General features: G+C 40.0%; 1 protein-coding gene across 1 annotated transcript; it reads right to left on the bottom strand.

The window, feature by feature from the left end:
- Positions 1-43,952: 43,952 nt before the first annotated feature.
- Positions 43,953-47,339, bottom strand: Crp (C-reactive protein). The gene is made up of 2 exons (XM_034520590.2): positions 47,175-47,339; positions 43,953-46,962 (listed from the first exon to the last, which is right to left on the bottom strand). The coding sequence occupies exons 1-2, from the start codon at positions 47,236-47,238 to the stop codon at positions 46,349-46,351; spliced, it is 678 nt and encodes a 225-aa protein (XP_034376481.1). The 5' UTR covers positions 47,239-47,339; the 3' UTR covers positions 43,953-46,348.
- Positions 47,340-72,089: the final 24,750 nt, after the last annotated feature.

Here is a 72,089-nt window from a genome sequence, read left to right as displayed (position 1 = left end):
AAATAATCACACAACATACACATACACACAACACACACACAGACACAATACACACATACACACACAACACATACATAGACACCACACACACACACACACACAGGATATTTTTCAACTTAGAATTTGACAGCCATTTTGATATCACTGTGAAAGGGCAGAAGAAAGGCATTGTCAGGTATGTGAAAACTTTCCTACCCTTCCATGGAAAATTACTTTAAGACGTGTTCCAGAAAAGCTAAGAGGTGAACCAAAAAGAGAAAGATATGAGATCAAAGAAACTGGAACCACAGCATACAGAGTAATGAAAAGAAGACTGAAAATGACATCTCTTAGGCCAGCCTAAGTAACAATCAGCCCAGGCTAGGAAGAAAGAGCAGCTGAGTCCAAAATAAGGTATTGATAGGCGGGGGGTGGTAAAAGAAACTAATTCCTTTGATTTGGCCATATTCTTACTGGTACAAAGACAGAAAATATAAGAGAGAGAGAGAAATGATTGGGAACTCTAAGGAACAGCAAAACAAAGAGAAGAAAAGGATAATTACATCATTTGGCTCTGCAATGGACAATATTCACAAAATCATAATCACATAAACCCTCCCAAGCTATAGTTTTTAAAGCCCATCTGTAGACAAAGCACATAATTTTTGCTCTGATAAAAATAGAATGTAAGCTCCACAGGTGACCTGCAAATATAAGCTGAGTGAGGAGAGAAGGGCGAAGGGGAGGAGGAGAGCCACAGAAAGTATTACACTAATCTTCCATCCTACACAATGCAAAAGGGGAAGACAGGCATTTCAGGATGCATCTCTGCTGTTTGGAATTTAAAAAGCAGCAGATGCAATATAAAAAGATGATGGGTGTGGTCAGTCAGGGAAGCGGTCAAGATGTGCCACTATTTTCTGTCCTAATACAAAGTCTGTAGCTACTGTTTAAGGTACACAAACAAAAGGAGTCCTTTAGAACCATTGTTGTTTTTGAGAAGTAGTGGCTTGCCTTTATAAAAATGTGCACTTTAAAATTTAAAGTGGAGTAAAACTGGGGTTATTAATGAGGCAAGAGGCCCTCACTTTTCCAGAAAAAAAGATTCTATATTATTCTTCATCTTTTGGGGGTTTATTTTCGATTCATGGGTGTTTTTTTTTTTCCATTGTGGTTCTGTGTTTGTAACGCAGAAAATCAAGCAGAGCCAGAACCCTGAACACAGTAAACAGTCTAACAGCAAGCTTCATCCCCAGCCCTCATCTTTTTACTGTGGGTATCTAGGAGTTGGGTTATACATAAATACATGCATAAAATGTTAAAGAACTGTTGTCACACATATTTTACAGTATCAAACATCAAAGTTCCAAAGAGTTGTGAGATATGTGAACAAGGCCAATAAATATGAGATCTTGTCAACTTTCCCTTTGCTCAGTCCCCTGTGCCAAAGAGAAAAGATGTGGTATATGGCATTATATAAACTTAATTATCCTCCAAATAACCACGTTCTCTGAGGTCCTTGGTAGAAACAATGAACAATTTTTAAACTATAGGAAATTCCTGACAACTTAAAATAAAGCCATTCTCTCCCATCCCAAAGTGTTAGTGAGTTAAGAAAGAGAAGAAATGGGACTAGCAAGATGGCTCACTGGGTACAGATGCCTGAGGTTGAGCTCAATGACCTGAATTCACTCGATGGACCCAGGTGGTGGAAGGAGGCTACTGACTCCCACACATGTAGTCTGTCCTCCACACACTTGCTATGGCACTCACATGCATGTGCACAGACAATAAATAAATAAATAAATAAATGTAAAATTTTAAGAAAAGTTTTAAAAAAACAGAAACCACTCTGATTCAGAAATGAGAATAAATGAGTCAATGTCCCACATCTGAATCCAATCCACCCTATGACTTTTAGAAAGGGGGTCTTCCTCCCCGAAGCTCAGAGAGTGCTCATGAACAAAGGGAGAGGGCTGTCCTGTGTCAGTAGATCCCTTGGGCAATGATACCACCTTCCCACAGTGCGTGGTGAACATTTGTGGGGTACTTTTGATTGTCATAAAGACTGGAAAAAGCCCTTCACATTCAAGTAGTGCTCCAATGGTCTGAATATTGGGTGCTTTCTCCTGTTTACTCTACACAGAGGTCAGATAGAAGGGACATAAATGTTCCAGATTCCAGGTGGTTCCTCATCCATATTAGTTGTACCAAGTGAGAAAAATATCCTCAATCACCATGGCCATTGAAGCATAACACCAAGTAGCTGTTATCAAACATGAAACTCTTGCCTTATCCAGTTTCAGAATAGGGTTCATTTTAAAAGTTCTCTGCCGGGAATAAATCTACTTCATTTTTAAAGTCTAAAAACCCACCATTCCTGTGGAGACTTTCTTGGCAGTTCCTCTCTTGTCCATCCTATTTTCCAGAAAGGATAAATGGCTCTTACCATTATCTGCTCACACATGCATAACACATTTGCACCGTGGAACCATAACTATACATATAGAGGTTCCCTCTCCTAGGCTGAGAAGGGAGTCCTTGTCTCCTTTGAGACAAGGACTGTCCCAATCATGTCTTCCTTATAGGATTAGACCAAGGAAAAGGCTTTGAGATGGCATGCATCTGCTCAGTGGGGAACTAGATGTTAAGAATTAGAAGATTTCTTAGAAACAAACATATCTGAGCTTTCAGAGACTCTCCAGTTTTCCTCACAAACGCATTCATCCTTTATTATCTGAAACTTACAAAAGGCTTTTTTTTTGTACAAGCTGTAGGACTACAGAGCTGGGTCTCAGGACACACTGCAGTGGGGACTCTCACCACTGTAATCTCTTTTAGGCAGCTGCTTATCTAGCCTGAACTACAAGTGTCAGAGAAAGTCGTCCATTGTTGGTATTCTCTCACGTCCCGTTCAGGTACCACCAGGAACTGCTGCTCTTCCTCTTTTCCCCACTTTGAGTGTCTGGGAGCCTTTCATAATAGATGGTACACAAAGGTCATTAAGCATCGTCCACAGTCTTATTTATCCCCTTCTTTCTTTTTCTTGTGTTCTTTCTCTGTCCCTTCTCTCACTCTCCTGCTGTGTCCTGCAGATAGACCCTAGTTTATGCAATGCCATTCTCACAGGCTTCCCTGCCCTGCTTATACCAGATACAAAAGCTTCTTCATCTACAGCTATAAAAGCATGAAAAGGGGTATACTCTCTCTGCTCTTCAGTCTCCTCCAGGAACCCCTTCTGCAGTTTCAGCTTGAGTCCCTTCTGTTAACCTCAGAATTGCCTCTTGAGCTTGACCTCACCTATGCCCTAGGGACATCCCCAGTCTTGGTTACCACACACCCCTCCCTTCTGGGAGAAGGCCATGCTCAACAACCTGTGAGAGAAAGCACATGAATCTTAGATTGCATCAAATATGAAGCATCTTCCCAATTCTGGGTTTTCTCTTGGATAAAGAATAAGTTCTCTGTCTGTCTCAGATCCTTAAAATAAAATCCATTCTGGGCATAATTTTGAACTGGCAATACATCAAATGCTACAGCCAACGTGGTGCCTCTGACTGCCTTCAGGACCTGGGCCTCATAATCTAGACAGGAAGGGCCCTGCTGTAGTCTTCTATTTTCTGCATGACAACATGAGCAAAAGGCACACACTGAGCTTGCTGGGTTGTTTTTTTTTTTTTTTAACTGAGCAACAAGTATGGATGAGCTCACTGCTATTCAAGAGAGAGAACAAACAATACAGGGAAAAATAAGATAAAATACTATTTTTAGTATGGCTCAGCTATACCATTCCTGCGTACAAACTCAAAGAACTCTAAGTCAACATACCACAGAGGTACCTGCACATCCATGTGTATTGTTGCTCTATTCAATGATAGCAAGAAACAAAGCTGGTCTAGATATTCATCAACAGATAACTGAATAAAAAAATATGTGGTACATATACACAATGGAGTTTTCTTCAGCAGTAAGGGAAAAATAAAATGACATTTTCAGGAAAATGGATGGAACTGGAATTCATTATGTTATTCAAATTAAACCAGACCTAGACAAAAACCTTATATAAAGAGCCAGGATTTAAATTTGTCTCTCTTTGTCTCTCTCTCTGTCTCTCTCTGTGTGTCTGTCTCTCTCTCTCTCTCTCTCTCTCTCTCTCTCTCTCTCTCTCTCTCTCTCTCTCTCTCTCTGTGTGTGTGTGTGTGTGTGTGTGTGTGTGTTTGTGTGTGTGTGTGAGAGTGACTGAGTGAGAGAGAGAAAGAGAGAGAGAACAAGAGATGATGAGAGAGGAGAAAGAGAACTGAGGGTGGCTGTGAGTACATGTAACAAATGCAGAAGGGAAGTTATAGGATCTATTAGTGTCTATTAGTGGGGTGAAAGGGACCAGCCTGAGGAAAATAGGGGTCACAAGAGTTCAGCAGGAGGCCAACATACTATAAAGATGTCATCACGAAACACATTACTCTGTAAAGTAACTTAAAATGGCAACAAGAAACATTGCCCAGTAAAATGATCTAAAACATAGTCCACAGATCTCCAGCTCCCCTTAAACAATTTGTTAGCAACTCATTTGCCATCTGGTAGAAAAAGAAAAACTGGGCCAGGCAGCTTGGTGGAATTTTTAGACCTTTCCAGATTTGTTCTTCTTTTATTCCAGTGAAAACCTTTCCTTGCTTTGCTCTCATTATATGGCTCTATTGAGAAGATCCTCTCCTGTAGCCTACTCTCATTTTCCATTAAGCCGAGAGGAGTGTCTAGGTCTGTGCTGTCTAACATAGTAGTCACTAACTACCTGTAGCTAGCTACACTCCTATTAAAATGAAACAGATCCCACCTGTGCATAGTGGCATCCACAGAGGACAGAGCAGACACGGAAGGCTTCCACCTTCACCAGAAGTCCTGCTGCTCAGGGCTAGCTAGGAGAAAGCCCAACTCCAATGAAAGGCATTCTGTAATGGTGGTCTAAGAAAGAAAACATTGCCACAGAGGATTTATAAAATGCATATCCAAAATGCCTTGCCCTTTTCAACATGGCTGAAACTCTTCATGCTAGAGAGCAAAATGCAAGCTTCCCAGACATAAAATGGAGGCGCTACGGCTGAGGTGAAGATGTTTATGGGTAATGACAAGATGAAACAGGAAGCATCATAGATAAAATTATAGGAAGAAAATTATGACACATGAGATGAACAGAGGGAATCCTCAGGGCAGACTCTAGAGGCAGTACCATTTGATTATATTAGGGATGTCATCAGTATGCATCCTATATTTCCTGAGCCAGCTTCTTAGGGATAAACCCTGGAGCCAGCTCCAAAAGGGAGTGAGCAGGGCTGAGGCTAGAGCACTGGAGTAATAGTTTAGCTATGGGAATGGTAGGGCTACTGTCACCCCACATCCATGAACACAGAGTTAATCTATCCATTCCTATATCAATAAGCCATGAGCAGGTCATATCCCAGGCTAACCCTGCAAAGTTTTCAACATTTTTGTTCTTTAAGGTCTCAGCTATATCTTCTTGTAGGATCAATGTATAAATTAAATTGTGGTTTCTGTCCTAACACCTGAAACATTTGTGTGTTCTACCTTAAATAGAAAAGGGATTTTCCAGGATCTAGAAGCAGGATCTAGAGATAAAGAGACTATCTGGGAATGTGCAGATGAATTCAATGTAATGACAAGAATGTTTATTTAAAAAAAAAAAAAAAAAGCAAAAGATCAAAGGAAAGAGAAAAATGTCTATGCTCTTGACTTTATGGTGGAAAAATAGGGCCACATGACACAGAACATGGGCATACCCTAGCTTCTAGATAAAGGAATAAAACAGATTCTCCCCCAAGATCTTCCAAAAAGAATAGGACCCATCTTATCCTGATCCTACCAACTGATAAGCATTTATGTTATAGATTTAAGACATTTCTGGTGCTCCAAATCTCTATAGTTGGATTGGAAACCTCGGGAGAATTCATTGCATCTACCATTTTAAAACTCAAAATATTAAAAAGGTCGGGTTTTTTTGTCCTAGTATTACTTTAATGGATAAACAATTAAAAACAAATTAAATACTCATTCTATCTGCTGGTTTAAACTGAAAACTTCTCAACAGCTTCATCTCGCTTACTTCAAATTAGCTTCACCCACCGCGACTACCTTGTAAACACTTCTCAGATCTAACACTGCTGCTTTGGACCCATTTTACCTCCAGCCCAGATTTCTACCACACCTCTGATTGGTGTCCTCACAGCCAATCTGTCCCCTTCCATACTGGTTTTCACAAAGCAGCCAGAGCAATCATTCTAAAAGAAAATAATAATAATAATAATAATAATAATAATAATAATAATAATCAACCCTCACACTTAAAACATTAAACATTAAACATTTCAGTGGCTCCTATGTTACTGGCTCTCACCTTCATGTAACCGATTCAAACAAAGTTTGATTCGAAGTTTGATTCATGCCACACCATCAATGGTCTGCAAAGAGGGAGTTCAGCCTGGGTCCAGTGACCTCACTAAGCCATCGGTGAACAAGATTGCTGCCTTTCATCTCTGCTGTTCCTGCTAATAACTTCTAGCCACTGGAACCATCAGGTAGAGGACTGGAGAAATGAAGCTGTAGCATCTACAGAAATCTCCTCATTATCCGGAGTTCAGAACTCTTTCTCAAGACTCCTCCCAACTCCAGTGGAGGCTGGAAAGCTAAGTGTTTTAACTTCCCAGTCATGGTATGGCAAACAAGGAAGGTGGGGGTAAAAGATGAGATGGAATGAGAAGCAGAGAGGCCAACCCTGTTAACGACGAGGACCTTAGGGTACAGGACAAGCTCCTAGGTAACCAGAGCATTGTTTACTCCTCTACTTCATTTCTCCACCTTGAATCTGGGTGTTATAGTCTGTTCATTTTTTTTCAGTTTCTAAAGCATAGCAGGATTTCTCTAACTCCAAATACGTGTGCGTGCTATTCACTGTGGCTCAGCTAACTTCTGTCCTGTTCAATTTTCATCAAACAGTCTCTGGGGATGATTTCTGCACCCCTCCACTCTAGTTAAATGCCCCCCCCCCGAAAAATCTACTACATTGTCATTGGCAGTTGTATATACATATTGTCCACTATGACAAAGTGCTTCAGGGCGGTGATCAGATGCTACCATGTTCGCTGTTTCGTTTTCAGTGCCTGGTCTAAATCCTGTCACAGAGTAGGTACTCCACACCACCTGTTGAGTAGGGGTGGGGTGATGGTTGCCAGCTCAGTTAGCAGATGCACTCTGTTCCTTTAGAGTATGTTGAGGTACACCCTATTCCAGGCATGCAGACTCAGTGTCTTTATCTCAAGGGTGCAACAGCAGAGCACTGAAACTTTAGACATAATCCTCTTGAATATTTGCCCTACAGACTTCTGAGTTCTTGCAGAAATTGTGGTGGAAGTTTAAAAAGCCAACCACACAGAAGCATCCAGAAGGAACTAAGAGAGTACCAGGCCGTGAGGGGCACAGAGGCTGGCAGAACTAGTGAGGATTAGGAATCCTGCCAGCCCAGTGACACACACACAGAGTATCTGAGATAACGGCTCTAAAGTGCAGGTACCCCACAACACACCTTACAACTGGCAGCCTGGACCAAAATACCTGTGGCCCCCTTGGTATTTATATATCCAGCATAAATATGGATTTCAAAGGTCCATGTAGGCCTGGACAGTGATCACATCAGGACCTCTCTGCCATTTTGAGTATCAATGTAAGACTCCCCAGAACCTTTCCATGATAGAGACAATGGGTGGAAAGTTCCAGTGGTAACCAAATTAGAATTTTCAGCAACCCTGTAGGATGGAAGCCCAGAGAGTTACTTAATTTGATTTAAAGCAAATAGAGATGTGACATTTCTTGCTCACCTGAGTTTATTGAATAAGATTTATATTCACCACATAAATGGATGGTTTAGTGATTTATGCTATGTCCATGTGATGGATGAAATAATAAGCAGTCATTCACACTAACAGTGACATACCCAGTAAGAAATAAGCCTCACAATGACAAAGCCCCATAAATAGTTCTTATTACCTGCATTTATTCTCTCTGGACACTCTCTTTTTAGCCTAAAAATCTGGGTTCATACAGTCAGAATCTCTCAATACAAAAGTGCCTCAAAGGTCTTTTATAAAAAAATAAATAAATAAAACAATCTTCAGAAAAATAGCAAATGGATCCATTGAGAGTAGAAGTAGTCACATTCTATGATGAGAACAATGTGTTTACAATGATGGTGCAGCCATCATTACTTGGCTCCTATGGTTAGAGGACACGTGATGATTTGCCTTTTCTGCTCCAACTTACAAAGGAAGAATTTTCAATCCATGTAAAATAAGTGAACTAGTGTCATTTCTTTATACTACTAATAAATGCTACTTCCTTGGCTACCCCTCCCAATATTACACAATCTGACACAGTTTAATCAATGTTTCTTTGATGACTTGATGATTAAGCCTTAGGATGTTCCTGTGCACCTGCTCAAAACAAAGCTTTGGAGTCCTCAGTATGTATTAGCCCCATTTCAGTGCAACTATGACAGAATGCCACAAAGTGGGTAATTTAAAAAAAAAATAAAATAAAATAAAGAGTTCCTTTCATTTCTGGAGGTTAGGAAGCCATAGGTTAAGAGACTTGAATCTATTTATAAAAAATAAAATAAAATAAAAACCACAAAAAAAAAACAAACAAGCACACTCTCAAGACGGTGACAGCATCCATCTCTTGAAGAGGGAAGAACTCTGGTCATTTACTCTCTGGAAGAACCCACCTCTTAACAAAGCCACAGTGGTAGTTAGGTTTTTAAAGTATGAATTTTGAGAGACACATTACAGTCATATGTAACATTTGAATTGCAGGCATCTCTATTAGTTGGTGAACTATATCTGACTTTTTCCAGACCTCATTAATCTGGAAAAGATTTTTACATTAAGTGAAAATCATGATCCACCCCCTAGCTCTAGAGTGACACGAGCTCTTTCTGAGAATCCCTAGACATGATTATGTACATTCTGTCTCCTCTTGGACTTTTATTATCATCCAATTTTCTTAAGCTTATGAAACCTCACTTAGGTGGTGTCTCACTCTGTCCCATTGGCCTCTGAGAGAAATTCATCCTTCCAATGTTATCCCTGGGACTTTCAAAACTGCTCTCACACCTGTGGGTGCCAAAGTGGTCGCTCTCTCTCAGTCAAGGCAGTGAAGAGAACTCACTACTTTTCCCCAATACAGAAAACTGATCTCCTCCATTCTCCAAAGGGACAAAAGAATCTTCTTTGTTTGTCTCTCCTAGATGGTTGATTACTTCAAAAGGTCAGCTTATTTGGCTTCTGAGTAGCCCCAACCTTCTAAATGCCAAACTACAAATGAGAAAAGACAATCTAAGATGCACACTTAGCTGCCATCCCATCTCCATCAGCCCAAACTGCCATCTTTTTTCTTTAGGGCAAAAAGTACTGTAGCAAAGCCCTTATGGTTCTGGCTCTATTTGACACTGGTCTTGGGCTTATTTTGTGGTTTCTACAGCACACAAAGCTGTAATTGAACTTATTTTATAGTAGAATGCTTGTTTTTCATTTCCCCAGCCTCACCTATCTATCTCTGTCTGTTTCTAAACCACAGACAAAAAAGTAAAGTGTTGTCTCTGACAACTAGAATCCCCTGAGATTTACACAGAACTTTAGAAAAGATTTGCACAATGTCTGTGACTTTCTCTCCTCAGTCTTTCCTACAGAAAGTTCTGAAGCTATAGCTGATTACCCAAGCATTTAGGCTGTGTCATCCCTTATGCATAACTGAACCCTATAGGATGATCTAAGCATTCCATCTTAGTTGCCAACATTCTTATCATAAATTGATCACACAATATTGAGTCTTTGTTTTAAGAAATCATGTCCAGCTAATCTTATTTTTTTCAAATATCTTCCAGCCAGAAAAAAAAAGTATTTTCCTGTTACATTCAAAATCTCACCACCTCTGAATAATTTATTAACCCTCCTCTCATTTCAAAGATAAAATAACATTATCATGGAGTGATATTTCAATATTCATTAGCCTATAATAACATGTATCTCACTGGAATATGTTTGTATATGTTTCCCCCACGTATGAGCTACAAGGACTGAGGCTTTACAATTGTCATTGCTTCAATTAATTTATTTATTCAATAGGCATCTTCATTTCACTATATGCCAGACACTATTCTAAGCCCCATTTATCAGCTCTGTCTCAAGAGACATTAAATTACTGATTTTGTCTGAGCAAAGGAGAATAAGAAGAATTAAGAAATAAGTAATTACCCAGGTCCCTTCCCTTAAAAAACAAACTTTCATTCTTTATCTACTTCTTCCTAGGACTTCTTCCAAGGTTCAGGGTGGTTCTGCCAGACACATTGCTTCTTATCTCTCCAAACCCATCCAAATAAAGAACTTCTTAGAATATTTCTACAAAAAAGCAAAAGTGAATTTGGTATCCCCAGCCCTGGTTTCCCAAGGCTTACAGTCTATCTTCACTACCTGATGGTCTTGGGAATTCCTCTCCCCTCTTTTTGACTGAGCACCCAAAATGGATGTAAATTTTTCTCTGAGATATCCATATTTCTCCATACTATTAAATGTAGAAAAAAATTACCAACAATAAAAAAGAAAACAATTCAAAGTGAAAGCTAAATCTGGTTCCTGGTTGAACATGCTTTCAAAATTCACAAGTCCTGACTTATCCTCCTCAAATTGCCCCAACCTACCTCTCTTCTAACATGTCCCCTCAATAGGTAGTCTCTATAAGCAAGGACCTAAGATGACAATGAGCTTCCTTCATTCAGCTCAGCCCCACCCTGCCACCCCTACCTGTCAGACCATCTTCTTCTCAAAAAGCTTTAGAGTTGTATAAATCTTTTGTGTGAAAATTAAAGTCCTACCTCTGTGTGCAACCATACTCAATTTTTTAAAGTGTGTTCACTGAAACTCAAAATACAACTCAGCCTCAGAATCAGAGATCAACATACAGTTAGGTGGGTATCGAGCATATTTTCCTTTCCTGTCAATTCCTGTCCCTTATGTCTCCTTCCCATTGGCTGCCTTACCTTTTGACTGTCAACTTGTCTCATAGATGCTTTCAGCTTTGACTTTGGAACACCCCACTCAGAATTCTCGCACACTCACGTGTGCATACATATGCGCTCACACAAATGCGCGCACGCACACACAGAGTGAGTATATATAACTCAATAGAGCATGAAATATACCGTGCCACAAACATGTAAGGCTTAACCGTTTCATATTTTATTCTGAAATGAATGCATATTTTACATCCTGGTTTTTTTATATATTGATATTTTATAAATAATTTAGTTTAAAATTACTCAAAATCATTTTAGATACCCCAACCATGTCCCTCATTTCTCAACACCTTCAGGCAAGTCCCTGAGCTGTCACTTAGTAAACCTGGGCTTAACGAGGCTCAATTGACACTTGACAAGTTAAATTCAACATCCATGCAATTGCTCTTACCTCTCTTGGTATCATAATATTTCAAGAGTCTAAGTTTATTCATGCAGATAGAAATAGAATTTGTGTCTAATTGTTCTGTGTTTTGGACTGAGAGGCTGCTTGCTTACTTGCTTGCTTTTATATTTTATTTTCACATCAAAGCAACCACCTAGATGAGGAGCCTGCATGTCAATGACTACCAGTGAGTGTTTAATGACTGCCTGGTAGAACTATGATCAGCATATTTCTTACTGGAAAATCAAGAGGCTTCTGTCAGTTCTTAGGCTCAAATGTTTCTGATCCACTGGTCCGTTTACTTTACTGTTTGGGGAAATTACAACTGAAAGTATTTCCAGCAAAGATAGTGATGATGCTGTTCTCTACAGCACCAAACTTATCATTTTCATCACATTCAAATGATTAAAGAATTTGAAATGACTCATGGTCTCTGCAATCAACTTTCTTTAATCAATTCTGAAACGCCATCTTCATTCCACTATGTTTGTTGTGATCCATGAAAACGTTAATAGCTTTGCCTTGCAGCTATTTATTGAGAATATTCGGGCTCTTAACAGTTCCTAAGTAAGTCAAATTTGTGGGACCCCTCTCAATTATTAAGATAAGAATTTAATCAATTCATCTCATGTAGATATTGACGCTTTCTCTGAAGACTTTTTTCCTCATCGGTTAAAGAATAAATCAATCTTTAATTTGTAAACTTTGACTAACACCTCTATCCAATTCAGTATAAATGTATTTGATGGTAGGAAAAAAAAAAACAATTTTCAAAACAACTTCACTGCTCAAAATAAGTTTCTCTTAGGAAATAACTTGCTTTAAAACTGAAAACATTTTTTAAGTTGGTTTAATTACTTTGGGAGAAAGCTTCACTCTTTTGAAAATTTCCCAAGTATAAAAAAACTGATTATGAGGGGCTAGAAAGATAACTTGGTGGTTAGGAGCACTGGCTGTTCTCCAAGAGGACTCAGGTTCAATTCCCAGTACCCACATGGTAGCTCACAGCTGTCTGGCCTTCACAGGCACTAAGCACAGACATAAATGCTCACAAAATACCCATGCACGTAATATAGAAATAGTAATTTTAAAAGAATATTTTCTAAAGTGATTATGTTAAAAAAAATTATAGCCATGTTCATCTAAGTTAAATAAGTTACTAGAGTTAAGGAAGTTAAAATTTTCTGGCAGGAAAAAACTTTTTTCTATGTGATTATTTTCCTAAGATTTAAGGCTGGAGCTTCCAACAGTGAGAGTTAAGTGTGTAGCTTTCTTCAAGCGAGAAAAACACATTTTACACTCACTCCCATTTAAACATAATAAATCCTATATTTAGATAGGTTTCTCAAAACATCCTAAACCTTTTAATTTGAATGTTGCTGTTTACTGCCAATTACACATGACAAGGGGTAGTTTTGTCGTCTTCTCTCTAATTCAACAGGGACAATATTAATGTCTACTCTGCTGCACACTGAAGACTACTGTTCTGCACTTCCTAGGCGATCCTGCTTGGTTTGGGTGATTTGAGGCTTGCACTGCAAGCTGTCTTCATTAAGTCAGACCCATTCTCACTTGGAAATGCAATTTTTACTTGTTTTCTCAAAGTGCTGGGGATTTAATGCAAAGCCTTGCCAAGCAAGGACTCTCTGCCACACTGTATCCACCATGTTTCAGGTTTTAAATGTTCAAAATTAAAAAAGAAGAAGAAGAAGAAGAAGAAGAAGAAGAAGAAGAAGAAGAAGAAGAAGAAGAAGAAGAAGAAGAAGAAGAAGAAGAAGAAGAAGAAGAAGAAGAAGAAGAAGAAGAAGAAGAAGAAGAAGAAAGAAAGAAAGAAAGAAAGAAAGAAAGAAAGAAAGAAGGAAAGAAAGAAATAATGACGGTAAAATCACAAAATTCAAGAATGTGATTTTATGCTATTCAAACTAGACAAAATAGACATTGTTGTGATAAATATTTTACTGAAAGTAATTCTGGAAGAAATTCAAAGCAAATTGTGAACGTTGAATATGAGAGAAAAGTCAAGAGGAAAAGAAATCAAAAGACATCCAAGAATCTAGCTGTAGATGCCTGTATCTGTAAAATTCTATGCCCTCTCCCCGCTTCTTCACACACCTAGTCCCAGGGAAGGTAAGAAACTGGGCTCAACTAAGGGGGAAGGAATACCAAGAGAAAGAGGAGGAGCAAGGAGAGAAGAAGGAGAGGAGAAGCTAGGTGATGAGAGAGAGAAAGAGAGAGAAAAAGGGGGGGACATGGAGGCAGATGTTCACGTGTCTCCACCAGTCAAAGATAGTTTATATATCTAGGTTGGGCATTGGGTTACACTTCTGATTGAGCAATACCAAACTTATAAAGCCTTTGATTAACATTTTTTAAAAAGTGTATAAAAGCAAAAAGGAAAAGGGGGCATGGGATAGTGGTTTTCTAGGGAGGGGAAATGGGGAAAGGGAATGGCATCTGAAATGTAAATAAAATATCCAATAAAAAAAATACACACAAAATAAATGTATTTGTCTAATGTAAAAAAAAGACTCAAATAAATTTACTAAAACTCAAAAAAAAAAAAAAAAAGAAAAGAAAAAGAAAAAAGAAAGGGGGATCCATAGAACCCATAGCCAGCGCTAGCAGGCCCCATCCGCCGCTCGCCCCTCCTGCAGTCTGAGGCCTGCGGGTAAGTGCACCCAGGAGCCCCCCAGACACATTCTGGGGGATCCATAGAACCCATAGCCAGCGCTAGCACGCCCCATCCGCCGCTCGCCCCTCCTGCAGTCGGAGGCCTGCGGGTAAGTGCACCCAGGAGCCCCCCAGACACATTCTGGGGGATCCATAGAACCCATAGCCAGCGCTAGCACGCCCCATCCGCCGCTCGCCCCTCCTGCAGTCGGAGGCCTGCGGGTAAGTGCACCCAGGAGCCCCCCAGACACATTCTGGGGGATCCATAGAACCCATAGCCAGCGCTAGCACGCCCCATCCGCCGCTCGCCCCTCCTGCAGTCGGAGGCCTGCGGGTAAGTGCACCCAGGAGTCCCCCAGACACATTCTGGGGGATCCATAGAACCCATAGCCAGCACTAGCACGCTCCTTCTGCTGCTCGCCCCCCCTCCGGTCTGAGGCCTGCAGGGTCTGAGTCCCAGACCAGACCTCTACCAGGTCTGCAGTTGTGTGGACCCCGGATTCCACCTGAGACATACTGGAAGGTCCGCTCAACCCAGAGCCACAGAGGAACAACTGAACTCAGAGTGTCAGACAACATACCCTGAGATATCCAAGAGGAGACACTGCACCCAGAACAGCAGACATCTAGCTGGACTGCTACCTTGGAGGCACCATATCCTGAGGCATCCTAGAGATACCACTGTAATCAGGGCAGCTGGAAAAAAAACACAAAGACATCTGGACTCCTAGAAGACCAAACAAAAGCGAGACAACTGGAAAGACAGGCTTCAATCAGAGACAGAAGTACAGGTAGCACTAGAATTAACCAGATGGCAAAAGGCAGGCGCAAGAACGTAAGCAACAGAAACCAAAGTTACATGGCATCATCAGAACCCAGTTCCCCCATCATAGCAAGCCCTGAACACCCCATCACACCAGAAAAGCAGGATTCAGAATTAAAATCACTTCTCATGATGATGATAGAGGACTTTAAGAAAGACATAAATAACACTCTCAAAGAACAGATAGAAACCCTTAGAGAGGAAACACAAAAATCCCTTAAGGAATTACAAGAAAATGCAACCAAACAGGAGAAGGAATTAAACAAAACCATGCAGGATCTAAAAACGGAAGTAGAAACAATAAAGAAATCACAAAGGGAGAACACCCTGGAGATAGAAAACTTAAAAAAACGATCAGGAGTCATAGATACAAGTATTACCAACAGAATACAAGAGATGGAAGAGAGAATCTCATGTGCAGAAGATACCATGGAAAACATAGACACAACTGTCAAAGAAAATGCAAAATACAAAAAGCTACTAACCCAAAATATACAAGAAATCCAAGACACAATGAGAAGGCCAAACCTAAGGATAATAGGAATAGATGAGGGGGAAGACTCCCAACTTAAAGGACCAGTAAATATTCTCAACAAAATTATAGAGGAAAACTTCCCTAACCTAAAGAAAGAGATGTCCATAAATATACAAGAAGCCTACAGAACTCCAAATAGTTTAGACCAGAAAAGAAATACTTCCCGCCACATAATAGTCAAAACATCAAATGTACAAAACAAAGAAAAAATACTAAAAGCAGTAAGGGAAAAAGGCAAAGTAACATATAAAGGCAGACCTATAAGAATTACACCAGACTTCTCACCAGAGACCATAAAAGCCAGAAGATCCTGGACTGATATCATACAGACCCTAAAAGAACATAAATGTCAGCCCAGACTACTATACCCAGCAAAACTGTCAATCATTATTGATGGAGAAACCAAAATATTCCATGACAAATCCAAATTTACACAGTATCTCAACACAAACCCAGCACTTCAAAGGATAATTGGTGGAAAACTCCATCACAAGGAGGGAAACTACAACCTGGAAAAAGCAGGAAAGTAATCTTCCAAAAACCGTAAAAGAAGGTAGCTACACAAACATATCTCCACTGCCAATAACAAAAATAACAGGAAACAACACTCATTTTTCCTTAATATCTCTTAATATCAATGGACTCAATTCTCCAGTAAAAAGACATAGACTATCAGACTGGATACGTAAACAGGACCCAACATTTTGCTGCATTCAGGAAACGCACCTCTGTGGAAAGGACAGACACTACCTCAGAGTAAAAGGTTGGAAAACAATCTACCAAGCAAATGGTCCCAAGAAACAAGCTCGAGTAGCGATTCTAATATCAAATAAAATCAGTTTTCATCCAGAAGTAATCAAAAAAGATAAAGAAGTACACTTCATATTCATGAAAGGAAAAATGTACCAAGAGGAACTTGCAATTCTCAACATCTATGCCCCAAATGTAAGGGCACCCACATACATAAAAGACACTTTACTAAAACTTAAAGCATACATTGCACCCTACACAATAATAGTGGGAGATTTCAACACCCCACTCTCAGCTATGGACAGGTCATGGAAACAGAAACTAAATCGAGACACAATGAAACTAACAGAAGTTATGAACCAATTGGACTTAACTGACATCTATAGAACATTTCACCCTAAAACAAAAGAATACACCTTCTTCTCAGCACCTCATGGTACCTTCTCGAAAATAGACCATATAATTGGTCACAAAACAGGCCTCAACAGATACAAAAAGATTGAAATAATCCCCAGCACCTTATCAGACCACCATGGATTAAGACTTGTCTTTGACATGGACAAAAACATCAGAAAACCGACATACACTTGGCAACTGAACAATGCTCTACTCAATGACAACTTGGTCAAGGAAGAAATTAAGAAAGAAATTAAAGACTTTTTAGATTTAAATGAAAATGAGGACACATCATATCAAAACATGTGGGACTCATTGAAAGCAGTACTAAGAGGAAAAATCATAGCTCTAAGTGCTCACAAAAAGAAAGTGGAAAGAGCATACATCAACAACTTGACAGCAAACCTGAAAGCATTAGAACAAAAAGAAGCTAGTATACCCAAGAGGAGTAGACGGCAGGAAATAGTCAAACTCAGGGCTGAAATCAACCAAGTCGAAACAAAAAGAACTATACAAAATATCAACAAAACCAGGAGCTGGTTCTTTGAGAAAATCAACAAGATAGACAAACCCTTAGCCAGACTAACCAAAGGGCGCAGAGACAGCATTCAAATTAATAAAATCAGAACTGAAAAGGGAGACATAACAACAGAAACAGAGGAAATTAAAAAAATTATCAGATCCTACTACAAAGGCCTATACTCAACAAAATTGGAAAATCTGGAGGAAATGGACAATTTTCTAGATAGATACCAGGTACCAAAGTTAAACGAGGAGCAGATAAACCACCTAAACAGTCCCATAACGCCTAAAGAAATAGACACAGTCATTAAAAATCTTCCCACCAAAAAATGTCCGGGGCCAGATAGTTTCAGTGCAGAATTCTTTCAGACCTTCAAGGAAGACCTAATACCAATCCTCTTCAAGTTATTCCATCGAATAGAAACAGAAGGAACACTACCCAATTCATTCTATGAAGCTACCATTACACTCATACCTAAACCACAGAAAGACCCAACAAAGAAAGAGAACTACAGACCAATCTCTCTTATGAATATTGATGCAAAAATACTCAATAAAATTCTCGCAAACCGAATCCAACAACACATCAAAACAATTATCCATCAAGATCAAGTAGGCTTTATCCCAGGAATGCAGGGATGGTTCAATATTCGGAAATCCATCAATGTAATCCACTACATAAATAAACTCAGAGAGAAAAACCACATGGTCATATCACTAGATGCTGAGAAAGCATTTGACAAAATTCAACATCCCTTCATGTTAAAAGTCTTGGAAAGATCAGGAATACAAGGCCCATATCTAAACATAGTAAAAGCAATATACAGCAAGCCAGTAGCCAACATCAAACTAAATGGAGAGAAACTTGAAGCAATCCCACTAAGATCAGGGACTAGGCAAGGCTGCCCACTCTCACCTTACCTATTCAATATAGTACTGGAAGTCTTAGCTAGAGCAATTAGACAACAAAAGGAAGTCAAAGGGATACAAATAGGAAAGGAAGAAGTCAAAATTTCACTATTTGCGGATGACATGATAGTATACTTAAGTGAACCTAAAACTTCCACCAGAGAACTCCTAAACCTGATAAACAACTTTAGCAATGTGGCTGGATATAAAATCAACTCAAACAAATCAGCAGCCTTCCTCTACTCAAAGGATAAACAGGCAGAGAAAGAAATCAGGGAAATGACACCCTTCACAATAGCCACGAATAAAATAAATTATCTTGGAGTGAGTCTAACAAAGCAAGTGAAAGATCTGTATGACAAGAACTTCAAGTCTCTCAAGAAAGAAATTGAAGAAGATCTCAGAAGATGGAAAGATCTCCCATGCTCCTGGATTGGCAAGATTAATTTAGTAAAAATGGCTATCCTGCCAAAAGCAATCTACAGATTCAATGCAATACCCATCAAAATTCCAAATCAATTCTTCATAGAGATAGAAAGAGCAATTTACAAATTCATTTGGAATAACAAAAAACCTAGGATAGCGAGAACTATTCTCAACAATAAAAGAACCTCTGGGGGAATCACCATTCCGGACCTCAAACTGTACTACAGAGCAGTAGTGATAAAAACTGCTTGGTATTGGTACAGAGACAGAAAGGACGATCAATGGAACAGAATTGAAGACCCAGAAATGAACCCGCATACCTATGGTCACTTGATATTTGACAAGGGAGCTAAATTCATCCAGTGGAAAAAGGACAGCATTTTCAACAAGTGGTGCTGGCTCAACTGGAGGTCAACATGTAGAAGAATGCAAATTAATCCATTCTTATCTCCTTGCACAAAGCTCAACTCCAAGTGGATAAAGGACCTTCACATAAAGCCAGGTACACTGAAAATATTAGAAGAGAAGTTGGGGAAGACCCTCGAATACCTAGGCACAGGGGAAAAGTTCCTGAACAGAACACCAATGGCTTATGCTCTAAGATCAAGAATCGACAAATGGGACCTCATCAAATTGCAAAGCTTCTGTAAGGCAAAGGACACTGTCAACAAGACAAAACGGCAACCAACAGATTGGGAAAAGATCATTACCAATCCTACATCTGATAGGGGGCTAATATCTAATATTTACAAAGAACTCAAGAAATTAGACGCCAAACAACAAAATAACCCCATTAAAAAATGGGGTACAGAGCTAAACAAAGAATTCTCAACTGAGGAAACTCGAATGGCCGAGAAGCACCTTAAGAAATGCTCAACATCCTTAGTCATCAGGGAAATGCAAATCAAAACAACACTGAGATACCACCTCACACCAGTCAGAATGGCTAAGATCAAAAACTCAGGTGATAGTAGATGCTGGCGAGGATGTGAAGAAAGAGGAACACTCCTGCATTGTTGGTGGGGTTGCAAGCTGGTACAACCACTTTGGAAGTCAGTCTGGCGGTTCCTCAGAAAATTGGACATAGCACTACCTGAGGACCCAGCTATACCACTTCTGGGTATACACCCAGAAAATGCCTCAACAAATAACAAAGACATATGCTCCACTATGTTCATAGCAGCCCTATTTATAATAGCCAGAAGCTGGAAAGAACCCAGATACCCTTCAACAGAGGAATGGATACAAAAAATGTGGTACATTTACACAATGGAATATTACTCAGCTATTAAAAATAATGAATTCGAGAAATTCTTAGGTAAATGGATGGATCTAGAAAATATCATCCTGAGTGAGGTAACCCAATCACAAAAGAACACACATGGTATTTACTCACTGATAAGCGGAGATTAGCCCAAAAGTTTGAAACAACAAAGATTCAACTACCAGAAGACACGAAGCTCATGAAGAAGAAAGAACAAGTGAGGATGCCTAGGTCTTTCTTAGAAGGAGTAACTAAATAACCAAGGGAGCAAATATGGAGACAAAGTGTGGGTCAGAATCATAAGGGGGGGTTGTAGGGAGACCATTGTGTCTGGGTATTCATTCCATAGGCAGTCACCAAAAATAGACGCTGATAGGGATGTCAGGATGGGAAAGCTGACAGCAGCCTGATAAGGCTGTCTCCTTAGAGGTCTCTCAGAGTCGGACATACCCAGAGACAGATACCCACAGCTATCCATTAATCTGATCAAAGTTCCCAATGGAGGAGTTAGAGAGTAAATTGAGGGAACCGTGAACCATACGGGCTGGTGGCCCTGTGAGGAGAGCAAGAATACCAACCAGCCAGAGCTCCCCAGGGTCTAAACCACCAGCCCAGGTGCACATAGGGAGAGACACATGACTCCAGCTGTATATGTAGGGGAGGATGGCCCTGTTGGGCATAGGTGGGAGACAAGATCATTGGTACCCTGAAGGCTGAGCACTGAGGGGGGGGGGGAATCTGAGGGTGGGGAGGGAGGCTGGGGGTAGGTGGGTAACACCTTCATAGAGGCAGGAGGAGGGGGGATGGGATAAGGGGTTCCTGGGTGGTGGGGGAAATATGGTAAGGGGATAAAATTTGAAATGTAAATATTATATCCAATAAAAGAGGGGAAAAATAGAAAAGCCGTTAGAACCAACATTCTTAATAAAATGTCAGCCCTCTTTAAAAAAAAAACTATCTTGATACTAAAATATCAAGGTTGTTTTGAGAATTGTATATTGCAGAATGATCAGCCTTGGTGTATCTACTCAACAAGCAAGCTGGGCAGACCTGCTCAAACCTCTGAGGTCCGTGAATTCCATCTGGAGGCAGCGAAGACACAGCATCAGAGGATTGTCAACTTGCTCTCCCCCCCCCCACTCCTCTTCTAATATCTCAACGCCCATAATCAGCTTGAAGAAGCTAATGATGAGTCAGCGCCCCTATTCCCTGGGCATGGGGACTAAGGTGGTAAATGTTGGGCTGTCTCCCTAGGGAAAAGTAGTGGTTTTGTCAGAATAGAGAGGATTAGCTAGGGTTTATTGCATAGCCATAACCTATTAGTAGAAATCTGTATAATTAATATCAAGATGAAGATATAAATTCTTAAATGGCACCAATTTACTTTGTTTACAAATTTTAAGGTTTTCATTGGCATGAGCTTCTTAGTGATAGAAGAGTGAGATGAATATTGTTACTCTCATAGGCATTGTACCAGTATAACACACTTAGGAATACAAAGCTTAGACCCAGTCCTTCTTTAACTTTTTTAACTGATTTGAGATGGTCAGCCTGTGAGTTAAGGGACTATAGCAAATTCATGACTTGGAGTTTATTATAAGGGTGTTCTCTATGTTTTATGTAGAAATAGCTGAGTGGAGTTAACAGGCAACAGTCCAGATTACCTTACATGGATAGCTGGTTTTCAAAACATCAGAAATCCTTAGAATTGACATGACAAACATTTCAGTATTAATGTTCATTTTCATTAGAGACCTGTCTGCTCCGGACAGCTTCCTATGTTAAATTCTAAGAAGAAATTGAGCATCCTTGGAGTTACTCCAGTTGTGGTGAGACAGCCACTAGGCAAGAATTGCCACTTTCCTTCTACAGACAAATTACTGTCCAGAAAAGGACACACTTGCAGAATAGTCGGCTGATTATATCTGCCTAGACAGAGTAATCAGCCCTTAATAATTCTGCAGCACTAAGGTCTGTCAGATGATCCTGGGCCAGAAGGCAGAAGAACAGATGCTCCAACGTTTTGAAGTAGAGCGAGTGTCCAGGTGTTCAGAGGTCTCTATAAATTGGCTAAGTTTTAGAAGCTATGCTTTGTGCTTCCCACAATTATAGTCAACTCAGTCATTCTGGATTTCTGATGGGGTTGAAAACTTATAGCTATTTACTTTGAGAGAAAAGATCTGAGTGTATGGTCATCAGCTGACATTCATCCTAAAGCCAAGGAAAAAGCCAGGTTCAGAACTAAGTGTTTTAGTTAGGATAGATGACAGAGGTGCTGGTTAGTCAACAAAAGGATGGACTGGGTATTAGGACTATCTTGTACCTCACTGGTACAAATAGGCATAATTATGCTCTAATTGTATTTTGAGAGAAAAGTTTCCTTTTAACAGGAAGGGTGATGTGTAGGAGGAGCTAAGGTGGGAGGAGTACTGAGAGGAAGAAAAGGAGTAAGAAGAGGAGAAGAAGAAGGAGAGGAGAAGCTAGGTGATGAAAGAGAGATAGAGGGGGGAGACAGGGAAGCAGATGTTCATGTATCTCCACCAGTCAAAGATAGTTGATATATCTAGGTTGGGTAGTGGGTTACACCTCTGATTGAACAATACCAAACTTATAAAGCCTATGATTAACATTTCTTAAAAAAAATGTATAAATGCAAAATGAAAAGGGGGCATGGGATAGGGGTTTTCTAAGGGGGGGGGGAATGGGGAAACGGGATGGTATCTGAAGTGTAAATGAAAGATCTAATAAAAAAATAAAGAAAGAAAGAAAGAAAAAAAAAAGAAAAAAGAAAAGAAACTGGGCTCAATGCTTGGCCCCATACAGGCACCTAGCCCTATCTGAACCAAACTGACTAGGTCATTTGGATTTCCTAAAAGAAAACTATGAACTTTAAAACTGTGAGTTACTGGTTTCCAGACACCAGGACTAAGACTGAAAGGACAGAAGAACCAGAACAAAGCAAAGATGGCAGCAACCCCACCAGGCTCCGGGAATCATGCTGCCACTGCTATCCCAATTACCTCTTGGCCATCTATCTCTGAGAGCCAGAAGAGCCCCAGCTTTGTCTTGTCCTGATTTAGCTGGGTTTCTTCCCAACAAAACAACACAGCACAAAAGAGCTCTAATGTTCTCCTCTATAATTCACCAAACGCTCGTTTAACACATATAATACAGAGCTGAGTTCTACATTATGAAAACAAATTACTGATTAATGTAAATAGCTCCAGAGCTCTCTGCTCTCAAAGCATGTATAATCCAGGAAGTACTCTGCCAACACGGACATGTAAGCTGGTTTTCAAGACAGGTAGGGATTTTCCAACTGTGAAAGGACTTGCATTTGAGTATAAGAAGTGCTATTGCAACAGCAAAGTCATGAGGTGGACCACATGCTCGGGATTAGAAAGTCACCCTGTGTTTTTGAGGTTTAAAATAGAAGAGGGAAGTGGGGAGAGCTGAGTAAGTCTGTGTGGATATAAACTCACAGAAAAGGCTTTGAAGGACTACGGGGCAGCTAAACTGACTGATCTACCAAAAGAAGTAAGCATATCTTACAGAAGGACAAGGTGTTATTACCTTGTCCTCTTGTTACCAATCTCAAGGCTGCAGTCTGAACCTGGGTGACAATTGCTTTCACAGTATCATCCACAAACCCTCCTGAGCATCTCTGACTCTGAGGCCACGTGGTCCAGATTTGCCGCTAATCCATACCACTTCATCTATGAACCAGGTTTGTACTCTGCTGCCTTGTCTCGAACTCTGGAGCTCAGATAATTCACCTCAGCCTCCAAAGTCACTGGGACTACAGCCATGTACCACCATACCTGACTTCACTCTATATCTTTTTGAATGTTGATATTTACTCTACTTTTATAAAGCTCATTACTTTTTTAATAAATTGAAGGAAGGAAGGGTTTATAGTCCATCATGATGGGGAAAGCATGGTGGTGAGAATGTGAAACGACTTGTCACATTGCATCCTCAGTCAGGAAGCAGGAATAGATGAAGACTGGTGCTCATCCAGCTTTCTCCTCTTCCCCTCTTTGATTCTTTCTGGGATTCCCACCCAGGAGAAGCTGGTACCAACAACACTAATTTGTTACAGGCCTTCCCACCTCAGTGAAACTCTTCCTGAAGGCCTCACAGACACACTCAGAGCTAAGTCTCCTAGGTGACACTATATCTTGTCAAGCTGACAGCAAAGATGAAGCATTACAACTAAAAGAGCTTAAACGTAAATAATGCAAATATGTAAAAGAAGCCAATTTGACAAGGCTGCGAACTGTACAATTACAAGCATATGGCACTCTGGAACATTCTGGAAATTCTCAAAAAGATAAGACCATGGAGATTGTAAAAAAGATCACTGTTTGCCCAGTGGAAAGTGGTGATCTGAATGAGAACATGGGATGTTTTTTATGGTAAAGAAACTACTCTATATGATACCCTAGTAGTGGATGTATGTCATCTTGCAAACACGTGAAATACACAAGACCAAGAGGAATCCTTCACATAGCAATGGATTCATGAAGTACAGTGAACACGCCACTCAGGTGGCAGATGTACATAAACGGGGAGGAATTATATATGACAACAGCAAGGATGCAGAAGAATCCTCAATAGTTTCTGGATACTAACAACTTTTTTTTACTAACATAATAGCATGGAAAGCCATGTTACATCTTTGTGTTTAAATCATATTTCTTTATTAAAAGTTAAATTGGGCAAAGACCCACAGCCAAACATTAGGCAGAGTTTGGGGAATCCCAGAGAGGAGGAGTAATAGGATTGTAGGAGCCAGAGGGCTCAAGGACACCACAAGAAAACCACAGAATCAACTAACCAGGGCTCATCCAGGCTCACAGAGACTGAAGGGACAACCAAGCAGCCTGTGTAGGTCTGAGCTAGGTCCTGTGCATATATGTTAAGGTTTTGTAGCCTCATATTCTTGTGTGACTCCTAACAGGAGCAAAATGGAGGCTGTCTCTGACTCTGTTGCTTGGTCTTGAGACCCTTTTCCTCCCACTGGGTTGCTTCATCCAGCCTTGATTTAAGGGGAGGTAGATGATTTGGGGGAAAGGAGAGAGGGAAAACTAGGTTCGGGATGAAATATATGAAAGAAGAATTAATTGATTATTTTTTTAAAGTTAAATTGAGTGTCATTTGAATGTCTGCTGGCCATCTGATATTTGTTTGCTGTACTGTCCTATCACATATAATTTTGCCACTTCTCTTTTTCCTGTGTTTACAATCATTTTTAGTATTTTGAGGATGTTAATTCTTTGGGTGATTCACATATGCATACATGTACATACCATGGAGAAAGGAGAGAGGGGAGGAAGCATTCTCCCATGCTGCCAGTGCTGTTCTTTCATTGACCTTTCCCAAAGCATAACTGTCATATATCCTAGGTTTCCTTTGTTGCCTAGAAAAGTCTCTGTGACATTGAGACTTCACAGATTTAGTCCTAAATCTTAACCATTTTGGCTTTTTCCTGTCTTTTTATATGAAGATTTAATGATCAAATTTTAGTTTGGTATTCTTTATAAAATTGATTTTTCATTTCAAGTGGACAGACAACCTTTTCAGTATCACTTATTAGCTGAATCTTCATTTCTTCATCAAAATGAATTTTCCCATTTCATAAATACCTGGATCTGTCTCTGATTTCTTATTTCTATTTTTGTGAGCAGTCTGTTGCCAACACCTATTCAGATACTACATCTATTCAGTTCAAATGGTTTTAGACATATTAGGTTCTACTAAAAATAAATTCTTCTTAATATTTTTATTTTATTTTTGTATATTTATTCTCAATGATTAGCTTCACATTTCTATTAAGATAAGCTAGGCATTTTTGTTCTAAGTTATTAAATCTATATATTAAGTTACTGATGACAGACACCCTTGGGAAGATTGGGATTTTATAATATGAAGTTTTTCTTCAGAAATATGACATTTCCTTCCGTGTATTTCTTCCGTGGCCTTGACAACATTCCATCTTTTCCTTCACACAGATCTTGTGACTCCTAAGTTTCTTCCTTTAGAGATTGCCAGTTTTGTAGAATATGAGAAACTGACAGGAGCTTGTGGGTCCCTCCCTAGAACCAAGGTCTAGAAAGGCCACAGTAGTAAAAGAGATGTTGTTGGATATCAGTACAGAAGAAAAAAGTACTTAGAGCAGAAGATAGAAGATGCTGATCTCAGAAAGACCTGCTTCAAAGTCAGGACCTTTCTCAGTGAGATTTGTGAAGATAGTTTCTGAAAGCAGAGCCGTGATGGAAGGAAGTAGACAAGGTAGTGAGCAGGGCATGTTGGAAAACCCGTTCTTCCTGGGACCCTTCCTGGCTTCTTCATGTTGCTCTGAGAAGAATATTACTATCCATCGCACTGACTTAATGAGGAGAGAGCAGGCCATCCCAGCATCAGTACCAACTGGCCCCTCAGGCTGTTGCTAACTAGAGTGAAGTGCTGATTGCAAAGAGCACACAGTCTTGCCAGTCACTGAACATTCTCTTCACTGGCTTCCTTTTCTCAGTCTGTGGAAGAATTAATCACAAGACAGTAGGACATTCTCTGGAAACCAAGATTATAAAATCAGAAGTGTTACCTAGGTAGAGGGTCCTGATGGAATAAGACTACTTATTTGGGGAATGAAAGCCCTAGAAAATGCTTGAGCCTTTATTCTAACATCGGAAACTCTCCACCCTAGTATACACTCTATTTTGCTGCCAAACTGACCCAGAGGAGAATTAGCCAGAACAGAGGATCTTGTCTCCCCACCAAGGCACATACGACCTGTGGAGGTTTTTGTTGGTCCCCAAAGAATATGTGCTTACACAGAAACAAGTTAATCAAACTACCTGAGACTGCCATCTCAGGAATGCCTGCTTGAAAGTCTGAGTGTAAGAATACTTTGAGAAACAAGCAGACATCTCTCTTAACCACAATTCTTTAACAAGAAATTGATTCACATAATTATTCAAGTGAAAGTGCTGCAGGATAGAATGGTACCAAAAATAACCTATTAGTTTATTCTGATATAAGTAAACAGATGAATAAATTACCAGGAGAGACAGCTTTTCTTTTACAGTAAAATGTCATTCTTAGAGTAGAAATGAATGGTAGAATTAGAAAATCACTATTTGACAGACTATCATAGTCATAATTAATACAGCCAAGAAACACTCACTGATAGATGGTGAATCTAGTGATCGACAGTCATGAAGCATCTCCTAAGAACGTATTTCCTACTTGCAAAGAAAAGAAGAACTAAATGGAGCAAAACTGATGGAGTAGCTGTTGTCAAATCATCAAATAATGGGACAAATCAACATTGTGTCTCCTTTGAAAAAATACAGTAAGAAAACAGAGTCAATTCTGTTATTTTTCTGCCAAAACTTCATAACATGAGTCTAATCATTAGAAGACATTAGGTAAAACCAACTTAGTGTTCTGACATACAGCTGTTAACTGGTACCGTTACATGGTTAAAGGAAATGCTCGTGACTGGATTCCTTCATATGCTTTTGTTACTATAATGCACATGTTGACTTATTTAAAGGTTCATTAAGAACTAAAAGAAAAAGATGGAAATTAAAAAAAAAAAAAAAAAAAGGAAATGTCCCAGACACCAAAGGGGACTCAAGAAACATGATAACTGCCTGCAGCACACAGGACTGAGACCATTGATGAAATTTGAAAGGATTATATAATAACCATGTATCAGTATTAATTTTTCTGGTCTTGGTGGCTGTTTGTTACAAAGAGGGTAGCTTGTTTTCTTGTTTATTTGTTTTGCATTAATCACATACTGAAGTAGTTCTACGTGACTGGACGCCATGCCAACAAGTTACTCCTAAGGGACTCATAAAAATACTTTAGGAGCTGGAGAGAAGGCTCAGCAGTTAATATTGTTCACTGCTCTTGTAGACAGGCTGTGTTTGGTTCCCAGTACGCCTATCAGGGAGCTCACAACTGCCTCTTACTAGTGCCAGGGTAACTGACACTCTCTTCTGACCTCTGATGGCCTCTGTATGTACTTGGCACACAAAAACTCATAAAGACACACACACACACACACATATAGCCATGAATAAAAATAAGCAGATATTTGGAAAGTAATTTATATAAAGTTTTAAAACTAATCAACCACATTAGAAATTAATGTAATGGCTACTTTGGCTGAAGAAACTGTATCTGGGATGGAAGTAGAAAAATTCTGGAATCACTGGAACTGAGTTACAGTTTTACAAGCAAAGAAATTTGTTTGAGAAACAACACAAGAGCCACACACTGATGATAAATGTATTTATCAATATATATGTTTACACTTCGATTTAAAAACAAAAGAAATCCTATCAAAAGCTAATCACCAGTAAATCAGGCCATCTTTTATACACATACAAGAGTTGGGAGAAATCTCTCTACTGTGGGGAAACTCCCTGTGGGATACAGGTTGATAGCTCAGTTGGTAAGGTGCTCATTCTACAAGCATGAGGACCTGAGTTCAAGTCTGAAGAACCCATGTTAAGAGGGGAGTGGCAAGAACAGTGGCATCTACTTGTGTTCCCAGCACTGAAGAGGCAGACGCTGTCAGATTCCTGGGGCTCAATGACCTAGGCAAACATCAGGCTAATATATGACTCTGTCTCCAGTGGATGACACTTTAAAAGGAGAGTACAGGTTGTCTGCACAGAAAGTTCATTTTCCATCTTGAGGAATATTTATTGGCATGAATAGAGAGCTTTGTTTGTTTGTTTGTTTGTTTATCAAAACAGGATTTTGTTGTGTAGTCCTGGCTGTCCTAAAACTCCCTCTGTAGACCAAGATGACCTCAAATTCACAGAGATCCATCTGCCTGTGCCCGTGCCCATACCCCTGCCCCTGCCCCTGCCCCTGCCCCTGACCCTGACCCTGACCCTGACCCTGACCCTGACCCTGACCCTGACCCTGACCCTGCCCCGCCTTCTATGCTTCTGCTTCCCAAGTGCTGGGATTAAAGGCATATGCCACTAGACCTAGTATATAGAGCCTTTTATTCTACAGACAAGCATTTGGAATATTTCTATCTCTTCAAAATTTTTAACTATAATGGAGTGGTCTACAGTTGTCTATCCACTCCTGAAGCTGCTAAAGACTCTGTGCTGTCTATCTCATGTGTTCTTAATCATCTTTTTCTTTTAATTTCCTATCCCCTTTCTGATTTCTTCCCAGAGCATAACACTGAATCAAGCACAGCCTCCATTCACACATTCCTCTCTCTGAGAGGCAAGCTCTCAGAGATTAACGTGAGCCATTGTGTTAGCTGAGCTACGACCTAACAACACCCTGCTCTTTAAGTATTTCACATCCTCAGCCAGGCCCAGAGCATTTCTCTGCTGCTTCTCTGGAATTAATCAATTCATCAAATATTTATTGAGAACATACTATGAGCCCATGCCATTCTAGAAACTGGGACTACAGCTGGGATTAATGTCTCTGCTCTCCTGGAATTTAGTCTAGTGGAGTAAGCAGTCCATAGAGAAACAACAATAAAAATTTTTCATATAATGATATTTGCTTAGAAAACAATAACAGGTAATGAAAATGACTGGAAAAGTTCCTTTCTAAGCAAAGGAATCAGACTGGAGACAGAGTGATGGCAAGCCAGCCAGAATCCAGAGAAAGAATGTTTGAGGCACGGAGCAGAACAAATGCCAAGGCCTACAGTGACAACAAATCAAGCAAATTTAAAGTAACTTTAATAGACGTTCCTGGTGACAGGGAGCAGGAAGCCGGGGCTGTTTCCATGGTTTTACTGCTTATTCCAAACACTTAAGCCTTGTTCTTAGCCCATACCAGGCATTCGGTATGCATTTGTGGGGGGGAAATTATCATCTGGAACAGCAAAAAGACTGGACTTTGAAGCTGGGTGGGTAAGGCAGCGATGGAGAGAGGCAAGGGCAAAAAGCATGGAGCCCAAGAGGCTGGTGTCTGGGGATTTATGGTAGGGGGCAAGTTACCCTAAACAAAGACATTATTGAGACATTCCAACAAAGAGTTAATTGGCCAGCATCCTGGCTTCCTGGTTAGCACTTCCAAAGTTTTTGCTCTTAGAGGTGGAGCATTGGTGGTTGTACCCCAAGTTGGTTCCTCCTAAGGTCCATCTTTTCTCAAAGGGAATGTCAAGCCTGTCCTCCTCCACCCTTCTCCCACCACATAACAATGTGGAACCTGTTCCATCTCCTATTCCTCAGAAGTATGATGTGGCCCACTTTCTTTCTCTCCATTCTTTCTTTCTAGGAGGGAGCACCATTGTTGAGCACCCAAAAACTTCAGCCGTCTACCCACAGAGAGCCACCTCCTCTCATTCCCTGCAGAGCCAGCCTGGGCAGAACAGAACACTACACTCTCTCTTCCAGTTCCTGTCATTTTTACTGTAAAAACCAAGCTTGTCTTTTAACTAGACTCCACCCTCCCTCAGTTTCTAATGACCTCCTAAAAATCTGAATGAACAGTTTTCACAGAGGAGGGAGAACATGTGTCACTTGCCTTTCTGGGTCTGGTTTGCCTTGCAGTATGATCTTTTCTAGTTTAATCCACTTACCTGTAAATTTCATGACTTCATTTTTTTTACAGCTCTAAATATACCATAGCATATATGCACCACATTTTCATTATGTGTTCATTGGTTGAAGGAAATTTATGTTGTTTTCATTTCCTAGCTACTGTGAACAAAGCAGGACCATTGCAGGAAGGGGGCAGAAAGATTCCAAGAGCCAGAGGAACAGGAAGTGTGCTGTGATAATGTCTCCTAAGAGTGTCTGAGAAGCTACACCCATGAAATCTCAACAACATGGCTGCCTAAACAACATCTGGACAAAGACAGCACCAACAGATATGCTAACTTGGAAGGAGGAAATCTCACAGTGCCTCAACCCTAGACAAAAAAACTGCAGGCAACTAAGACTTACTGAGAGCTAGAGTAGTCTTTGCCAACCGGTTATCTAATATCAAGTGCTGTGCTCAGTCTTCAAATCATAAACATATAAGCAACATTATACAGACTGAGCAGGCTATATTTGTTTATTTAAGGAGGAAGAGGAAGAGAGAAAGGGAGAGGGAGAGGGAGGGGGAGGGGGAGAAAAGAGAGGGAGAGAGGAGAGAGAGGGAGGAAGAGAAGATAATTTTTAAAAAAGGACACAATTTTGAAAGAGAGCAAGTGGGGGTACAAGGAATGGGGTTTGAGGGAGAAAAGTGAATGGAGAAAATGATGTGATTACATTGCAATTTTAAAAAAATTAAAATGTAAAAAAAAAGTCTTCGTGTATTGATTTCTGGATCATTCTTCCTTCTGCCTGTAATCATGGTACTTCAAGTACAGATCTATCCGATTTCCCCTCATGCCTTAAGTCCTCGAGAACTTGTATAAAATTCTCTCCCTTACCAGCCGACACATCCCTCATAGAGTAAGGGTCTCTTCTATCCATATTCACTGACTGGTTCCTTTACAGTGCTGACCCTGACCTGGGCCTTTGACATTCCCAAACCTGAGTTAGCTAGCAGCAGTGTTACTAGTGTTTAACAAAATCTGAGGACACACAGCACTTGGGTCCTGTATTACAAACTTGCAACCCAACTGACTTCATAAACTTAATAAAAACCCAACAAGATGTGTTTGTAACAAATAGATAAGCCTCAGCCAATCAGAAAAGCCCTACCTTCAGCCAATCAATAGTAGCCAATTATTCAGTCAAACTCAAAGAGGGTAAATACAGAGCTGTACTGATTTGAGTGGTTTCTATACCTCACTTCTGTTTTCCATCTTGTGTTGTCTGCCATGTTATAGCCTGCAGTTTTCAAGAAATCAGAACTGAGAACCGCCCAACTTGCAAATTATTCTTTGCTCAATTAAACATTGTTAAATTTAATTGCTCTTGAGTTTTTCTCCAAGCGGTAGTAAATCAGAGATAATATGCTTTGAGCACTAGCTAGTGCCTATGAAGTGGGCCCTGTACCACCATCCAAAAGATGAGGAGACCTGGAGAATGTGGCCTGTGAATAACTTGCCTAAGGGAACACAGAAATTAAGAGACAGAACCAGGAAAAGTACTGAGGCACCTTGAGCCCCCACCCTCACTCCCAGGGAATGACTTAAACTGAAAATGGACAGAGCTTTAATAGTTCTTATTTGATCCTGAACATAAGAGAAACATCTGGAGAGAACTATCTAGAGACTAATGCTATCTTTCAGTTCCTCAAAGCAACAAGCCAAAGGTCAAAGGTTTAAAGCATCCGGACTGTTTGTTTTGAGGTGACCCTGCTCCGCCTCCTGAAGAACTTTGTACCAGGTAGAGTTTGAAGTTCAGGAGAAGTCTGATCTGACTCCGTCAAAAGAAAGTCGTCTTCCCATCCTATATGTGAACTTTTTGCACTGCCTGCAGGCAGCACTCTTCTTACAAGTCTGAAGTCCCACCCAAGCCCTGCCCTGGTTGCTTGCTGGTGGAGAATCTCTGAGTAGGAGAGCATCCATTATCAGGCAAACCCTCTTCAACTCTGAGAGGAATCCCTTTTGATGGCCAGTGTTTGTTTCAGATACCCAACCAACCAACCATGCAGATATCTGGGACCCTAGTTGTTGCTATGAAACTTGTGAAGGGTGCTGGAAGAAGTCATGAAAATTGTGCCCTGTTATCATTAAATGCTCCCTCCCTTCTCTTTCTTCTAAAATGGTCCTTATCCTTTGTTTGAATGGGAGGTTGACCTGTGAGGCATTCCTCCTCATTTCCCTATAATCTCAAGCTAAAGGATAAAGTTTCCCTCACTCTATACACAGCACTTGGTTTTGTCTTTGGTCCAGCACTGAGGAAAAAAATCCAGTCTGGGTCTAGACAAATGGCTCCGAGGTTAAGAGCAAGAGGACTCAGTTTCATTTCCAGGATCCACACTGAATAGATCACAACATCCTTTAAATCCAAATTCAGGGCATCCAATGCCTTCTTCTGCCTTCAGCAACACTGCATGCCTGTACATATACTCACACACAGACATACACACACAACCACATAATCTAAAATTTAAAAATAAATCTTTTTTAATACAGAAACAAAATCGAGACAGAGTTATCAGTACTGTGAGAGTCTCTAGGGGACCCCTTAGACCTTCCCCTCTTCCCTGAGTGCTGTGTACTGAAAGCTAGATTCCCAAGTAAGGAGCATAACAACCTCAACTTAGGTTGTTTAAACCTAAAGTAAACGCTCTTTCTCTTCCGGTCCCAGGCGCTGCGGAAGCCCCGGCTTACCGTGCAGACATGGCCAAGTCCAAGAACCACACCACACACAACCAGTCCCGCAAATGGCACAGAAATGGCATCAAGAAACCCCGCTCACAAAGATACGAATCTCTTAAGGGGGTTGACCCCAAGTTCCTGAGGAACATGCGCTTTGCCAAGAAGCACAACAAGAAAGGCCTGAAGAAGATGCAGGCCAACAATGTAAAGGCAGTGAGTGCATGCACAGAAGCCATCAAGGCCCTTGTGAAGCCTCAGGCCATCAAGCCCAAGATGCCAAAGGGCCCAGCCGCAAACTCAGCCGCCTGGTTCTCATTGCTCACCCCAAGCTTGGGAAGCAGAGACGAAGCTACATGGCCAAGGGTCGTAGGCTCTGCCAACCAAAGCCCAAGGTTCAAACCAAGGCAGAGGCCAAAGATCCAGCCCAGGCTCCTAAAGATGCCCAGGCCCCTGTGAAGGCCCCATAGAAAAGGTTCCTGCCAACATGAAGACAGATGGACTGCCGTGACACACCTACCCACACACTATTTACAGATGACCAGTGTCCTAGGCTGTTTTTACAAATAAACTCGAGGCAAGAAAAAAGAGAAAAAAAAACCTAACGTAAACACGGCTGTCCTAAATGTTTCGTCCTCCACATCTGAGTTTCAAGAAAAACAATAAGAATCTCTGTTGTCTCTATACCTGGCAGAATGTAGAGAATCTCAGAGTCCTAGAGAGAGAGGTCACATGCATGTGACCAAGGCTGAGGGCCAATGGGTTTCTGATTGGGGCACTGTGGTAGTCCGAACAGGGAGGATCTATCCTAAGAATGAGGAAAGCCTATCTATCTATCTATCTATCTATCTATCTATCTACCTACCTACCTATCTATCTCTATCTCTCTCTCATGTTATTACCTGTGTTCTCCCCAGTACTCTGAGACATCCCATCAACAGAGATATGAGGACTTAGCAATCTGAAAAGGTGTGCCTAGTGCCTAGGTAACTCAAGAACAATTGACGAAAAGTATTGGAAATCAAGAGCTCCATTGTTGGGCCTTGGACGAGGTAACTCCATTTAACCTGTTACCTTCAGTCACGTAGGACAGGTAGAGTGTGTGACTAACAAGTCTCCACCTCCAGAGATTTAAATATTAATGAATTATCAAAAGGCCAGGGGCGTAGCTAATTAAGTTATTCCCTCCCCTTTCTCCCTTCCCTATAAGACTGGTCTCCCCTGGCTTTTGGGGGGGGGGGAAGCGCGTATCAGTTGCGCCCACTCACCATGCCATGAACAATAAAAGCTTTGGAAAACCGGACTCCACGTGTCCATGGTCTCTCTGCCTGATTCCCAGCTTTTGGAACCCTGGAACCTTGCCGATGCAGCCGCTGGCCCGCCCACCGACAGCTGCGTGAATGTGGGATCCTCCGCTGGAGGCGCGAGAAGCTCTGGTGCCGGACCACCTTGAGACTCTGTCGCCGGACTCCCTCCCTTCCCCCTGCCCGCGAGATTTTTTCCCCACACTCCATAAAGGAGATTCTCTTTGTTGGTCCTGAAGCTGAATGACTAACATCGCTTGGTGTAAGCTAAGTCAAGGTTCATGGAGAGCCAGGTAAGCAGAAGAAGACCCAAAGAGAATTTATCAGTGTGACTGTGATAGTTTGAATATGCTTGGCCGACAGAGTGGCATTATCAGGAGATGTGGCCTTGTTGAAGTAGGTGTAACCTTGTTGGAGAAAGTGTTCCAGTGTGGGCATGGGCTTTAAAACCCTTGTCCTAGCTGCCTGGAAGCAAATTTTCTCCTGTTTGTCTTCAGAACAAGATGTTGAACTCAGCTCCTCCTGCTCCATGCCTGCCTGGGCACTACCATGCTCCCACCTTGATGATAATAGGGCATGGTGTCTGTTCACAGCAGTAAAACCCTAACTAAAACTATATTTAAACAATGATAGTACAGACCAGGTTAAAAGACAAAAACTCAGAAGTCAAACAATTAAAAAAAATTTTTTTTCTTCAAAAAGAACTAACCAGAAAATTTAGAAAACTTTGGACAGTAACTGCACGTATTACGTTTTCAACCAAATTTTTAAAGGACTTGATCAAATATGAGAGCTGGAAAAAAAACATACTCTATAAAAAGAATTTAAGACAACTGAAAAAAAAGCATTGCAGAATTTTAAACAGCACTAGAGATAGTGAAAGTTTCAATATGCATAAAGGAAAATCTATAATGTGGAGGATAGTTTGAGGGAAAGTCTATCAAAGTGTGAGAAGTGAGACAGAGAGAAAAGCGAGCTGGGGATGAGAAGAGAGACAGCGGAGCAACAGAAATTCCACACAATAGCAATTGCTCATCACAGAAAGGCGTGGACAAATTAAACCAAAGCAACAAACACTTCTTAGAGTTTTGAATCTTCAGACTGGAAAAGATTAAAGGTAGGAAAGATGATTCTAATTCATAATCATCACATCCTGATGATGGGGCCAAATGCTAGAAAAAAAATAGATCCTATATTTGTTAGTTAACACAATAAAGCACAGTAAAACATGCCAGGGATACCTATAAAGATAAATGAAAATTTCGGGAGAACACAGTTAGATGTGTACAAGTCTTTCAGAAAAAAAAAAAAAAAAGTCCACTCATTTGCTCTAAGCACCTAAATGTAATAGCTCTGAGCTTGGTTTGAACACTGAAATGACTTGGAGAGCTTTTCAAAACCCGGTCTTAACTCCAGAAATACTGTTTGTAACTGGCCTGGTGTGTGACGCAGTGATTCTAAGGTGCAGGCATATATGGGACTCTCTTCTCTGAATGGCTGTGCTACTGGATATAGAGACAGAAGAGAAGTGCAGAACCCCAGCTTATAAGAAGTATATGTAGGGACCAAAAATAAAATAAAATAAAAATGAATTTTGATCCCCAGCAAGCACCTTATTCATGATAACTGGTCAGGGACACAGCTGGTGTTTAGAGAACACCACAATGAACTTAACTCAGGGCTTCAGGACTGAACACCCTATCAACACACACCTGACTGAGCACATCTAGAAACAGCACTAAGTTCCATGCAATGGCTAGCTTTAATTATCAACTTGACAGCCTAGAATCACAGGGCAAGAGAGCCTCAAGGAGGGTTTGTCTACATTAGGTTGACCTATGACCAAGTCTGTGAGGGATTATCTTGATGTATGTGGGAAGACCCAGCTCACTGTGGGTGGCACCATTCCCTAGGCAAAGGTCCTGCACTATATAAGAAAGAAGAAATCTAGATGAGCACACGCAAGCACGCAAACTAGCAAACTAAGCATTAACTTCTCTCTGCTCTTGACTAGATGTGCTGTGGTTAGCTGAAGCTCCGGCTTGACTTCCCACAGTGAAGGACAGTAGCCTGCAGTTGTGAGCTGAAATAAACTGCTTTTTTTTTCCTTAAGTTGCTATTTAGTCAGAATGCTTTCATCGCAGCAGCAGAAATGAAGCTAGAAAACCCCACATATCCACATCTCCAATGCCTCCCACCAAAATCTGAGTCTCATAAAAGACCCTACAAAGACTGTTGTGCCCCCAGCTTCTAGCCCATGATGGTAGTTATCTCTGTCCCTGTGAGTGTCCCTTCTTCAGCTTCCCTTTACCACAGGATTTCTGCCCACACAGAACTCTGCAACCCCTGAGCTAGACACCCAATTGGGAGAATTCTCAGGAGGCTGTACCAACAAACAGGAGACATGAATAGAGAGGTCTCTTCATGGCTCAGGAATGAACAAAGCCTCTGTAGTTATGGTCTGGATCAGGTTGAATGTGAGGCTCACAGTGAAAGCCTCAAGTCACCGCCTCCAAAGTCACATCATGGACAGCAGAGAGAGAGAAATGTCCATTAGCTAAACCTGTTAGGCCACAATGCTGTGTCTTCTCACCTTGTTAGGGGATTTAAAAAACAGACTGGTATGCTTCCCAGATGACAGCTCCTCACCCAGGCTGACATTTTACCCTAACTTGGAGAGGCAGTCATATGCCTAGAATGGGATCTCAGCTCCCTGAGGCAGGGGCTCCCTCCCTGACTGAGAAAAACAAGAATCCAAGAAACTCAAACACCTTGTTCCTTCTGCCACTATCCCGCCACTATCCCCCTCTTAGTACATGCATACAATGGATTATCCTTCTGGAAAAAAAGTATAGAAGGTGGAGATTCTGGATTTGAACATCTGTAATCCTTTTGTCTCAGGTCCCTCTACCTTGACCTTAAATGTGCCACAGTCAGGGTATTTCAGCTGGTAAATGGTTTTCCAACATTGCCCCCTTGGAGCCATGAATCAAAGCTCTAAGAGCAACGAGAGTAAGATAAATCACAAAATGAGAGATCGATATGGGTTATTTATTAACGACTCCATGGTACAGGCTGGAGCTCCAGAAGCTGTATGTGGCATTGCCTGGTAAATTAGGACAGTCACATTCTGGGAAGTGACATAAAATATGGCAAGCAGGAGACTTTGTTCACAAAGGAAACCATTTAACATTGCTTAGCCTAATGAAAAATTAGAAAATTGGGCACATTTAAGAAAACTGTGTACATCGTCACCCACTAAGCAGAAAGGATAGCCATTTAAAATGTTAGTTGCGAACTTTATGGTACAACATGGCAAACGTTTATAATTAGAAAAGAGAAAGAATATAAGATTAGTCTACATACTGCATTCTAAAGAAGTAAGTACTTTAGGGAAAAGGCTGTAATGCCAGAAGATAATGTGCTCTTTTTGTGATAGTAGAATTAGGTATGATTTTGTCTTCCAACATTTCCATAATGTGCTTTAGTGCTACTAAAGTGTGCGTGTGTGTGTGTGTGTGTGTGTGTGTGTGTGTGTGTGTGTGTGTGTTTAATTAAGATGCAAGGAAAGAGGGAATGCAGATTAGAGTCCTTGAAGCTCCAGAAACTACTGTTTGATTTTATGAGTAAGATTCTCAGTCTGGATGGCTATTTGGCTTTATGCCCGACTGACTAAACCAGAGAATAGCATCAGTGAGGCAGTATCCTTAAGATACAGGCATAAATACAAAGTATTTTAACATATGTAAATCCCATTCTAAAGCATTGTGAGTCTATGTACAAAAAATGAATCAAACTTATTTATCATGGTCTCATCACAGTTTTTTATTGATATTCAATGAGGAATTGATAAGATTTCTCCACTGACTGAATTAAAAATTCAAATGTTGATTAACATATTCCAACCATACAACCAAAAAAAAACCCACTTTAAAAATAGTAGTCTGCTTATAGAATGTTTTTTTTTTTAATGGTGAATAGTTAAGTTTTCTTTTAAATTGTCTTTTCCGAAGGACTTCTTCCAGCAGATTTTTTAAAGGATGTGACTAGCTTGGTGTAATTGCTTCAGAAATTTAGCCCTTCCTCTCTTCTTGCCCGCTTGCCCAATAAAAGAGATATACATTATGAAAACAGAAAAAGATTTTATGGAAAAAATACTTGAACAAAAAGTATGTTTTCCCAGTGTGAAGATCACTTTATTATTAACATCTGGACTCTACAGACAAGTCAATAAAATACAACCTCCAACACTGTGAGTGGCTGCTGGGAAAATTATTGATTTCATGGAGACCACGACACCTTCAAAATCTGAACTACCTCCAAAATGTATGTGCTGAACAAATCTTTAAAATGAAGGGGAGAGGGAAGGAGATGGGGTGGAGGGAGACACACACAGAGAGAGAGAGAGAGAGAGAGAGAGAGAGAGAGAGAGAGAGAGAGAGAGAGAGAAAACATGCCTGTCCCTGTGAACCAGTTAACAATCCCTGCTGGTTCCCAGCTGCTGCTGACACAGCTGTGTAACTGTTGGAATCATTTCAGTGAGCACTGGATGCAATAAATCAACCTCCAATGTGACCTGACCCTTCCCTCAGGCAGGTCGGTAGAAACCTCCTCTCTTTTCCTTGGAGTTTGTGATGATTCATAAAAAAATATGTAAGGATCTGAGCTTTCTTAGACACCTTGGCAGGTAGGATGCTCCCTGATTTAAATCCCCTGTAGATAAGAGAAACACCCCAAAGCACAGCAATCCAGGTAACAGTCTTCAGGAAAAGAAAAACACCCTGAGGCAAGGCAGAATGTTTGTCCACTATGTGTGGCTTTATTGAATAAATAACTTGAAAAACACCGGGCTCTCACTTTATTTAATCCTAAAGCAGCCTAGAATTCCTAGACTCTGGAATCTGCTCAAAGCCACCAATCACCTAGAATATCGGTACCCCTTCCTTCATGGTGGAAGACTTGCCTACACACTGTAATCCCTTGAGCAAATTCCACTGGCACCTGGGTCTCATCACCAGAGACTCCAGTGTCGTGATCTGGGTGAAGCCTTGGCTGCTAGGTCTTTGAAAGCTCGCCAGATAACTCTAATTGGCATCTAGAGTTGAGGTCTACTGGTATGGAAGAGTCTCTTCACGACTCTCTATGCCTGTGGAAAATGCTTCGTAGGTAAGGATTGTCTGAGGCATTCATATCTGCACAGAAAGTGGGGATTCCAGGTTGGAGAAGAATTTAAAAGTGTGCCATGAGCATAGTCAACCTACTGTTATCTTAATATTGAGGCTGGATAAATAAGAACAATACATAGAATGGGGGTGTAGCTCAACTAGTAGTGTGCTTGCCTTACACAGGATCTTAAGTTTGACACCCAGAACCATATAAGGCATGGTACCACACACACCTGTAATCCCAGAAATCAGGAGTTAGAGGCAAGAGAATCAGAAATTAAAGGTCATCCTTTGTTACACTGTCAGATTGAGGCTTAGGATGCAAAATACACTATCTCTAAATAAATAAATAAATAAATAAATAAATAAATAAATAAATAAATAAATATGGGTGCTCCTTCAAGGAAGACACATATCTGCATATCCACACTCTCCTTCCTCCATTGCAGACACAAGTGCAGGTGATAAGGCATAAGCAGTGAGAGGCTAGATGATCTCAATTCAAATCCTACCTCCAACAAAGTTGACTAACCTCTCCAGACCTTGGTTTCCTTACATATAAAGCAAAAAATAGCTGGGTATGGTAGCACATACCTTTAACCCAGAACTTGGGAGAAAAAAGGCAGGAAGATCTTTGTGAGTTTGAGGCCAACTTCACCTATGTAGTGAGTTTCAAGTCTACTGAGACTATCTCAAAAAAAAAAAAATGTACGTACTCTGGCTCCTACTATCCATCAGGAGAACACAGCCCACAGAATCAGCTAAGGAGGACTCAAAGGGGCTCTCAGAGATGGAAGCTACAACCATGGAGCTTGCGTGGATCTGAGCTAGGGCCTGTGTGTATATGTTATAATTTATCAGGTGGTGCTCTTGTGGGACACCTTACAGTGGGAGTGCAGGGTGTCTCTGACTCTTTCACCTGCTCTTGGAACCCTTTTCCTCCTACTGGGTTGCCTGGTACAACCTTGATATGAGGGTTTGTGCCTATTCTTAGTGTAACATGTTATGCTGTGTTGGATTAATATACCTTGAAGGTCTTGTTCTTTTCTGAAGAGAAATGGAAGAGCAGTAGATCTGGGGGAAAGGGCAGTGGTAGTGGGGAACGCTGGGAGGAGTGAAGGGAGAGAAAGTTGTGGTCAGGTATGAGAGGAGAATTAATATATATACATATGTGTATACACATACATACATATGTATACACACATATATGTGTTTATATGTGTATATATACACTATATATTAATATTATAATATACACTACATATTATTATAATATACACTATATATTAATATTATAATATATACTATATATTAATATAATATACACTATATATACATATATATATTAAAAGAGAGAGAGAGTAAGTACTCTAAAATGAATCTTTGCAAAATCTCCAAACAAGTGTGTTTAAAGGCCTCAGTGTCTAGCATACAATAAAAGCTCAGATCAGAATAAGGTACTTTTAGCTTCATTTCTGGGAGATGAGCTCACAGAAAACTTCCTGTTCCTCTAGCTCTTACAATCTTTCCACACACGCACCCCTTCCATTATGAAGTCTCATCAACACTACTACTATTCAAGACCTGAACAAGGATGACACCAATAGACACGCTAACATTGAGAGGGAAAACTCATGAGGCCTCAACTCTAGATAGAGAACTACAGGCAACTAAGGAATGCTGAGAGCGTAGCAGGGGTTGGGGAGCGATAGTGTTTCCCAGGAAAGAGCACACCAGTTGGTTTTCCAATATCAAGTGGTCATCCCTTAAAATATAGATATATTGTGTGTATTTGTGTGTGTGTGTGTGTGTGTGTGTGTGTGTGTGTGTGCACGTGCGCGAGTGTGTGTGCGTACATGTGTATGTGTGTGTGTGTGTGTGTGTGTGTGTGTACTTAATTAAAGAAATATAGTCCACACATATCCGAACAAGCAAGGGGATATGTATGGGAAGGGTTAGATAGAGGAAAGGAGGGAAGTTGTAATTATATTTAATTTCAAAAATGAATTTAAAAAAAATAGGGTGAGGCTGGAGAGCTGGCTCAGCAGTTAGAACACTGGTTACTCTTCTAGAGGAGCTGGGTTCAATTCGTAGCACTAACATGACGGCTCACAACTGTCTGAAACACCAGTTATATGCAATCAAAACACCAATGCACATAAGATAAAAATAAATAAATCTTTAAAAAAAAAAGTATAGGGTGCTTTTAAATAGTATGGGGCATCTTCCCTGTGATTAGGCAGCTGGCACCCTCAGAACCTTGATGGGACATTGTGGGTTCACTTATTTGTGTTTACATGACATGGAACATGCACCAAAACTGGTCCAGGAGGATTCCCTGAGTCTATCTGTTCTAGATCCATCTTTAAATACGGCCACCTGCCTTGAAACTTATTGGGATCTAAGAATGCCCACCAGATAAGACTAGTTCTGTAGTACACTGGGCATAGAGTCTGGCCTAACAGTTCCCAAGTCAATGAGTCTGCACACGTGATAAACACCCCAGGGGTAATGATTTCCTTATTAGTAGGCTACAGTGTATCACTGGGCCAGGCATCCAGGGAAATTAAACTAGGAATCTCCAGTTTCTGTAGGAAAAAAAAAATGAGCCCACTTAACTTAGTTTCTGGTCCAGGTGAAATGAACAGATATCCACAGATGAGATAGACACAGGAAACTGAAGGGAGGCAATCTTGGCAGGTTACCAGGCCAACCCATCAGAAGCAAGAGGGTAGTTGTCTTGGGATGGAGCTACTTAGAAATCAAAGCATCACTTCTCTTCTTTTCAGGGGATTCTAGGGACCAAAACTGTTTTTAAAACTTGTTGTGGGTGATGTTTTGGTTTTGGATTTGCTTTCTTTGTGCTAAGCTTTGTTTAGCAGCAACACAATAAAATTGGAGATAGAAAAAAAAAAAACAGGGCAAAGATTCACAATTTTAATATTCTCCTTACTTTGTGAACTTGCATTACAAATCTATGTCTGTCAGACCCTATCTCCACCTTTGGGAAGATCTGTAGTCCCTCTTCCAGGCTCTAGATACACCAGATCTTACCAAAGAGATGGGTCCCCATACAGTCACCTGAAACTACACAAATCCAGTCTTAATTGTGACATTGTCATGATGGCTCTTATTGGAGAACATACAAAGTCTTTTCCATAAGAAGTGACACAGTATTTCTATCTGACACAGGGATATGCCAGGCTTCTGAACTGTATCAGGAAGTTCACCTGCTAGTTTTGAGTGTCTCCTATGTCAGCTCCTGACAGTACATCTACTGCTTAGATGCCACCATTTGGGCCAGGGTTAGGCCTAACCTTTGTACCAAATGTCAATTTTCTTTTTTTTTTTTTTTTTTTTTTTTTGTTTTTTGAGACAGGGTTTTTTCTGTATAGTCCTGGCTGTCCTGGAACTCACTCTGTAGACCAGGCTGGCCTCAAACTCAGAAATCCGCCTGCCTCTGCCTCCCAAGTGCTGGAATTAAAGGCGTGTGCCACCACCGCCTGGCAAATGTATAGCCCAGGCTGGCATCGAACTCGTGATCCTCCTGCCTCTGCCTCCTTCAGCAAATCCTACCAGCATGTGCCACCACAACCAGCATCAATTTTCAATTACAGAAGAAAGTTGTGTGCATAGTTAACCATCCTTGGGTGCTCTGACCTATGCTATTGCTCAATCTTCTGGATTTAGCCTATACATGATTACATATACTGTCTCTTCAGGCTTTGCCTGAACATTAAAACTAGAAGTCTTCATTTTCTGTAGGAAAAATAAATAAATAAATAAATAAATAAAATCACATAATTTACTTTCTTGTAATTTCTTGTGATTAAGGCATAATATTTTGCCTTGATTTTAAGTGTTCATGTATGTGTGTGTGTGCATATCTATGTGCATGCAGGCTTATCTGTGTGTGCAGTTGTGTGTGTACGTGTTCACACATGTGTGTAGAAGTCAGAAAACAATCTCGAGATCATCAACAGGAACACATATTTTGAAACAGAGTCTCCCATTAATCTGGCTTACCATCTTAGATCAGACTGGCTGGCCCTTTAGCCTCCATGATCCCCTTGTTCCTACCTCCCCAGTGTTGGGACTACAAATATGGACCACCATGCCTAGCAACTTTGTGTAGGCTCTGGGTACCGAACTCAGGTCCTCAGGCTTGCAAGACAAGTGCTTTACCAACTGAGCCATCTTCTTAGCCATTGCCTAGTTTTAATATCAGGGTTTAAGTAGAGCGGGACTCTCTGTCTTTTGAACCTGCACTTTAATGCTCCTGGATAAGCTTGATACATGATCCCTGAAAAGCCCAGTTCGATGACACAGTGTTATCGATATCACTGAGAGTGACCACCATGGAAGATGGGTATTATCCACTTATAAAACAAATTAAAATAACAGCACCAACATTCCCAAACCAAAATCATCCTCAGCAGATATTGTTTTATTAGATATTCTAACAACTTCATATATTATGACAATTCACCAGGTACCTAGGAATACATTTTCTAAGACAATTACATCAAAGTATCCACCAGAACCATAAATTGCTTAAATTGAAGCACTATAGAAATATTTATTAAGATTTTTTAATCCACACCAGATGTAAATACTACCTCTGAAAATTTCCCTGGATAAAATCATCAGGGCCAGAGGCTCTCCACTAGACTGTGTGTATCAAGGTACCCATAATTGAATTCTGAAGAACATATTAGCTCATCCTACATCCCTGAGGAGTTGGGACGGCCTTCTATAATTAAGACATATCTCTTGGTTAGATTCATTAACTAGAAAAGAGCATCAACCCTCTCTCCCACTTAGCTGAGTGTCAGGCTGTATGGATCTGCCCTAATAGGACAGTGGAGAATTATCTGTACTAACATTTTTGCCTAAGAATGTATTTCCCTAACTCTTATGCTTCTAAACGGTTATCAAAGGTCAATTAGGGAAATCGATATTCATAAATAATTTCTTCAAAGACACTCTGTTCATCCTCCTAACGGTCTGAACTGAATTCTTAGCAAATAAGAAACACACATGCTGTCAACCTGGACAAAACTTCAATAGCACTATTTTCAGGGTTTAATGTTTAGGCATGTAGTACAAACCCAACTACTAATAACAGAGGGTGGCTCTTATAAGAGCTTACTGTTTGTGTAATCATATCTGACTCTTACAATGACCCTTTACATGAATTAAATTATTTCTCCTGATTTATAGATAAAGAAAACTGAGTTCAAAGAGGTCACATGATTGTAAGATATAAAACCAGGACATGGACCTGATTCTAGAACCTCTAGATTTAACCATTCTATCCTATGCTTTCCCCAAAATAATGACTGAATGAGCCCCTTCTCCAACCCTGAGTAAAACTTTATGGAATGACTTCATTGTTTACCCAGACCAGAAAGACCGTGATAAAGGACTCCTCTGGGAAAAGACAGAAACATTGAGGGATCTGTTTCCAAAAAGCAGCCAAACAGACTAAAACAAAAGTATTCCATCACTGGACTTGACTCCAGATTCATGAATCTCAAAGGTCCTTAGATTTCTGTTCTCAAAATGGAATTCTAAAAGGGAGAGTATCAAAACCCCACACCTGAATCCCATGAATGACCAGCTGTCTCCAAAACAAGACTGTTCATCTCAGTGAGACTCGCCACAAAAGACCCCAACAGCAGAAGGTAGGGTGGCTCGGATATGAGTCTGCAAAACAGTGGCAGTCAGCCTGACTTCAGAGTCTTCATTTCAGAGGGTCAATAATGAAGTTAGTCATGAAACTGTTCAAAATCATTCAAGCCAAAAGTGACTTTATTGACTCATGGATCTGGGAAGTTAAGGTACAGATTTTATTCCAGAAAAAAAAAAACTGATTCTGAGCACAGTGTAGTCAGTGCGACATCACTCTGGGTTGCCTTAACAAGACCTGTACCACAATGACACCAGTAGGCATGCAACATGGCCAGAAGAAATTTCACAAAGTCACAACTCTATATGAACAGCTAGCAGCTAGGGGTAATCAGTGACTCCTGAGAAAAGGACAATCAGTTTTCTTCAGGGATGGACCTCTTGGTAGATTATCCAGTCTCAAGTCTTCAACAAAATACAAGAAGCACTAAATGTGAGATAAATAACTGATAAATAAATAGATAATAGATAGATAGATAGATAGATAGATAGATAATAGAAATATATAAATAGGTGATAGATACAGATAGATGATAAATACATTTTAGATATAGATAGATAGATAGATTATAGATAGATGATAGATGATAAATAGATGACAGATAGATATGAATACACAATAGATAGATAATGTGTGTGTGCATATAAGGCTAATAATAAGATGTTATGAATTTAAGAGAAATTTAGGGAAGATAGGGGAGGATTTGGAGAGGGGGGATAAAAATGATGTAAATACAGCATTCACTATGACATTCTAAAACAAAAACAATAAAATATTATTTTCCTTTCTGTTCATCTATTTTCTCATCAATGTGAGGGAGAGAGATTATGCCTAAATTTTTTTCAATTATGTGTGTGTGTGTGTGTGTGTGTGTGTGTGTGAGTGTGTGTGTGTGTGTGTGTAACCATGGGTAAGTCAGATTCTCTTTAATAAAGAGTCCTAGCGGGATGCATACACTAGAAGCCTTACATTTAAATTCCATGCTCTAGTGCTGAGGACTGCAGAGAAAGATGTGAAAGGCCATATTCACAGAACAGACCTATAACATCTGCTGAGGTTAAAAGGTTCATAACTGGAGACAAGAGAGAGAATGTAATCCCAGGAGGTGCCTCAGGGCTCACAACAGTAGGTCAGGACCACAGCTGTGACTTGATAAACACATCACCCAATGCTTTATACCTCAGTGCCTGCCAGTTCAAAACATTGGGGCTGAGTGTCCCACCAACATAGACTGTGTTGATCTGTTCTGGAGATAGCACAAAGTCCCACATGTTCACATCTCCGATGTCTCCCACGAAAGACTGCTTTGCATCAAAGTTACCACCATATGAATCCTGCTCCTGCCCCAAGATAATGCTTGCATCTGTCCCCACAGTGTAGGCCTTTTGTAGACTTTTTCTCACCTTGGGTTTCCCATCAACCCAGAACTCTACAATCCCTGTAGCAGACTCCCAGCTGGCACAGATGTGTGTTGGGGCCTCGGGAATTTCTAAAACCTTGAATTGTACTTCAGGCCCACCAACTCCAAAAGTATACCCTTTATCTTTATTCCAAAATATGAGAATGTCGTTAGAGTTCTTCTTGGTAGCATAAGAGAATATACTGAAGCTTCGGCTTGTGCTCAGAGCAGTGAAGATGTGGAGACACACAGTGAAGGCATTCAGTGGCTTCTTTGACTCTGCTGTCAGAGACACATAGGAAGTATCTGACTCTTTGGGAAATACGAAGGCCCTTTTAGACATGTCTGTGAGACAGAAAACCAAGACAGTGAGTAGTTTCTCAGATAATGAAGACTTATCCCTCCCTTACAAGTAGAGTTTGGGATCAGGAGACATCTGACCCTCTCTGAGGTTACATCAATACAGCTATACCTGCTCCTGCTCCTTGATTTCTTATGTAAAATATTAAGCTCCCACCATTCTCCCCTAGGGAAAGAATCTTTATAATAGCTCCTACCTTCATGGCCAAAAGCCTGAGAGAAGCTGATCATGATCAGAAAGCACCATAGTAGCTTCTCCATGGCTATCGATGCTGCTGGGATCTGGACTAAGAGGACAAAGTTTTGTCTGAGACATCAAAAACAATAAGTCCTGGATCCCTTGCCTCAGGCCCAGCCCATCCTTAGATTTATAACTATAGCAGATGGAGAGGCTGAACCACTTTGTAAATGATTTCCTAACACCGCCTCTTGGGGTAAACATCAGACCACTGGGAGGAAGGGAAGCAAAAAATCATCCTAGAACAGAGAAATCAATGTGGGTTATTTATTACAAACTCCTGTGACCCCTGAATCACCAGTTTCTGTGTGACAGGAAAAATGAGAAAGCTTCCCAAGGCTCCACTTTGCCTATCTATGCTGAGAAAATAATGGGAAATTTTAGCTTAATAGATGAGCGCTCATGTGTGTGCATAGGATGGTTGCATTTCTGGCATCTGCTGACCTCCTCTGGAAGCTGCTCTTTTGCATATTGGGAAATGAAGAAAACAAGCATTCCATTCCCAGCACCCTGGCCAACTGCATAGACTTATCAGAGACCTTTGACTGAATGGAACACCGCCCCTATCCCAAATGTACCACTGGGCTCAATCTCATGAAACAGACTGGGTTTTTGTTTGTTTATTTGTTTGTTTTGGTTTGGGTTTTGGAGGTTTTTTTTTAAATGTGGAAGATTCAGGGAGGAGTCAGGATGGTCAGTGTTTGCTTCTTTTGTTCAGAGTCTAAGTGGTCCCTCCACACTGCCTAGCAACAATTATGCAGTTCTCTACTTACCTCAGTCTTCTAGTTGAATACTGTGCTCCTTCAACTTACTTCTGAACACAATCTCATTCATTCTTCACAAGTCACCCTTTAATTGAGAAATTAGAGGGAAAAAAAAATACTGTATCCCCTGAAGTGGAGAACCATTCATTCAGTAATTCCACTTTTAGTGAGATGTATTCTCATCCTATCAAAGACTAGATTTTTCAGCCTCAGCTACAAGTCAGAATGAGGTTTGGACAGAAAAGAGACATTCTCTAGGTTGGATCCTTTACAGTGAAGATGTGTGGCTTTCCTTTTGCTTCTTCCTTGCCCTCTGGCTAGCGCTGATGGGAGAGAGAGAAATCACCTTGCCATAACAAGCTGCAAGTAGATGCTGACACAGCAACTCAACAGGTTGCTTCTTTATGATAACAGTCGATGTTATCATAAAGCCATTATTTCAACCGTTGAATATCATTTACCCAAATACTTGCTAAAAAAAAAAAAAAAATATGCGGTCTTATATTTTGTTAAATCATTATGAATTTGGTCATTCTCATATTGAAGCTTGGTTGCTACCTCTCTGTATCTTCCCACTGTAAAATCTACCAGCTTTTTTAACTCCTCATAAGAAATAAACAGTTGGTGGATGTATCTAATGTCAAACTTGCACCTTTATCGCAGGCTCAGATGGCCCAGCACCTAATGAATTTTGCCCCCCCCCCAATGTTTCTTTCTGCTTTACACATCATTAATTTCACCTTCATTCTATCATTTCTCCAAACACCAAAACTATAATAAACATGGCATTTTAGAGAAGGAAGAGAAAGACAGAAGGAAGAAGAAGGAAGGTAGAAAGGCTATTTGTAACCAGGACATCCATTGTTCCGTATCTTCTTCCTTAACCCAAGGATTTCCAGTTCTGACCTCTTATCATTTAAGAAGAAACAACATAAACACACCTCTCTCTCTCTCTCGCTTTCTCTCTCTCTCTCTCTCTCTCTCTCTCTCTGTCTGTCTCATTAAATTTAATAACTGATTTTCTGGGTGTTTTTTTTATCTTATGCAACGTCTGACATTCAGCACAGTTCCTAAGGCTTGCATGAAGTCTTGCACACTGCTTTAAAATGAACACATTTAAAGGCCTTAAGAAGTGAGTTCCGGTCCCACCACTCCAATTTTGACTCCCAATTATGAGAGACAAGCACATTGAGTCTCTGAATTCATTTGTTACCAGTGCTCTTACTGGACTCTGATCTTCAAAAGTAGGTTATTCATAAATCCATTTGTTTTAATTTATATATTTCAGTTGGTTTATAATATTTACATCTCAAGGAGCATGGGAAAACAGAAATACCTTTATAGCACTCCCTGGACCTAAGACCTTGGTTTCATGTTGGTCATCTCTTGCCCTGAAACATTCTGGCATCTTTACATAGGAAACCTGCCAGCCTTTTACATAGAAACAGCATTTAAATTGAGCCACAAAAAACTAATATGAGAGATTCAAGAACGTCTTATCTTCCTTTCCTGTTGCTATGATAAAAATAGCTACTTAGATGAGTAGGGATTAATTTTTGTTCAGTTCCAAGTTACAGTCCATCATAACAGAGAAGTAAGACAGGCAGGAGCTTGAGGGAATTGGCCAAATCACAACCATAATCAGAAACAGAACAATGGATGCATACATGCTTGTTCGCAGCTCATCTTCGCCACTCTCGTGCAGTTCAGTATCCCCTGCCTAGGGAATTGTGCCACTCTCAGTGGGCAGTCTTCCCACTTCAGTTAAGGTCATGAAACTCCCAGAGATCAACATGATCTAGACAATCCTTTACTGAGATGCTCTTCCCAGGAGATTCTAGATTGTATTAAGTTGAAAATTAAAATTAACCATCATAGAGACTAAGAGAATAATATGACTTAGCTACCAACCTCCAAACTTTATTTTCTACTACCATACACAAATTTCAAAATCGTGTTTGAACTCCTATAACCACAGTAGTCCATTTTTTAGTAAATCAATGTATTTATAGTCCAAATTTTTACTGTTTTATCAGTCAAAGTTCTATAGATTGTAACAGTTCATTGTTTTATTCACCTCATTGACCTAATTAAGTCATGAATAAAACATCTACTTCATATTTCCTACTTCCTAGTAACCATCAGAATTATCAGTTTTACCAGAAAAAAAATATTGCATTTTTACTCATAATGTGTCACTATACTATTTCTACTCCTTGTATAAACTTCTTAATAAAATAATCTATAAAAATATTGTTTCTAAAGCCATTTTACTTCAAGCAATTGAGAGGCTTTGAAGGTTTATAAATAAGGTTATAAACAAGAAAATGATATACTTGGATAAGTGTTTCTAAATTTTAATGGAAGAAAATATGAGGGTTGTGTTAAAGTAAGTAAGATTATAAATTCATACACTTAATGGGCTTTACATCAATTTCACCATGACAAATGTTAGGAACTGCTGCTAAAGATCACAGGCTAAGCCATTAGCCAGACAAGTTAAGGTAAATGTGACAAGTGTCAGAAATAGGCAGGAGCAGTTAAGAACTCAGGAGAGGCAGATTTGAGAGACGTGCAAGAGCCAATGACAAGAATAGAAACCTGACCAAATGTGAAGTCATCAGAGAGCAATGTATGAAGACATCTAACTATCACTTGCATATCAAGCGTGATGTGAGTGAGACCAAAACAGCTTTTTGAGTAACACCTAGATCAGTGGCTTTCACTAATTGGTGATTAGTCTCTAGCCCAAGCTGGGCCTCCAATGTGAAATAAACAAATAAATAAATAAGTGCTTGTTGACTTATACAAATAAGACCAAGTATGCCTGTTACAAAAAAAATGAGAAAAAATAATCATACCCTTTTATTTATGGGTAACACTACTATCCTCTTGAAAGACAACTGATACCACGCCTGACCCAGATTTGGTACACTGTCAGTAGACTGTAGAGCATAGATGAAGACATAACTGAAGGAAGAAGTCACAGAAGAATCATAGAAGACAAATTTAAGCAGGAATGGACTGAGCACAGATGCCAATATCCTCTTCCCACTTCAATTCCTACAAATGACGGAAAATATGTTTCTAAAAAAGTAGATCAATATGGTGCCGGGGAAGAAAGGAGTTTCATTGGGAGAAAGGAAAATGAATTCTCTAAAATCCAGAAAGCAGGAAGCATACATCAGTGGAATAGATCATAACGCAAAACACATGCATGGAAAAGCTGCTGAGAAAATGTGCTGGTGCACCCTAAAGGAAAGGATAATGGAAATGGGTGCCAAAGCATGAGGCAGCAGTGTTGATTAGGGGTCTTAGAGACCACACCTCACTCCCTTACCTAAGCATTAAGCAGCAGAGTTCTTGTTCACAGCCTGAGGAAGAAAAATTCCCTTAGCCCAAGTAGGATATTGCCCCAAGAGTTTGTAGATCCCTAGAAGGTTTCCAACCCTGTTGATAAATTGATATGCCCTGCCAGTATTTCCTGCTCATTTCTCATAGTTGCTAGAGATAGGCTAGAGAAAGTAAGGGCATCCACTGGCAAACTGAAAGGCTCAATGCAATGACCCTCACTTAACAGACACAGATAAGCATGTCTTAGGAATTTAGGAGCAAATGGGCAACACTCATAATGGTGATAGAAGTCTGTAATCCCAGCACTTAGGAAATAGAGTCAGGAGGACCAAGAGTCTGAAGTCATCCTCTGCAATATTCCAAGTTCTGGGCTAACCTTAACTGCATGAGACTTGTCTCCAAAGACAAGAGAAAAGAAGAAATGTTTAATTAAGAGAATTTGGTTATATGCAGTATGAACAAGCAAATAACAACCTATTTTTTTCTAATTTAAATTTTTTATTATATGGTGTGTGTGTGTGTGTGTGTGTGTGTGTGTGTGTGTCAAAGCACCATCTGCATGCCTGGTAACTGTGAAAGTCAGAAGACAGCATCTCTGAAATGGAAATTACCGACCATTGTAAACCACCATATAGATGCTGGGATTTGAACATATGTCCTCTGGAAAAGCAACAAGTCTTCTTAACTGCCAAACCAAATCTTCAGCCCAAAGAAACTATTATTTTAAAGAAAGAAGTGTTTAGATTAGGAGTAAGAAAATAATCAAGGAAGAAATAGAAAATCTTATGGATGACAGCAGTAGACAAATCAAAAGAACCTAAGAAAGATGTATAAACAAGACCCATGTCTGATTCATGACAAGAAGCTTGCTAATCAGGAGAAGAAATAAAACTGTCAAAAAATGTGTGTGTGTGTGTGTGTGTGTGTGTGTGTGTGTGTGTCCTAAAAATAAAAAGAATCAGTAAGAGTGCCACAAGGAATAACAAACATTGTGAGTGATAGGTTTGAGAATAGCCTGGCTTGGTCATTCTACAATGCCAATATCTAAAAATATCTTTGTGCCCCAAAACCCATCCAACAATTATTTGTCAATTAAAAATAAGATTAAAATATGATCCATCAATGGATGTCAGAAAATTGTCAAGAAAATCAAAGAAAAGATAAGGCTATCTGACTTATTTTAAGAATACCATAATAAGTTAATTCAGAATAAGTTAATTCAGAATTCAAATAAAAAGACCAGAAAATGAGAAATCTATCGCACTTGAAAGTTTTATCCATGCACAAAAAACTAAAATAAATTTGATATAACTAAGCTACACAGGAAAAAAAATCAAAACATCACAGCTAAGTAAGATGGGCAACAAACAAAAGCAAAGGCCCTGCAGAACTCATACACGTGGGTTGGGCAGCTTTGCTGGGGACAGTCACAGGAGAAACAGTATCAGGGATATAGGACTGAATACCAAGCTTTGGGAGAGAAATCCCTACTCTACAGCTATGAACTACAAGTTGGGAGAAATCATTTCTCCCCCCCACCCCACCCCACCCCCCAGTTACGGCAGGAGCCATGACACACAACAGCAATATGACATAACAGCTCAGCATTCATGGCAGCCGTTCCCTGGTAGAGTGAGAAGCTTCAAGCTTTGAAGTTAGAGCTAAACAGCTCAGCAAGCTTGGGCAAGGCATGTAAGCATTCACAGCAGAAGTGAGGCCAAACACCCAGTGCCATGCAACTGAACAAGGATTGACTGCCTGAATAATTCCCATGACTTTCTGCAGTAAGTCAGAATCTTTTCTCAGTAGCCAGCCACAGGGAGTAGGTAAAAATGATTAGCATTTATCTGTCAAAAGTTTTCCTCAGAAAATTAGAGAAATCCATCAATGTAATTTATGCCATCTTGATTAACTTAAATAGCAACATCAAAACATCATTCAAAGGGATCATCTATTTAAAATGTTCACCTTTTTCCATCCTTATTAAATTAAAAATAAAAATTTCAAATAAAACTCCACAAAAACTTAATTCTTAAAATTGAGGGCTGAGGAGTTAGTTCAATAAGAACAAACAATTGTCAGGCAAGAATAAGGACCTGAGTTTGAATCTTTATCACCATAAAAACACAGGATATGACCCTGCACAAATGTGACCTCATCACTAGGGGCAAACATAGATGAATCCTTGGAGCTCTCTGGTCAGTATCTAATAAAACAATAGCCAGCCTCAGGTCCAGTTAGAGACCCTGACTCAAGGGATTAAGGCAGAGACAGAGAAAGAACACTCAGCATCCTTCTCTGGCCTTGGAATGTGCACGGTGCTTGTATACACACACACCACTCCATTCCACACCACACCACACATACACAATGAAATTTTAGAACCACTCCTTTGTAGTAATGAGATGTTTGCTATGTAAATTGTGCAATTCAATATAGTAAAACAAGAAATAAAAGATCGAATGATCACAAATGAAGGGAAATGTTTGTGTTGTAGCCCAGCTGGCATGGGACCTACTCCCCCACCCACACCTACCCCGAGCACCATCTTCCTTCCGGTCCATTTCCCCACCTGGGCCAGATCATCGGCTGATACTGGCCCACATACTACAGCCTGCTTGCCTCCCAGGCAAAGAAAGATAAAGGTGAGAATCTCACCCAAATACTCATGCCAGTTGGGATACCCACTCAGCCCAGCTGACACGGGACCTACCCACACACATACACCTCCAGCTACACCTTCTTTCTGGCCCAGGGACACAGGAGGCCTTTTATAACCAGAAACACAGGGGACACACCTAATTAGAGACAACACTGCCTGCCTCCAAGGAGACCAGCTCTAACTCAGGTCACAGAGATCTACCTGCCTCCAAACAGGCTAGTCCCAGTAAGAGACACACCAGAGAGAAACAGATGGGCCAGAGGCAAGTGAAAAATCATAAGAAACAGAACCCAATGCAATTTGGCACCATCAGAACCCAGTTCTCCCACCACAGCAAGCCTTGGATACCCTAACATGCCTGAAAAGCAAGATAATGACCTGAAATCCCATCATGAAGATGATAGAGGCCTTTAAGGGGGATATAAAGAACTCCCTTAAAGAAATAGAGGAAAACATAGGTAAACAATAGAAACCCAAAGAAGAAACAAATAAATCCCTTAAAGAAATACAAAATAATACAATGGAGCAGATAAAGGAATTGAACAGAATGGTCCAAGAACTAAAACTGGAAATATAAACAACAAAGAAAACACAAAGAGAGGCAACCCTGGAGATGGACAACTTAAGAAAAAGATCAGGAGCCACAGATGCAAGCAACAACAACAAAATGCCAGAGATAGAAGAGAGAAACTCGGGCATAGAAGATCCCATAGAAGATACTGACACAAAGAAAAAACAAAGCATAAAAAGCTCCTAACCCAAAATATCCAGAAAATTCAAGACACAATGAAAAGATCAAACCTAAGAATAATAGGAATAGAAAAGGTGAAGAATCCCAGCTCAAAGGGCCAGAAAACGTCTTCAACAAAAGCACAGAAGAAAATTACCCAAACCTAAAGACATGGCCATCAACGTACAAGAAGCCTACAGAACACCAAATTGATTAGACCAGAAAAGAAAATCCTCTATTCACATAATAATCAAAACATTAAATGCATAGAACAAAGAACGAATATTAAAAGCTGTAAGGGAAAAGACCAAGTAACATATAAGGGCAGACCTATCAGAATTAAACCAGACTTCTCAACAGAGACTCTAAAAGCCAGAAGATCCTGGACATATCTCATCCAGACCCTAAGAGAACACAAATGCCAGCCCAGAATACTATATTCAGAAAAATTCTCAATCATCATAGGTGAAGAAACCAAGATATTCCATGACAAAACTAAATTTAAACAATATATTTCTACTAATCCAACACTACAACAGATATTGGAATGAAATCTCCAAAACAGGGAGGGTAACTACACCCTCCAAGAAAACATAAGAAACTAAAAATTTCATAACAAACCCATGAGAGAGAATCATACACACATAATACCACCACCACAAACAAAATAACAAGAACTAACAATTATCTGTCTTTAATATCTCTCAACCTCAATAGACTCAATTCTTTAATTAAAAAAAACCCACAGGCTAACAGAATGGATACATAAACAAGATCCAACATTTTGCTACATATAAGAAATACACCTTCATAATAAAGATAGTTACTACCTCAGAGAAAAACACTCAAAACAAGTCTTCCAAGCAAATGGTCTGAAGAAACAAGATGGAGTTGTCATTCTAATATCCAATAATATAGACTTTCAATCAAAAGTTATCAAATGAGATGGGGAAGGACATTTCATATTCATTAAAGGAAAAATCCACCATGAGGAAGTCTCAATTCTGGACATATATGCCCCAAATGCAAGAGCACCCCACATTCATAAAAGAAACTTTACTAAAGCTCAAAACACACATTGAACCTCACACAATAATGGTGAGAGACTTCACACCCAACTCTCAGCAATGGACACACAATCTAAACAGAGACACAGTGAAACTAACAGAAAGTATGTACCAAATGGATTTAACAGATATGTACAGAACATTTTACTCAAAACAAGAGAATACACCTTCTCAGCACCTCATGGAACCTGCTCCAAAATTGACCATATAATCAGACATAAAACAATCCTCAACAGATACAAGAAGAATGGAGTAATTCTATGCATCCTATCAGATCACCACAGACTAAAGCTAGACTTCAATTACAACAAAAACAACAGAAAGCCCATATAGTCATGGAAACTGAACAACTCTCTGCTCAGCGATAATGATAGTCAAACTCCAGGCTGAAATCAACCAGTTAGAAACAAAGAGAATAAAACAAAGAATCAACAAAACCAAAACCTGGTTCTTTCAGAAAATCAACAAGATAAATAAACCCTTAGCCAAACTAACTAAAGGGCACAGAGACAGTATCCAAATTAACAAAATCAGAAATGAAAAGAGAGACATAACAACAGAAACTGAGGAAATTCAAAAGAAAAAATTCATCAGAACCTACTACAAAAGCCTATACTCTACAAAACTGGAAAATCTAGAGGAAATGGATGACGTTCTAGACAGATACCACATACCAAAGTTAAATTAAGATCAGGAAAACTATGTAAACAGTTCCCTAACACCTAAGGAAATAGAAACAGTCATCTAAAACCTCCCAAACAAAAACCTAAAAGCCCATGGCCAGAAGGCTTTAGTGCAGAATTCTACCAGACCTTCAAAGAATAGCTAATACCAATAATCTTCAAACTATTCCACAAAATAGAAACCCAAGGAAAACTACCTAATTCATTCCATGAAGCTACAAACTCTGATACCACACAAAGAACAAAGAAAGAGAACTTCAGACCAATGTCCCTTATAAATAACGATGCAAAAGCACTCAATAAAATTCTCACAAACTGAATCCAAGAACACATCAAAACCATCATTCACCATGATCAAGCAGGCTTTATCCCATGAAAGCAGAGATGGTTCAATATATGAAAATCCATCAACATAATACACTATATAAACAAACTCAAGGAAAAACCCACATGATCATCTCATTAGATGCTGAAAAGGCCTCCAACAAAATACAACACCCTTTAATGTTAAAAGTCTTGAAGAGATCAGGAATTCATAGCACATACCTAACATAATAAAAGAAATATATAGCAAACCAACAGCCAACATCAAACTAAATTGAGAGAAACTAGAAGCAATCCCACTAAAATCTGAGACAAGACAAGGTTACAAACTCTCTCTTTATCTATTCAATATAGTACTCGAAGTTCTAGCTAGAGCAAGTAGACAACAAAAGGAGATCGAGGAGATACAAATTAGAAAGGAAGATGTCAACGTGTAGTGGTAATTTAGTTAACCTGCTCCAAGATCCCGACGGGATGCTCAAACACTGGAACTGCCCATAAAACTCTCTGGATTCTCAAATTAAACACACACACACACACACACACACACACACACACACACACACGTGCCAGTTAATTTTGATATGGCTTGGCAACCTCAATGGCTGGGCACTCCTAATCCTCCCCACAGCTAGCCTATATTTCCCTCTGGTACTTGTGGCTTAACACCTTCTAGTTCTGTTTTATCTTTGCTGCCCTGTTACCTTCTGGGCAGCTCCCTCCATAGGACCACTTTCCCCTTCCATTTACATTTTAGATGATTTTTCTTCTGTATTTCCTAAACCCAATCCCTCTGCCTCTGAGTCATGGCAAATCTGCCTCCTCTCCTTCCTACATGTCCCAAGCCCAGGAATTCTAAAAGTCTTGCTCTGTCTGCCCTGCCCAGCCATTGGCTACTGGCATCTTTATTTACCAACTGGAACCAATGGAGGTAGGGTCCCTCGGTGTCTTAAGTGCAGACACTCCTGTAAGCAGTTTTAGAGACTAAAATTAACATTATAACACAAGCAGCATTAAGCCAAATCCACTTCATCAAAGATGATATGATAGCATACATAAGTGACCCCCAAAATTCCACCAGAGAACTACTACACAGTCAGTACGACAAATTGGCAACCTACAGATTGAGGGAAAAAAACTTCACTAACCCCACATCCAATAGAGAGCTAATATCCAAAATATTTAAAGAACTCAATAATTTAACCTCCAAAAAAACCAAATAACCCAATTAAAATTGGGGTACAGAGCTAAACAGGGAATTTACAACAGAAGAATCTCAAATAGCAGAGAAGTCCCTAAAGAAATGTTCAAACACCTTAGTCATCAGAAAAATGCAAATAAAAACAACCCTGAGATTCCACCTCATACCAATCAGAGATCAAAAACTCAAGTGACAGCACATGCTGGCAAAGATGTGGAAAAAGAACACTCCTCCATTGCTAGTGGGATTGTAAACTGGTACAACCACTCTGGAAATTAATTTGGAGGTTCCTCAGAAAATTAGAAACAGATCTACCTAAAGACACAGCTTGGGTATATACTCAAAAGACTTCCCACCATACTACAAAGATACTTGCTCCACCATGTTCATAGCAGCCTTATTTGTAATTGCCAGAAGCTGGAGACAACCCAGATGTCTCTCAACCAAAGAATGGATACAGAAAATGTGGTTCGTTTACACAATGGAATACTATTCAGCTATTAAAAATGAAGACATCATGAATTTTGCAGGCAAATGAGTGGAACTAGAAAATATCATCCTGAGTGAGGTAACTCAGACCCAAAGGGGCATTCATGGTATGATAAGTGGATATTAGCCAAAAAGTACAGAATACCTAGGGTACAATCTACAGACCATAAGAAGTCTAACAAGCAGAAGGCCCAAGTGAGAATGCTTCAACCCCACTTAGAACAGGGAAGGAAATAATCATGGGAAGCAGAGGGAGAGAGAGACCTGGATGGAAGAGGGGAGGGAGAGGGGAAAAGTGGAACAGGATCAGATATGGGGGAGGGGGAGACAAGAGAGAAGCCTAGAGGGCCAATAGACTGAATAGAAATAAGAAGCCAATACCCTATAGTCCAACAGTCTTGCTTCTATCACCATAACCTCTAAAAATCTCCTTCAATGACATGTACAGAAGACATTTTTTGCAGCCTTGTTTGTTTTTCAGGGGGAGAAAGTCAAGGAATCCCAAGTTTCCATCTGAGAAATGCTTTTTTATATGAAGGAATTGTTTACCTCAGTTAAAAGACATGAGGAAGATATGTACACATCCTGTTCAGCCACAAATCAAGTGGCTGGATGTAAATTAGGTCATCCTCATTCCAATATGTAAATTGAAGCTTTACATAAATTAAGAATAATGTCAATATAACATAAAGGTTATATTCACTCATATGTCATTTTCCCCAGGTTAATGGTGAAGCAATAAAGACCACATTTTCTTACAAGCAAAGAAAATTTCTTGTCAGCTGTGAAGCTCTTAATGAAGATGCTGAGAATTCTGTCTCAGCACGGTTAGTACATGCAGGAGATGGTTTATAGTGGCTTAAACATTGCTATGCATTCCATAGCGCTAAGCTATATTGTGATGCTGCAAGTGCTGATGAAGACGCTGCCAAGAATTTCTGTGTTAACACAAAATTGTATCGATGACTGGAGAAGCTACACTCACAATGAGATTTTTACGTTTCCATGAGCCCAGCCCCTGTTGTAAATGATAACCCTAGAAGAAATGTTTCTCAAAGGTCATAGGGCCTCTAAACTGCAGGCCAGAAGAGGGGGACTAATTGTGAGGCTGGTGAAAGGCTCTGAGAAGCCTTTGCTGTGCTAATAATGTCACTGGATTTTTGCTGTTCATGTTAGCCCTCTGGTGTGTTCCTGCATAGGTTTTGAATGGTCTGCCTCTAATTATCTATGGGCCTAATTATCTCACAATCCCTGTTATTTTTAGTGCACAAATCATGCAGAACATGAAGATTTTTTTTTTAGGAATGCATATGTTACACTATAGCAAAAGAAATGTGTTTTTAAAAAGACAGAGCTCAAAAACAAGTTTGAAGATAAAAAGCAAGGTCTCAAAAAGCTGTTAAAATAGTATCTCGTGCTTTTAAGATTCAAAACAATGTTATATAGCATATGTAAGTATGTTTTTGCTTTATTTGAATAACATTTTATTTATTATTTGACAGTTTCATATATGTCACAATGAATTTTGATCGCATCCACCTCCCCCACCATCCTAACTCTTCCTACCCTCACCAACTACAAGTGTGCTTTCCTGAATCCATATCTTTACCCATGTAAGTATATTTATCTGTTTTGTTTTTAAGTACTGAGAACAATGAATAATTCATCTCAAATACCCGTATCATCAGTCTGCTAAGGAGAAAAATATCAGACAAATCCAAAATGAAAGATTTTCTACAAAACAGCCAACCAGGATTTCTCAATATTGTCAAGGTCATGAAAAACAAGGAAAGAATGAGAAGCAGTCACAGACCAAAGGAGACTTAAAAAGACACAGCGAGCAGATGTGCTGGAGTGTCCTGGGTTACATCATTAAACAAGAAATAAACATTGATATAAAACCTGTAGAGATTCAAGGAGAGACTGGAATTTAGTCACTAGTAATCCACCAATGGTGTTTTGTAGTTTTGACAAATGTACCATGACCGAGTGAGATGTTAATATTGAATGAAGGGCATATGAGAATTCTTTGTATTGTGTTTTCAACATATCTATAAATTCATAAAGTATTCTAAAAATATTAATAAAAGATTTTATACACACACACACAAGCAAAACCTATGTAAGAAGGGCAGGATAGAAATGGGATTTCATTATCATGCTTACATCTAAGACAGGAGATAAAACTTTCTTTGAATTATATGAGCATTGTTTTTAAATATACCTATGTATATATGCTATAAATTTCCAATTCTTGATAAGACTGTTTCCCAAAACAAGAAAAAAATTTTAAAAAGTGGTAATATTTTAACAACAACGTTAGAAGACTGTAAGTTCATATGACTCCCCAGACACTAGAGGGCAAGCATGAATGTTGAGGTTTGCAAGGCTTTCCAGAATACTTTTCTCTTTGTCCTTCGAGATGTGAACCAGTAAGAAAAGTCAGAACCATGGAGTTGAAAATACCGATTTTAAAGCTGAAGGAGACTGGTTTGGCAAAAATGGCTCGGCACTGATCCCGAGATGCAGACAGATTTAATCACCCACCCCAGGTCATGCTGTACCAGACAGGTGCCCTGTCTCGGGGGCAGAGTATTCACTGCCAAGGTCATCATCATGTGGCTAAGAACAGATCCAAACATATGCTATCAGCAGGCTAGAGCAAGATCCTCAACACACACACACACACACACACACACACACACACACACACACTACAAAGGAAGAAAAAAGGGGATACTGAGGTTTTTTTATCATAAAGTCATCAATAGGACGTCACTCTTTCGAGTAACCTGCTGAACCCTCTCCAGTACAAAAGCCATAATGTGCAGCATCTGCTTCTTTCTACACTGTAAATATTCCCACTTGAGCAGATTTTAAACCACCAATGTTGTGCCAGAGTGAAGAGGTGGCCACCCTGAAAGGAGGAACACATGTAGAGAGGCATGGCTGGGAACCTCTCTTTGACCAGGCTCCTTCCATAAAGGAATATGGTGTAACTATTTCACCTAAAAAAAGCTCTACTTTTTGTTGTTTTGATGCACCAATCCTGATCAATAACCCTAGAATGATCATATATACAGCTAACAGCAGTACACCTTGATAAATTCTCCAACAACAGATATGAGGATGGCCTGGTTACACCTGCCACCCCACCCATCACCCAAGACTCCATTGATCTGGCTAGTGAGGCCAGAGTCTTCTTCCTTCCTCATTGCTCTTTGTGTATTCCTCCTGAAGTTGAGCTATGCTCAGTCAAAAGAGAAGGACTTCTTCTACAGAGAGGACCATATTTCACTCAAAGGTCTATGAGTAGCTGAACTCCTGTTAGATCCTCCAAACAAGTTCTCAAGGGCTATAAATCCTCCATGAATGTTGGAATTCAATTCAGCTATTGTCCCAATAGATTAATTAAGACTACGCCATAACTAAACCTAAAATTCATTCCCTGTTATGCTCACAATCCAAATTCACCTGAGTCATAATCCCTAATGTAGCCCCATTTAAGTTCAACAGTGAAATCAAACAACAATATCAATAACCGAAGTTGACAACATATAGATGCCCTAACTCTAAGTACTAAATCTCTTTATTATTAAATTTCTAAAATGAGATTAAACTCCAAATATTAAATTCCCTCATAAGTAAAATTCAAATGAATTAAAGTTTAAAGTCAAATGTCCTTACCCTTCGGAGAAAAAAAAGACTCCAAATTTACCACCCCCTACCCTCCCCACCCCGTCTTCACTTCCAATCTTACTTGTCTCAATGATGGAGTTGTAATTGCATTGTTGTATTGTTGTAAAGCCAGATCACTCCAGCATCCACAGTTTGGGTATTTACACAAAGGAGGGTGTGGCTCCTTCAAGTCTAATGGGGTCAGATAAGCCCTGCCTTTAAAGAGTTCCCAGAATTTAATGAAACACATAAGAGTGTCGCAGCATCCATTCTGCACCTACAAAAACACAGAGAGCAAGCTCGTATTACAGCTACTAAATGAAATCTTTCAGACAAAATCATCTCTCCAAAGCCCAGGACTCCATGTTGCCACTGGCAATAACAAACACCACAGTGTCTGCAAGAATGAGAACAGTTAAAGAGAAGCCTGGGTTTTGTCTTAGCAAGATGCCAGTGAATTGATATTAGCCGCCCTGGGTTTATAATCTCATCTAGGACAATCTCTTGAGAGATTAATGTAATCTCTTAAGGCATTAAGCCTACACATTTATCCTGTGTGAAGGGAATCTGCCCAGGCATCCTCTGAGAATAACATGAGGGATATTGTCACCTACCAAACGGTTTACACATCTGCCATGTTGCCAGTTGTCACTATCTCTCTTTCTTACCTGATGTGTCTTTCTTCTCCTTTCTGCATAATCAAAAGCTCCTGATTCCCATCTGTCTCTTTGAGCCTTTGTTTCTAACACCCCTGAGGTCTCTCATCTAGTGACACAGACTAGGTGGTACATTTATAGCAGGGATGATTGGTTCTGGACCCAGAGGCTGTTGCTGCAGCCCTCTACTGAAAAATTGTTCAGGCCAGTGAACCATGCCTGGGAAAAGTCTCTCCCAGACTCTCACAACTGTTTCATCTTGATAATCACGCTAAGCAGATTTCTGAACTGAATCTGCTGTTGATCCATCTTCAGCTTAGCCCTGTGTGGCCAAATATGTCTGTAAGGAATGACCTCGTCAGCTTCTGAATGATTCAGGTCACCTTTGAGCAGCAATTCCTCCCAAATCATTGTCTTAATGTAATTGACAAAGCCAGAACCAGCTTCAGAAGGAATCATTTGATTTAAATAAAAATAAAATAAGATAAAATGCCATTACTATTGAAACATGACATCAATGATCAGGCTCCTAACAAAAAACTGACTTGACACAAGTTCTAGCCCCAATAGTGTTCATTAGCAGAGGCGGTTCAGATACAGCACTTGTTTTCTGAACATGAGCTACTTCATTGTCATTGGTAAGGAACCAGGGTAATAATAGAAACTGCATCTCGTTTCTCATGGCCACTTAGTATATGCTCTGCCACCAAGTACCAGCAGTTAGCACAGAGTACACAACAAGGAGACATCTGACATGTAAGAATTAATGCCTAATATTTCCTCCTCTCATCCCATCTGGCTACATGCTCCATCTTAGAAGGATTTACCATAGTGTCTTCTATCATCACTATCATCACGTGTGTTTGGTTTGCTTTGCTTTAGTGGGACTCCAGACCTGGAGTCTTGCTCATGCTAGGCTCAAGCACTCCACCAATGAGATCATCCCAAGTCTGTGTTCCCTCCCATCTTGGTGCACTTGCCAAATCTCCATCACTCCATCTTTCTCTATACAATCTACTAAAGCGGGTTTTTTAAAAGCTAAGTTTCCTTTTAAAGGTAAAAATCCAGTATTTGGTGTGTCATAACTTAATTTATTCATAATCTTTACAACAACATACCCAGTGAGAGTTTAGAACTACATAAATTTTAAGTGGTATGCCCTAAAACATATTTTCCCATAATACCTTCCATGTTTTGTATGCTTTTGAGGAATGGGAAGAGATTACCTCATAACAAGTGATGCTATGCAGGAAATTTTGACATTTGAAAATTTTTCACAGAGAGATTTCAAATCCAACAAGATCATTCATGTGATATTTTCTGTCTATTATGGCACTATTGATTTTCCACATGTATACAATGCATTTTGATCATAACCACCCACACCTCCCCACTCCAACTTCCCGTTAACCTTCTTCCCAAAAAAATTGTTTCTCTTTTAACTTCATGTCTTCTTTATACACACACAGAGAGAGAGAGAGAGAGAGAGAGAGAGAGAGAGAGAGAGAGATCCCCAAAATGATTCTCCCTCTTCCAGAAACTATCAATAAGCCAATGTCTCCATAGATAAGGATGGGGTCTTATTAGCCTCTACCCAGTCCATGCTGGAAGTTTGATTGACTGGGTCTTGTGCAGGCCATCACAGCTGATGTGGGTTTATGGATGCAATTGAAAGACATTTCACAGCTCTCTTCCCACATCTCCTGGCTTCTACATTCTCTCTCTCTCTCTCTCTCTCTCTCTCTCTCTCTCTCTCTCTCTCTGGATTTGTTTGTTTGGTTTGGTTTGGTTTTTTGTTTTGTTTTTGTTTTAAGGCATTTATCGCCATGGTGGAAAGTGGATGAGTAAAGCTGTACCTCGCTTCTCAGGGCAGGCCTGAGGTTAAATACCTTTTACAGGGAGGAGTGTCTGGGAAGGAAATTTTATTGGCTAAGTTCTCCAGGCCTTTAGGTACCTCATTAAAATGGAGATCTGTCTCTCTCTTAAGAATTGAGTTTCCTTAGAGCTAACAGGAACATTCTTAAGACTGTTGAAAATTACACCATCAAAAGATCATTTTTTTAAAAATGGAGATCTGTCTTGAGGCTACATGACCCCAGGTCACATCCTCTACCTGTGGAGGGGCTTGGGGCATTGCCCTTACATGAATGATGGCCACAAATCTATGGAGGGCTGTGGGGAGCTGTAGCTATGTGACAGGTGCCGGGTGCCCAGGAGTGGGACGATATGCCTTCCGTCCCTTCAGGGTCACCAGGGTTCCTAGCCTTTCTACATTCTTTCTGTCCCCCTTTTTTGTGAGTCTTCTGGGGATGATATAGTTGTCCTGTTTGGTACTGAACAATCACAGCCATTTATCATTAACAGTTTAGCCAATTAGAAGTGTCTATGCTAACCACTGCCCAATGAAAAAAGGCTAGTTTTTCTAGCCAAAATTGAGATCAGCACAGAACTATGTAAATAAAAATATTTAGAAGAAACTTTAACAACATGACCACATAGCAAACAACAATATTATGCTCCCACCCAGGGCCTATGACCTCCCCAGCCATGGGCCTTTTACCAGCTTTACGTTATCAGGAGTGAGTTCTGTCCTATGAAGCAGGCCTCAGATTCAGTCAGAAAGTAGTTGTTTATCCATTATCAGCCATGCCACCACTGCCCCAGTGGCACATCTTAGCCCAGAAGTCAATATTGTAGCATGTTGGGCCTAGCACTGAGTACGATCTTTTCTCCCCCAGCAGCCTGCACAGTACCCTGTACCAAAGACTTGAGCAAGATTCTGACCTAGAGACAGAAGCAAAGGAGACACACAGAAACAGAAATGACTAACATGAACATTGGGTAAAGTTTGAATTGTCCTCCAGGAGTTTTCTATGTGTCAGATACTGTCACCACACATAAGTATGCACATGCATACACATATTGATGTTGACTATGAAGCACAGAGCAACTCTGCTGCTCGTTTCTGTGGAAGCCCTCAAATGCATTCAATACTCACATCCCTTTCTGCTTTGGCTTCCTAGACTATCGTACTGGATAAGCTTAAAAAACTGTATTACCCAGATCTTTGGATCCTAATGAGAAAGACCCACTTCTCCCTGGGGCCCTGCGCCAGGGCTAAGCACTGTTAAAATTTGCAAAATTACTATTAGTGGTAATGATACATTCTTTACATTCTTGCTACGAGCACTCCTTCTAGTATTTCTTTTCCTATAAATAAGCACAGACATTGAGGGATGGACAACTGGACCTGCTATTTAGCAGCTGTTGGACAATTCTCTCAATGCCCTGCCTGCCTTGAGCAAAAGGACTATTAGTCAGCCAGCCAGATTATCCGTATGCCAGCATCAGCCATTTTGAACACTCCGTGGATGCCTGGAGAAAATGATGCAAAGATTACAGCTGTTCTTCCCTAACTCCTGAAAGCACCGTCAGCTGGGTTGTTTGGAATCATTTGCTCCAGGCTTTTTGCTATTACATCTTCTAAATGACCTTGTAGTCGTTTCCATGTAGGCCAGGAGGATACCTTCCCCTTGGTGGCTGGAAGAGAAATGGCTGTGGCTTGCTTAACTAAGGAAGTAAAGCTGTGACTGGCATACAACTCAAACTACCGTAGCTGAGATTGATCCTGAGAAGCAATGCTATAAATAGCTAGGATTGGCCTTTAAAAAAAAAAAAAAAAAAAAAAGGCCATAACTGGTCCAAGCATTCCTCCTCAAAGTCTGCTTGGTGTGCTTGTTTGGTTGGCCTGGAAATTCTCCTATGCCAACTTCTCTCATTTTGTAACACTAGAGCCAATAGAAATCTTTTCTCTAGTGGTCTTGTCTTGCATACTCTTACAAGAGTAAACTGTGCTAGCAACTTGAAACAAACAAAGCACCAAAGAAAGCAGAGTGATGATGGTGTCAGTGGAGCTAAACAGCCAGAGGACCTGTGCATGCAGCAAGACAGCTGGCTACAGGACACCTGCAAAGGGAGCACTCCACACCTGCAGTGGGAGCACTCGACACCTGAAAGGGAAATATCTCAAAACCTGCAAAGGGAGCACTCGACACCTGCAAAGGGAAGCAGCTCAACACCTGCAAATGGAGCACCTCAACACCTGCAAATGGAGCATCTCAACACCTGGCGAACAGCCAAAGTAGGAAGAGGAAGGTTAGTTTAAAAAAAAATACAATAAGAGGAAGAAGAGCTGAAGATGAAGGATAAAAGGCTGTAAGGACGAAAAAAAGAGAGACTGCAGGCCCTGGTCAGGAGAAGAGGGCTTATTGAGGGCTGTTCGGGGTTGAGGAGCAATGGAGTCAGAATTGGGCCCAAGAGCTGTGGCACTGGCTGTTGTCAAGGGCTGAAGGAATCTTCTACCTAAGCCAGACTGGGAGCCACAACCCCAGCTGTACTCAAGGGCTGGAAAATCCTGCCCACCAAGGCCCCCATCTGCCTACTGCCCCCACTGGCTACACTGAAGCACCATAGGAAAGGACAATTGCCAGAGACTTGTCCTGGAAGAGCTTCTCCTGGCCCACCCAGTATTGCTCCTCAGGTATCTCCCAACCTCTAACCAAGTAAGCCTGACAGACTGCCCAGATAGCAGAAGGACTTTCACAAGAAGCTGACTGGTAATGCTAAGACTAGATTTGATTTTAGTCAACTAGAAACGCTCATAGATTTTCAAAGTGATCTCTAGATCCTCAGGGTCCACAGGAATTGAGTCGCTTAAGGACATGTGTGCTCTTGGGCCATCTTAAAAGTTGTTCCTCCTTAACTCCTACTTCACAATAACTGGTCTCACCATTCTACACAAAACAAGCATACTAAACCCTATGTAGCTCCCAGACTGAAACTTTTAGAAAATACAGCAGTCTCCAAATGGATCAAATGCAACTGTAATGGAGTGTCTAGTGAGTTCCTAGAATGACTCTTTACAGTAATACGTTACTCTTTATTTTAATTTTTTAACATGGGTCCCACCATATATAGCCCAGGATAGCCTTACATTTGTGATCCTCCTGCTTTGGCAGCCTAGTGCTGGGATTAGAGTTATGCACCACCTCAGCCAGTTGTTAATACATGCTTCTGACTTATGTACCTTACACATTTTCCAAAGAAATATCAGGCTTCTTTCTTAAAATCAAGAACATGACTCCCCTTGTGCCCCTCACTTGGTCCTTTTGGATGGAGCAGACATCTAGCTGGTGTGCTTGCTCACTTGAATATGCTGTATCCTGAACCATCCTAGAGGAACCACTGCACTCAGAGCAAAACCAAACAGGTGAAGGGACTAAACAAAACCATCCAGAATCTAAAAATGTAAGTAGAAACAATAAAGAAATCTCAAAGGGACAGTACCCTGGAGACAGAAAACCTAGAAAAAAGATCAGGAGTCATAGACGCAAGCATCACCAACAAAATACAAGAGATAGAAGAGAGAATCTCATGTGCAGAAGATACCATGGAAAACACTGACACAACTGTCAAAGAAAATGCAAAATGCAAAAAGCTCCTAACCCTTAAAACATTCAGGAAATCCAGGACACAATGAAAAGGACAAACCTAAGGATAATAAGTATAGATGAGAGTGAAGAATCCCAACTTAAAGGGCCAGTAAATATCTTCAACAAAATTATAGAGGAAAACTTTCCTAACCTAAAGAAAGAGATGCCCATGAACATACAAGAAGCATACAGCACTCCAAATAGACTAGACCAGAAAAGAAATTCCTCCCATCACATAATAATCAAAACATCAAGTGCACAAAACAAACAAAAAACACTAAAAGCAGTAAGGGAAAAGGGTCAAGTAACATATAAAGGCAGACCTATAAGAATTCCATCAGACTTCTCATCAGATACTATAAAAGCCAGAAGATCCTGGTCTGATATCATACAGACCCTAAGAGAACACAAATGCCAGCCCAGACTACTATACCCAGCAAAACTCTCAGTTACCATAGATGAAGAAACCAAAATATTCCATAACAAAACCAAATTTACACAATATCTTCCCACAAATCCAGCACTAAAAACGATAACAGATGGAAAACTTCAACACAAGGAGGGAAACTACAACCTAGAAAAAGCAAGAAAGTAATCTTCCAACAAACCCAAAAGAAGATAGTTACACAAACATTACACATGTAATAACAAAAATAACAGGAAGAAACAATCTTTTTCCTTAATATCTCTTAACATCAATGGACTCAACTCCCCAGTAAAAAGACATAGACTAACAGGCTGGATATATAAACAGGACCCAGAATGTTGCTGCATACAGGAAACGCACCTCAGTAACAAAGACAGACACTACCTCAGAGTAAAAGGATGGAAAACAACTTTCCAAACAAATGGTCCCAAGAAACAAGCCGGAGTAGCCATTCTAATATCGAATAAAATCAACTTTCAAACAAAAGTTATCAATAAGGAAGGACACTTCATACTCATCAAAGCAAAAACCTACCAAGATGAACTCTCAATTCTGAACATCTATGCTACAAATGCAAGGGCACCCACATTCATAAAAAAAAAAAAAAAAAAAAAAAAAAAAAAAAAAAAAAAAAAAAAAAAAAAAACCTTTTTTTTTTTTTACTAAAGCTCAAAGCACACATTGCACCTCACACAATAATTGTGGGGGACTTCCAACACCCCACTCTCAGAAATGGACAGATCATGGAAACAGAAACTAAACAGAGACACAGTGAAATTCAGATGTTATGAACCAAAATGGATTTAACATATCATCCTAAAACAAAAAAAAAATATACCTTCTTCTCAGCACCTCATGGTACATTCTCTAAAACAGACCATATAATTGATCACAAAACAGGCCTCAACAGATACAAAAAGATTGAAATAACCCCTTGGATTCTATCTGATCACCATAGACTAAGGCTGGTCTTCAATAATGACAAAAACAATGGAAAGCCCACATACACGTAGAAACTGAACAACACTCTACTCAATGATGACTTGGTCAAGGAAGAAATAAAGAAATTAAAGACTTTTTAGAATTTAATGAAAATGAAGGCTCATCATACCAAAACTTATGAGAAACAGTGAAAGCAGTGTTAAGAGGAAAACTCATAGCTCTAAGTGCCTACAAAAAGAAACTGAAGAGAGTATACAGTAGCAACTTGACAGCACACCTGAAAGCTCTAGAACAAAAAGAAGCTAGTATACCCAAGAGGAGTAGACAGCAGGAAATAATCAAACTCAGGGCTGAAATCAACCAAGTAGAAATAGAACTATACAAAGTATCAACAAAACCAGGAGCTGGTTCTTTGAGAAAATCAACAAGATAGATGAACCCTTAGCCAGACTAACCATCGAGCACAGAGACAGTATCCAAATTAATAAAATCAGAACTGAAAAGGGAGACATAGCAACAGAAACTGAGGAAATTCAAAAAATCATCAGATCCTATTACAAAAGCCTATACTCAACAAAACTGGAAAATCTGGATGAAATGGACATTTTTCTAGACAGACACCAGGGACCAAAGTTAAATCAGGAGCAGATAAACCATATAAACAGTCTCATAACACCTAAAGAAATAGATGAAGTCATTAAAAGTCTCCCCACCAGGATGATTTTAGCGCAAAATTCTATCAGACCTTCAAGGAAGACCTGTACCAATTCTCTTCAAACTATTCCACAAACTAGAAACAGAAGGAACACTACCAAATTCGTTTTATGAAGCTACAATCATGCTCATACCTAAACCACACAAAGACACAACAAAGAAAAAAACTTCAGACTTCTCTTATGAATATTGATGCAAAAATACTCAATAAAATTCTCACAAACCAAATCCAACAACACATCAAAACAATCATCCATCATGATCAAGTAGGCTTCATCCCAGGGATGCAGGGATGGTTCAATATTTGGAGAATCATCAATGTAATCCACTATATAAACAAACTCAAAGAAAAAAAAACTCATGATTATCTCACTGGATGCTGAGAAAGCATTTGACAAAATTCAACATCCCTTCATGGTAAAAGTCTTGGAAAGATCAAGAATTCAAGGCCCATACAGAAACATAGTAAAAGCAATATACAGCAAGCCAGTAGCCAACATCAAACTAAATGGAGAGAAACTTGAAGCAATCCCACTAAGATCAGGGACTAGTCAAGGCTGCCTACTTTCTCCATACCTATTCAATATAGTACTCAAAGTCCTAGCCAGAGCAATTAGACAACAAAAGGAAGTCAAAGGGATACAAATTGGAACAGAAGTCAAAATATCACTATTTGCAAATGATATGATAGTATACTTAAGTGACCCCCAAAACCTCCACCAGAGAACTCCTAAACCTGATAAACAACTTCAACAAAGTTGCTGGATATAAAATCAACTCAAACAAATTAGTAGCCTTCCTCTACTTGAAGGATAAACAGGGTGAGAAAGAAATTAGGGAAATGACACCCTTCACAATAGTCACAAATAATATAAAATACCTTGGTGTGAATCTAACCAAGCAAGTGAAAGATCTGTATGACAAGAACTTCAAGTCTCTGAAGAAAGAAATCAAAGAAGTTTTCAGAAGATAGAAAGATCTCCCATGCTCCTGGATTGGCAGGATTAATTTAGTAAAAATGGCCATCTTGCTAAAAGCAATCTACAGATTCAATGCAATCCCCATCAAAATTCCAACTCAATTCTTCATAGAGATAGAAAGAGCAATTTGTAAATTCATTTGGAATAACAAAAAAAGCCAGGATATCGAGAACTATTCTCAACAATAAAAAAACTTCTGGGTGAATCACCATTCCTGACCTCAAGCTGTACTACAGAGCAATAGTGACAAAAAAAAAAAAAAAAAAAAAAAAAAAAAAAAAAAAAAAAAAAAAAAAAAAAAAAAACACCTGCATGGTATTGGCACAGGAAGATCAATGGAATAGAATTGAAGACCCAAAAATGAATCCACACACCTATGGTCACTTGATCTTTGACAAAGGAGCTAAAATCGTCCAGTGGAAAAAAGACAGCATTTTCAACAAATGGGGCTGGTTCAACTGGAGGTCACCATGTAAAAGAATGCAAATTGATCCATTCTTATTTCCTTGTACAAAACTCAAGTCTAAGTGGATAAAGGACCTTCACATAAAACCAGATACACTGAAACTAATAGAAGAGAAAGTGGGGAAGACCCTTGAATACCTGGGCACAGGGGAAAAGTTCTTGAACAGAACACCAATGGCTTATGCTCTAAGATCAAGAATTGACAAATGAGACCTCATAAAACTGCAAAGCCTCTGTAAAGCAAAG

This window comes from Arvicanthis niloticus, chromosome 16 (genome assembly GCF_011762505.2).
Source record: "Arvicanthis niloticus isolate mArvNil1 chromosome 16, mArvNil1.pat.X, whole genome shotgun sequence".
NCBI lineage: Eukaryota > Metazoa > Chordata > Mammalia > Rodentia > Muridae > Arvicanthis > Arvicanthis niloticus.
The sequence above is the reverse complement of the archived record's forward strand: the minus strand, read 5'-3'. Positions and strand labels throughout refer to the sequence as shown.

Coding starts and splice junctions, on each gene's coding strand:
- Crp (XM_034520590.2), bottom strand. CDS start 47,238: ATGGAGAAGCTACTATGGTGCTTTCTGATCATGATCAGCTTCTCTCAG. Junction 46,963..47,174: donor TCAGGCTTTTGGCCATGAAG/GTAGGAGCTATT, acceptor TCTGTCTCACAG/ACATGTCTAAAAGGGCCTTC.